The 72,089-nt window shown below is 41.7% G+C and overlaps 1 protein-coding gene and 1 long non-coding RNA gene across 2 annotated transcripts in view; both read right to left on the bottom strand.

Annotated features, from left to right (window-relative positions):
* Nucleotides 1-6,807, bottom strand: part of LOC147995657 (uncharacterized) — a 9,957-nt gene extending 3,150 nt beyond the window's left edge. Inside the window, exons 1-2 of the long non-coding RNA XR_015683754.1 lie at nt 6,383-6,807; nt 5,645-5,847 (exon numbers count right to left, since the gene is read on the bottom strand). This is a non-coding gene — a long non-coding RNA (uncharacterized LOC147995657). The remainder of the gene's footprint in view (nt 1-5,644; nt 5,848-6,382) is intronic.
* A 3,541-nt stretch (nt 6,808-10,348) lies between these two features.
* On the bottom strand, nt 10,349-32,475 carry Slc30a4 (solute carrier family 30 member 4). Its single transcript, NM_172066.2, is given in 7 exon segments — nt 10,349-14,355; nt 14,984-15,118; nt 15,929-16,034; nt 16,740-16,944; nt 18,396-18,549; nt 24,236-24,382; nt 31,819-32,475. Coding segments are annotated over 7 exon segments (1,293 nt in total). The 5' UTR covers nt 32,210-32,475; the 3' UTR covers nt 10,349-14,200.
* Between the last annotated feature and the right edge of the window lie 39,614 nt (nt 32,476-72,089).

Below are 72,089 nucleotides of genomic sequence, written 5' to 3' on the forward strand. Positions count from 1 at the left end.
ATATGAGTAGAATCTCCAAGCTTAAGCTGATCAAAACCAGTCAAATGTAAAACAATGCAGACTGTATCAACCTAGAAAGGTCAGAACTGGGTCAAACATCTTGCAGTACTGGATGTCGGGATAATATTGATCTTAGATGCAGGGGAAGGTTCATACTCTCCCGACGGTTTTGGGGCCACGCCTGAGCAGGTTAGCATATGCTTCTCTAACCATTAGAGAGACTTGAATGCTTTCCTCTGAAATGCTTGACTTCCCTTCACGCATACTGTCTGCTCAATGGGTAGCCCTTGCTTATTTACTAGTAGAAGACTATTTTCGTTATGGATCTGCATTCATATGGAAATCAGCCTTATATTAGTATCTAGTGTATTTCCAGAGGAGTGACATGATATAGAGGTTTTCTTCAGTGTGTCTCAGCAAAAGTTTTTATGCATGATCTAGCTAATCTTGTTTGTTTGGTTGGTTGGTTTTTCGAGACAGGGTATGTCTGAGTGTCCCTGGCTGTTCTGGAACTCACTCTGTAGACCAGGCTGACCTCAAACTCAGGGATCCGCCTACCTCTGCCTCCTGAGTGCTGAGTTTAAAGGCATGCACTACCAACACCTATTTGGTTTTGTTTGTTTGTTTGTTTGTTTGAGATAGATTATATAATCCTGGGTGGCCTGGGACTTGCTCTGTAGATCAGGCTGATCTCAAACTCACAGCCATCAGCCTGTCTCTGAACAGCTCCTGACTCCAGCGCTGGGATGAAAGGTAAGTGCTACTATACCCAGCTTCTTAATCTCCCACTTTGCCAAAAAATGTCCCACTGCAGAATCCGCTATAAATCTGTGTTTCTCATATATCAGGAACTCATTGACATTCCTTAGCAGAATTCATTAAGCAAGACATCTTGGTGTTGTTTCACTGTTTCCCATTTATTGAACAGAATTTTCTCCATGGGGACTTCCGATGTAGTCATTTTGTTTTACTGGCTTATGTCATGTACTATGTCTCTAGAAGAAAGACTCTTTACTCTGTTCTGCTCAAAGCATTAAGAACCTCTTGCTTTCCCTAGCATTGGTTGATGCCAAGATGGATTGGTAGCCCGGGGCCTGTTTCCCGGTACACAGTTGTGAGAGTAGATGGTGCCAGGGAAACACAGAACCTCCACAGACCCCTGGCACTGCATGGCTAATGGAGCAGGAGAAGGGGTCCTGGGGGACAGGAGTGTGAGTGGTAGAAGGGATGGGTACTAGTGGTTATTAAGTACATGGTTGGTGCCAGACACACTCCATATTCCCCCGAGTACTGTTCAGCAGCTTATGTGCAAGCGCTGGAAACTGAGGTAGCCCAAGTTACCACAGAGCCTTATCCAGGTCTAGCCAGCCATAGCTGCTGTGCTTGTTCTACCTTTTTTTTTTAAATTTATGTATTTATTTCTGGGTCAGGGGCATGCATGCACAAGCTGCAGTGTATTTGTGGAGTATGGAGGACATCAGAGAACATCTTGAGAAAGAGTCTGTTGTCTCCCTCCACCATGTAGGGTCTGAGGATTGAACTGAGGTCCTCAGGTTTGGTGGCAAATGACTTTATCTGCTAAGCTACTTCACCAGGTTCCTTCCCTCTCACGGTCATGGATTGTGTCTCTTTTCTTTCTGGCTATGGCTTTTTCATTATTATTAAGTGCTTTCACTTAGTAATATTTAGGCTAGCTGAAACACAAGGGCCTTGTTTTCCCCGAAGATGGGATATATGAGTGCCTGAGGATGCCCATAAAGAGCAGAAGGTGATCTAGGAGCTGCAGGTCTCCCTTCTCGTTTTGTTTTTTTTGGTGGCTATGAGCGCGGGCGGCGCAACCGTGGATGCGGATGGCTCCACACTCGCTCGCAGCTGTAAAGTCTCAGCCATCTGCTTCTGCTTCCTAGGAAATCTCCCCAGGAAGAACTGAGCTTCCAGGCTGCGCTAGTCCTTTCCCATTGCTGTGATAAAACACCAGTGAACACTGCAACTGAAAGAAGGAGGGTGGGGCTTATCTGGGGCTTAGCTTTTTTGCTGGAGTCCAAGATGGCAGGGTAAAAGCAGCAGGCAGCAGGAGCTGGAAGCTGAGAGCTGGGGACCCACATCTTGCACCACAAACAGGAAACACGGGGAACAAACTTAGAAACCTTAAAGCCCAACCCCAGTGAGGTATTTCTTCCAGAAAGGCCACACCTCCTAAGTCTTCCCAAACAGCACAACCAGCTGAGAACCAAGTATTCAAACACCACACAGGCTGAGCATGAAGGACAAGGCTTTGGAGGACCCCGACTTGAAGGAACAGGGCGAGGCAAGGGCTCCAGAGAAGTGAGGTGAGAGGTGAAGTAGGAGAGGGTATAGGTGCAGACCCAGTGTGGTGTCAGGAGCCAGGTCACCAGAGTGGGCAGATCGATCCTATCAGGACTTGGGAAGCAAGCTTGAGAAGGCTCTGGGGGCGCTGATATGGACGGCCACAGAGACCGAAGCAGCTGAGCATCGGTGTGTGTTTGTGCCTGCTTTCCTGTGTGGTAGGGAGAGAATGGGGCAGGTACACTTTGGGAGAAGTGACTCAAGAGGTTAGCACAAGTATCTACTTCTGGAAGAGACAGTAGGGATTCTCTCTCTCTCTCTCTCTCTCTCTCTCTCTCTCTCTCTCTCTCTCTGTATGACTGTTTCTCTGTGTGTGTCTCTGTGTGTTTCCTATTGTCTTCATGTTTGAACCATAGGAGGCTTCAATAAAGAAAACTAAAATCTACTCAAAGAACTCTCAGGGCTCTGTCAGTTGGAAGGGTATTGGTGACCTCATGGGGATATTTTGAGCAAACTGAGGCAGATAAATTAGGATTAAAAGGGAGTACAGGGGAAGAAAGGTGGCATCTAGAAGTGAACTCAGGGCACATGGTTTGCTTTGTTCCTCTTTGAGCTTACACATGGGAGGGAAGAGGTAGCTAAATCCTATGGTAAAATTTAATTTTAATTAAGTTTAGTTTAACAGCAAAAGTAGCCATCACACCAGGCCACAGAGCCCGGAGCCTGCTCGTTACTGCAGTGAGTCATGTCAGGGAGACTCCCATGTTTGTTTAAGATCTGCATTCATTGACTTAGCACTTGTTGAGCAAAGATCAAGTCACAGGCTGGACTGTTGATCTTATTCTTAAGGTGCTTGTAGCCAAATGGACTCCAATGTGTCAATTCATAGACTATGGATATATTTGTTGCTGAAGTCTGCCAAAAAATAGGAGGACGGACCCAGTGTGACTGTGACATGGAGCTGTTTAAGTAGATAAGTGGGTTTGGGTCTGTGTTTAAGTCAGCATTTCTTTTCCTGCCCAAACATCAAAGCAAGTTGGGGAGGAAAGGGTTTATTCAGCTTACATTTCCATGGTGATGTTCATCACCAAAGGAAGTCAGGACTGAAACTCAAGCAGGTCAGGAAGCAGGAGCTGATGCAGAGGCCATGGAGGGATGTTACTTACTGGTTTGCTTCCCCTGGCTTGCTCAGCTTGCTTTCAGGACCACCAGCTCAGGGATGACACCACCACTGCCCCCTTGATCACTAATTGAGAAAATGCCTTACAGCTGGGTCTCATGGAGGCATTTCCTCAAGGGAGGCTCCTTTCTCTGCGGTAACTCCAGCTCGTGTCAAATTGACACCCAAAAACAGCCAGTATAGTCAGGGACTGAGGTAACCTTGCAAACATGAGGTAGATAGATGGGGGGGGGGAGGTTAGGGAATAAGGTGCAGTTGTTGGTGAAAGGAGAAAGAGGACACAACTGTGTCAGTATGGGTCATTCTGGATGGGGCATGGCAACCACTCAGTGCAGGAGACTAGATTAACAGAGCTCCCGGAACTCACATTCTGCCACACATGATGTGACAGAGACATTTCTAGCCAGTGCTCTCCCTAGAGAGCAGCTATTTTCAGGCTATGACTATGGGTGTGGGTGTATTGAACTGAGAGACTGCTTAAGAATTTTAGGTCCTTGTACCTATGACTGATTAGATCTTGCCCCAAGACATGTCCCTTAATCACAGGCTTTTGATGGGAGAGCAAGTGGAGGGGAGGGGGGGGTCTGCTATAGGGTATAATTTCTGAGCTGATGGAATGTTCTGGGGTAGGACAATTATGAGTGACTCATTTGTGAAACCCACCCTGCATCCTACAGGTATGTTTAAGTTAGAGTTCAAGTTTGTTTGTAGGGAATCTGTAAAGATAGGGAAGCCAGGAATCCTAGGAAACCAAACTGGAGGGACAGCCATGGAATATTCAGCTTATGCCAGAGGCCAGGAATGCATTACTTCAGTTCTTAGGAGAGTCCTACAAGTTGGGCAACAATTCCTGCTTCACCTGTGAAAGCACAGGTGCAGACCACACCCACTGAGCAGGCTTCAAACTCTGGGTTAGTTCTTCCCTGCCCAGAAGGTGATATGGTTGAAAGAAACTGATGCAAACTACTGTCCTGGCTCTTTCTACGCCAGTGTGACACAGGCTAGAGTCATCTGAGAGAAGGGAACCTCAACTGAGAAAATGCCTCCACAAGATCAGGTTAATTTTCTTAATTAGGGATTGACGTGGGAGGGCCCAGCCCATTGTGGGCAGTGCTGCTTCTAGCCTGGTGGTCCTGGGTTCTTCAAGAAAGCAGGCTGAGGAAGCTGTGATGAACAAGCCCCAAGCATCATTCTTCCAAGGCCTCTGCATAAGATCCTGGCTCCGGGCTGTTACATAGTTTGAGTTTCTGCCTGGGCTGCCCTCAGTGGATTGTGACCTGGACTTGTAGCCAAATAAACCCTTTCCTTCCCAAATCACTTCCAGTCATGATGTTTCATCACAGTAATAGAAGCCTTAACTGACACCTATACACTAAAAGTTTCCTTCCTTAGATTAATCACTGAGGAGAGAATCTCCTTGGAATAAACCGATTACCTGTAGTATATGGCTATGCCCATTTTCAGTTTTACAGGATAAGATCGAACTTAGTGTGGAGCCTTAGAGATGATCACACAAAGTAGTTAGTATCAAATGTCCTATATCAAATCGGTATAGGAAAATTACCTATGCCAATTTGCCTGTATGAAACAAGCAGGCTGGAATTTGAACCCACTATAGGCTGGTCCAAACCCACTTCACTAGGCTGTCTCCCGAGTATCTCACCGATAGTGCTTGAGAAAAGAATATCTCCTTCAGGGGCTTTTATTTACACACACACACACACACACACACACACACACACACACACACACACACAGAAAGAGAGAGAGAGAGAGAGAGAGAGGAGAGAGAGAGAGAGAGAGAGAGAGAGAGAGAGAGGAAGGAAGGAAGGAAGGAAGGAAGGAAGGAAGGAAGGAAGGAAGGAACCAGATAGCCTAGCAGTTCTACGTTCAGTCAGGCAACTATTGATAAAGCAAGCCTGATCCTGCTGTGCATCTCCACCGTCTCATCTGCCCCCTCCCACACAGCTGCCCAAGCAGGCAGGTTTTAGTTTTGCCTGGGGCAGCCCCCTGGTACACCAGTGATCTTGAGAGCAGGAGTTGAGACTGCACTAGATCAGCGATAAGGTCAGTCCCAGCTTTAATCTGGTTATAAAGGCTGAGGATGTGGATGCTGGAGTCAGACTGTCTGGAATGGAATCTCAGCGTTGCACTTACCGGCTATCCTGAGTGGTTTATGCAACCTTTCCCTGTCTCAGTTGCTTCAAGTGTACGACTGCGGAGATAATCGTCAGGACTTTGGGTAGAATTCCATTGTTAATATCAATATCCCCAAAGCATTTAGGAGCACTTCCAACCATACACAGTGCTACATGTTTACATTTTACTGTATTTCTAAACAGCCAGGCCAGACTGAGGTCCTGCAAAGAAAGAGTGACATTTTCAGTGAGATACGCCTACCAAAGCTGGGACTAAGCTGAGTTCTTCATCCCATAAATCTACCGAGCTCAAATATACACAGCTAATATTGTAACACTGAGGATAGAGATTAATGAGTTTTAAGACACCTTCCAAGGTTTTCACTTCCAGTTTCTTTCAGCCTGTGTCTTATTTAGTGATTCTGTTTCTACTTCACATTTTGACTTCATTATTTCATCTGGTTGTGTTTTCAAGGTCTTCATTAAGGCATTTATTCATATCTTTACATCCCTTGTTTATTTTTTCAATACAGGGTTTCTCTGTGTAGCCCTGGCTGTCCTGGAACTCACTCTGTAGACTGGGCTGGTCTCAGACTCAGGGACCTGCCCCTTTGTATCTCCCCTGTGCTGGGATTAAAGGCATGAGCCACCATACTTGGCTAAGGCCCTTAAACATTCAGAATTACTATTTTGAAGTCCTTGTCTTGTGCTTAAACTAAATCAATTTTCTCAGGGTTGATTGCAATCGGATTACTACCTTCTGGAGGAGGCATGGTGTCTTGGCTCTTCATGCTTGTGTTTCTGCACTGGGATCTAGGCATCTGGAATTATGGTATTTGAGGTGTTTTGTGTAGATATCTGGTCTTGTTTTTGTCAGGTGGGTGCTTTTGCACTCTGGATCCTAGGCCAGTGTGGTGGCTGTGTGGTCCGTGGTGGAGAGGGCTTTTGTGGCTTGGCAGATGACTGACACAAGGAATGAAAACAGGTTAGTAGCTTAGAGAGGCATCGGAAGCAAACTAGGGGTCTGGGGTCTTCACTAAGAGTCAGAATCCCCAGAGAGAGGGGATAGGATGGGAGAGGGGGCTTCCACAGGCTGGCTGCTACAGGGCTAAGAGTAATTCAGGAGAGCCTGGAATTGAGCACAGGAATGACAGTAAAAATCTCTTACCTGCATTCCAGCCCCATGTGGCTACTGGGGGTCGTTGGTAGAAAATGTTTCTGTGGACCAGCAGCTGATACAAAGGAGTAGATATAGACTAAAAGGAAGGCTGAGACAGTGGTGGGAAACAGCTGGGGGAACCCTTGGGTCTGCACCAGGAGGTGGGCAGGAAGAAAGCCTCCTGCAGGCAGCTGCAGGAGCGCCTTGTAGGAAAAGTGTTACCCCCGTTTTACGGATGAAGAAACAGGAGCATGGAGAAGTCAGGGATTTTGCTCAAGTCTCAGTGCTGAGGAGAGAGTCAAGATGGAGCCCAGCCAGATTGTCACTGTGATGAGATTGTTAAGGGTGAGATTGTCACTGTGCGAACTCCCAGCAAAAATATGGGTGTGGTTTGGGACAACCTTGTAACTAACTCTACTACCGGCTAATTCAGTCACCAACGGAGAGGAAATCAACTCTAACTTTGAGTTCTGACCCTCTGCGTAGTCTGTGACTCTGTGGAGATGCATGCCCTTGTTTCCAGCAGGCTCCAGCTCCACGCTGCTTTTCTGAGCAGTTTCATGAACATCCCATCTTGGTGATGGTCCAATTGTACATCCAGTCCCTTCTGTTCAGTGTAGCCTTCTCTTAGGATGTGGGCTACTGCTATGATCACTGAGTGGCACAGAAGGTTCACTGTAATATGCAATTATTCCCTCCTATCAAAGACAGGACCAAGAAAGAATACAATACCACAGTGACAAAGCAGAGGTTGGTTAGAGAACAAAGGTCAGGAGAAGCCTTGGAGTCATGGTTTTGAGGACCAAAGAGAGGAAGGCATAGGGGCAGGAACACAGTGGGGCCTTTATTTGATACCAATCTGGTGCTCCCCCTCTCCCAAGGACTTAACACAGCAAACTTTTGGCTATAACAGCAGCAGCTAGCAAACATGAATCCAGTTTTGGCAAGTGCTACTGAACTATCGTTTTTCATTACTTTCATACATTACCTAAAACTTGGTCACGATTTTGACCTACATCAGTCAACACCAGATCCCTTCTGAGTTACATCTTACCAGTTACAACTGTTTGCTGTGTATGATCTAGGGCTGCTTTACAACTCTACCCATAGGAGCTTAGGGATGTCACCTAACCCCTTTTACTGAGCAATATTAATTCACAGGAGCATCCTGGGAGGACAACTGAGAGAGATTAAGGCACAGAGCACAGCATTACAAATGCATAAAGATGAACAAATGCAAGCAATGATTTATCTCCCTGACTAGCCCACACTGGCTGTGGTTTGGCATAACTGACAGGTAAAAGCAGGATGGTGGTGGTGGAGAAGACATGGCAGAGGGTTGGTCAGCTAAGTGGTGACCGTATCAGGATTTTGCATCTTTACCAAGAGAATGGACGGTATCCTGTGAGCCAGGTTCTAAAGCCATTTTCTATCTGTAGGGGTGAGGGTATGGTTCAAGATGTCCCCAAATATAACAGCATTTTCCTGTTTAACAGCCAAGAACACTTCTGTGTCCCGTTTCACGCCATGTTCAGTGGTAACAAGGTGGTCTTTAAGGGTCATTTTTAGTTAGAGGATCTTGAGATGTGAGGCTTTTGTGAATAGTTCCCAGATACTGATTGAATGACCTTTTGATCTCAACCTTAGTTCCAGTATCATGGTGTCTTAGAGATGAGAAGTAATTCTAGAGCCAAATATTCATCCATGGCCACTACACTGAACAACATACTACTTTGTGTTGGGTTTTCAAAGTGTCTCAGTCTTCCCTAAACACATGCACACAAAGAGGGGAAGAGAGACTGGAGTGGACTTGTGTTCCGACAATACTGAGATACAAGCTAGCTATAGCTGACTAAGAGCCTGAAGGAACACGGATTTGCTAACGACAGAGAGGGGAGTGGGCGGCCAGAAAATACATTTTCTCTTCCCCAGGTCTTTTTCATGCCCCAAATGATGTCATAGTTACTATCACTGCTTGAAGGCAAACATCCCTGCAATTCTTTACGTTAACAGGTTTCCTCTGGGTGGGAAATAGTGGCAGGTGGTAGGAAAGGGTGGGGGTCCCCGAAGGAGCCTGAGGGGCAAGGCAGTTTTTCTTTAAGGTTAGGCTTACTCTCGTGAGGCTTTTGGCATTTTTCTATTTTAAAAAGAAACATACTCTCTTACCAAGAAACAGCTCAATATATTTTGGGGAAAAACCAACCCACATAACATTTTTATCTTTTTCATTTCTTGTGGTGCTGAGGAAGGTAGGCAAGTATTTTGCCACTTTCCCAGCATGCACTTTTTCAGTATTGTCAGTGGTTTGTTAAAATGAAAAATTACAAAACCCAAATCAACCCCGCACAAACCAATGTGCAGGAACTGGCATGTAAACCATAGACCAAAGGAATCTGGAAATGAAAGCAGAACAAACACTTGAAAACCATGTCTGCCAAGACAGGAGACATGGAGCTATTTGGTTACCCTGAAGTATCATCTTGGCGTCTATTGGGCAAGACCCATGGACCAAGCTTTGCTGTTTGTAATTTTCTATAAAAATCATATGAAGTCTGTTAAACCAGGATGCCGCTCAAAAGACCGAATCTTTTGTAGATGGCTAAATCTCGTGATCTTAAACTCAAAATATGTGGATTATAGCCACAAGATTGTAGACTTCCCACTACTCATAGTCTTGTTACAGTCTACTTAGTGTCCAAGTGAGAATTTAGATGTGTAATCTTTTGGTTGGAAGTATGCTACCACAGCTGTGGTAAGCATGTGCTGTGCAGACAGCTCTATGGAATACTGTAGATGGTAAGATGGGAAATCTTGCTACTTGCATATTTCTCCTCCAGCCCCAAAAGAGAATAAAGAAAAAAGCCAAGGAAAGAAGTGGTGGTGAGAGATGCCTAAGTTTCCCCAGGTACATCAACTTCCAAGTGGGTCTCTTGCATCCACACATGCTGTTTCAGCCTTTCCAAGGTTTAACCATCTACACCAGGACAGGGCAAACTTTTCCTACAAAGTTCCCACAGTAAAAGCTTAGTATCTGTCACAGCTACTCAATTCTGCCACTGCAGCATGAGAGCAGCCACAGCTACCATATCTGGATGAGCAAACATTTTCCCAGGGACATGATGGCCATCGGAACTTAGAGCTCACATAATCTTCACGTCATGAAATACTGCACTGATTAAAGACATTTAGAGATGCAAAATCCAATTTTACATTACAAGTGATTGACACCAAGAGAGAAAGTTTCTTTCAATATTAAATCCTACCTAGGAGATTTTTAAAAAGGGATTCTTTTTTTAAGATTTATTTATTATATATGAGTGCACTCTGTAGCTGTTTTTCAGACACACCAGAAGAGGGCATCAGATCTTACTACAGATGGTTGTGAGCCACCATGTGGTTGTTGAGATTTGAACTCAGGACCTATGGAAGAGCAGTCAGTGCTCTTAACCACTGAGCTATCCAGACCAAAGGCTTATTTCTTAAACACTTAGAAGGGCACTGAAGTTTTAGATCAGTATGTTTTAAGGCCTTCTACCATTAACTAATCAATGAAAATAGAAAAAATTTAGGTGGCTGTACATTGTAAGTTTTTAATAAACCACAAGGCAAAACAACACTTTATTTAATAATCATATAGGAAATTTCATTTGAAAATTACAAATACAGTACATATACAAAGAATCTGGTCTTCATTACACAGATAAACCCCAGCTTCAAAATCTTTCTAAAATCAATCATTTGCAAAATACTTGGTTTTTGGAGGGGCATACAGGAAAGTATATACAATTCCTTAAACTGTGATATGGCTTATTAATCACATATTTATTTAGAGAGGCAGACAGTTTCCAAATATAAGGTTTCTCCTGGGTAGAAAAGGGGCATCCTGGCATGTTTCAACTTTGGGTTCCATTTATTTCGGGGTATTCTTAATTGCACTATTTAAATGGACACTGCCATGGATTTAGCTGGCAAGGTCTCCATAAACACTTACCAATCTTAACAAAAATCAGAAAATGACTGTTGATCTCCAACAAACATTCTGTAACCAAGAACTCACTGATGTGTTGCCTAAATGGAGACACACAATACTGAGGAATTCCCACAAATTTTTCTCTCTAGTTTGCATGCTCCCACTAACATCACAAACAATATATCTACCTGTAGAATCAAATCTGCAGCCCTGGTCCATAGGATTCATTTGACAGACCTGGAGTTGGAATTATGAGTTTGCAAATGGTGTTCTGGCTACAGAGATGTTAAGTCAATTATCTAGAGATCAGACTTGCTCCCTCCCTCAGGACAGTAGCTAGTGAGATGTCACTGATCATTTGTAACTAAGAGGGTCCAAAGATGAACTGAACTGAATGGTATTATAGGTATATAGAGTGGCACATTCTAGACCTTTCAGTTTACTACCTACAAGGTAGTCAACAGCAAACGAGCTCAGAGTCTGTGAGAGCATCATATGATGATGAACCAATGGTTATAACTACAGAAAACCAGATGGAGCTGAAGTAGGCTTCAGGATCAAAATCTCTAAGTGTGCTTGCGGACTGGCACTGTGAGAACCTCAAAGGTTCACAGTAGCTGCTCAGTCTATTTCTGTCTCATATTCTCTACCATGTTCCCATGCAGAAATCCTGGTCAGGGGATGATCTGAGGTTTTAAAACCTTTCTCACCTGGAAACGTATTTCTAAGTATTGGCTGAAAGTCTCTGAAAAATGGAGAGAAGCTTGTGTATCTCTCTGATCTTCACTGTGTCCACTGTGGGAAGGATCTCCTGAAGACAAATACTGGCAAGTGGGTGACCTGGGCTTAAGACAGAACACTGAGAGTCATATAATCAGGAAATATATCATAGAGGAAAATGAAAACCTCTACCCCAAACTGACAAGAAAAATGGTAAACCAAGACATCTAGTGATCTGCTAAACAATGCGGATGGAAGCTGTGAATGTGAAAATCTATGCTCACATTAAGACCTTTAGCTGTGGAAGTTAACATAGCTGCCAGTAAGAAGCACAGTAGCTCCAGTTCTGCCTATTGAGTATGCTTACTCAACTGCATTCTTGGTCTTCTTCAGACAGCAAGACTGTTAGTCAGACAGTCTTCCTAAAACAAAAGACTTCATGGGCCCAAGGTGTGAAATACAGGTTAATGTCTACAGTAACTAATTATCTGAAATACTCCTTAGAACATACTGCCGTGGAGAAATGCCATGGTGTTTCCCAGTACAAGATTAGCACTATATCTCCCAAATCAATTCAGATCCTGCTTTTTGCAGAGCAAAGAGTTTTCATAGTTAACTGAGAGGCTGTGCCACGGTGCACTGTGTCTCAATGGGGGAAAGACAGGTCAAACCTCACAGCTGTGTAGTCCCTGATGTAACTGCTGACTTAATGTCTTTCCTCTATGGGTTGACAATTTAACTCATAAGGTCTACCAGCTTTCCATCTTGTGGACCCAGTGAGGCACAGAGTCTAGGTCCTGCTGCAAGGTGAAGTGCAGAGACCTCAGGCATCCCACTTTACGTGAATATGACAGTTAAGACTTCCAGAACTGGTCTTAAGGACTAAGTCAACATGAATATCCGGATATACCCACACTATGGTAAAGGGTTGTTTACAAGAAATGAGCTCACCCAATGTGGGAAAATGTTAAGTATAAAATGCACACTTTCCTTTTCCCCTAGATATCAAAAGGCCACAAATGCCCAGGCAGCCACTTAAATGCCTGCCATCTACTCAGGTTAATCATTGTTTTATTTATATTCTAAGAAAATTTGAAGTTCAAATATTTATAATTTTAAATGGACTTACAATAAAAGTTAAAGTAAACTTTTTGTTTTTTTCAAAGTAAACTTTGAATTCAACACATACCCATTGAGTTTTATGGAGTAACACCAGCTGTTTTTTGACCCTATTTCTTATTTTAGTTTTACACACAGAGAATGTCTCAACTTCTCACTCTTCATTTACACGTCTCTTGGATTTCTAGAACTTCACAACCTGTTTGGGACAGTGTTACTCCACTCTGATTCTGAGGAGACAAGAGCCATCCACAGTGTCTAAGCTGAAAGGAGCTCCTATCAAAGCAACTGCTGGGAATGAAGCATGAATATTCATGACTGTCTCTTTAACACAACTGCAGTCAGCTGCCTTCCCTTGAGCTTGGAAATATTTACGCTGCTTCCCAGACAGTTTTAGTGTCCATCCTTATTTCAGTTCTTCTGTGCACATACATGGTCAAACAAAACTAAACAAGACAAAACAGAACCTTTTACCTTGTGTTTTCTCAAAGAGCTTTCTCCACCCAACGCCTTTGTATCTTTCTGCTATGGCATTATTGTAAAACTTCAAGATTGTACCTTGGGAGTTTCTGCAATCTGTGGAGAACCCCTAGCCTATATCATAACATAAATTCTCTCTGGAGTAACGAAGGTACTCCAGTGGTAGGTGTTACTAACCTCCGTCTTGGCCATTTGTAGGTACTGGGGAAGATGTCCACAAATGATACTGAGTACACCTGAGAACAAGGTGCTAAGCAAACTTACTAACAAACGTCGGAGTTCTAAGGAGCACACTGGACAACTGCTGAAACTCTGTTGTCTCTTACTGTCCTAAAACAATTCTACATAAAGCACAGAAGTGATGTTCAGGAAGACAGAATCCAAAACTCCACAGCCTACCACTTGGCTTCTCTGTTTAAGATCATCATATGGTAAGGGAATTTGAGGTTAAATCTAATTTCTGCCATTCGTAATTATATTAAAGTTTTCCTACATAACTGAAGGACAGTGACGGCATAATGTGAATATTTCAGACAAGATTACAAATAATCAAAAGTGTTGAGATTCAAAATCCAGTACTATCTGGAAAATCTGCTTATAAGTTATTTGTGAAATAAAACAGTTCTGAAACACTTAGGAATACATGCTTATTCCATTTTCTGGATATAAATATTTTCTGAAATCTGTTGAGGGCTAATTTTTATAAAAAGAGAACACAATTCCAGAAACTGGATGCCAAGATTACACATAGACAAAAATCTCAAATAGTTCAACACTGAGTTTGCTAGCACTGACTTCATATAAAAGGCTCGAAAAAAGTAGTTTTTAGATGCAAATACTGAATTCTGAGTCTTCCTGTACATGTTGCGTACTCTGTCAAATTAATGAAGTATGGTCTTGGATTGTCTTCTATGAGGTATCTTCAGAGTTACAGCTCATTCTGTAAACAGTACTTTGGAACTTCTTTGCCTGAAAATCATGCAAATATCAGTCAGAACAGAGTCTGTTTTGGGGAGACTGGGGCTTGACATGGACACAGCTGTCAGGGACTCCATTAGGTTTGCGTTTATTGCTCTCAAGTCTGTGACTGCGGGATAAATAAGGCTGTAGACCCCAAGGACATAGAATCAGGTACTGGAACTTTGACAATTTGCACAAGTTCTGGTGGCTTCCTGTCTGTAGCTCTGGAGCTGAACAGTGCACTTGTACATGCCGAATGTGTTCAGCAAGAGGTGCTTAGCTTTCGACTGCACTTCCTCCCATTTTGATGAACTTCCGGGAACTGCAATAACAATAAAATATCAAATTATTTATTGTGCATTGCCTGACATTAGTAAACGAGATACAGAGAAGAAACCACAGCACACTACAAGCATATGCTCATCTGACGCCTCCCTCTCTAAGTCCTTCCAAGCCCAGAACAGCTTCTCAGGATCTCAGTCTTTCAGTCCATGCTCAGTGGAGAATGTTACAAACAACTGCAAGTCTCCTGCTTAAAGACTTGCATGGCTTAAGAACCAAGTGCACATGCTATTTTGATTTTAAAAAGCCTCCAATCTCTGAGATGATGTAAATAAGAGTTTGGCTTTTATTATATAAAAGATGACATAGCAAATCTATGTAATGTCTTTAAAATGGAGACAGGTATCAATTTGTAACATCTCTTAAATAAGTAAACAATTTAAATGTCGTTATTTATTTATTTGGAGTTTCAGGAATTAAACACACGGCCTCATGCATGGTAGGGCCAGTGCACAACACTGAACTGCCTTCCCAGCCCTTGTTACCCTTTGATCTGCAATTCATCTTTTGAAGAGCCTCCTCCCTCCCTAAATCTTCATACATATGATAAGCTCAGATGCTGACTCATAGGACAGAAGCCTGTCCCCATGAACCCATGAGCAACATACTTAGCTGCATGTGCACTATGGCAGTGGCTTTTCCAGAAGTGAGAGACCAGATATTCAAATCTTCCACAGAATATACATCTTCTATCTTCATCAACGACTCTTTGATATAGTCTACATTCAAATGGCTCGGTACACCTATTAGTTTGGAATATATAATTTGTAAGTTTACTTTGGTAGGAAAAGTTTTAAGTCACATTTAAAGAAAACAAATGGCTTTGTCAAATTCAGTTCCAATGAATTCATTAAGGTATGTTTATACTTTAAGATAAATTATGGACATTCTTACAAAAATATAGGAAATATACAAGAGATCAATACATACTTTTAAAATGTCAATTCTCACTAAAATTGAGTAGCAATCAAGTTAGAATACTTAGTTTAATCTTAATAAGTTAGGATAGAAAAAATTATTCTCCTTCTCAACATGGTTTTACTATGTAGCCCTGGCTAGCCTGGACCTCCCTATGTAAACCAGGTTGACCTTGAACTCATGGAGAGATACTTTCCTCTGAGTCCTAAGTACTGGGATTACAGGCCTGTGCAGTTATGCACATCTTAGAAACAGTTGACATAAGCTATTGCTGAAAACTTTTGTCTTCATGCTCTCAGGAAGACAAGGATGCCAAAAAAAATTACAAAGACACAAATTAAATGAAGTGAAGGAATCAAATAAACCACAAGTTATAACTGTGCCAAGAATTAAAAGCTGCACTCTTTTCCTAGCCGGAATGACACTGGCTGTCAAACATTTTCTTGTGTGTAAAGATCCTAACTCAGCAGACTGTCTGCTTTACTTGCTGGAAGGGTTAAGTGCGTGACTGCACTGCTTCTTGTTATGTACAAGTGAACATCAAAATGCAAGACATGACTCCTGTCCAGGGCGCCTCTGACTCAAGCTCTCCCGGGAAGGGTAACCCACAGTGGAGGGTATTGGTAAGTGCTTACCTTCCAGTATTATCACTACTGTGTCCCATATAATGCGGAGCGTTGTGAATGCCACAAGTAATGAAAATATATACGTACAGATGGGGTCAGCAATCTTGTATTCTGGCTAGAAGGCAACAGAGCAAAGTCGTGTGACTACAGAGACAGACATTAACATACTATAAAGTGGAGCAAGACACTGCTCTTTCTCTTTCTTTTTTTTTTTTCTTTTTTTTTTTTCCCGGAGCTGGGGACCGAACCCAGGGCCTTGCGCTTCCTAGGCAAGCGCTCTACCACTGAGCTAAATCCCCAACCCCTGCTCTTTCTCTTTCTTTACCAGGATTGGATTCTGTACTTAAGAAACATCTTTACTCTTTAAGATTGTTCAAATGACTTGTCTCCTGTGTCTTTTCTAGAAGTTTAATCATTGTATCTATTCTCTTCTGTGGCTTCTCTGAATCCTTCACTCAGAAGCATAAGATATTAAAGCTGGAAAGAACTGAATCAGTCATTTGGATTGAAATATTCATACTGAACAGGACTGAATTAAAATTTAGAGTTGCTGCAAAGATGAGACCCTCAGTGCATAGCCTGTGGTCTAATGGCTCAGTGATAAGGGTTAATTAACTGTTTTACAGTGAAAGTGCTATTAAAGCTAACTTCAGGTGTCAAGGCAATGCCATTGCGCTTCCTGATAGTAAGTAACTGCACCAACTAACCTTACACCAGTGAAGAATGACTAGAAAGTCTGTGTCCAGTACATTGATAAGAGACAACTAACTTTTTAAATACCCAAATTAAGTAATTTGAAATAGGAAGTGCACAATTTTACCTTGAATCGTATGATGTATGCAGCTATAAGCACACCAACACTTTGTACCAAATCCCCCAGGGCGTGTACAAATGCAGCTCTCACGGCCAAGCTGTCCTGCCCATGGCTGTGTCCACTAGATACCATGCTCGGAGAATTTGAAGGTAGGGAGTGGGAATGAGCGTGAGAATGGTGGTGACCGGACTGGTTCAACAGAAACCCCATTCTGTTAAAAATGAAAGAAAACATATTATTTCTCTAAAATTACTGATAAAACATTTATTACTATTCAGACAGTAATGGAGCAATCCAGAGCAGTCATTTAATATGGATTTAAGCACCTGTTAAACAGCAAACACTGTTTAAGGTTTATGGAGCTTACGTTCTGGATGTCAGAGGTGCAAGCAAATATACATTGAGACAGAGCCAGTTAATGTGAAATGCCTTGGAAACAGCTTTGTATACAGCGCTGTGGAAGTTGGAAGATGAGGGCCAGGTAAGTGGGGAGGGGGTGGGGTAGGCACAGAAGAGCTCTCTCAGACTTCATCTGAGCAGGGACTTGAAGAAGTCAAGAGCAGATGGTGGCTCTATATTCTAGGCAGAGCAGCCGGCAAATGCCTGAAATGAAAATTTGCTCCATGCACTTAAAAAGTATGATACTGTGGCTAAGGAGAGCAATGCTAAGAGGGAAATAGGAGGGCTGCATGGATTTTATTTAAGAATGCAAGTGTTGAAATTTCTGATTTTTATTCCAGATTTGAATAGAAGCCATTAGACAGTGATTTGTAAACTAAGGCCACCAGACCATATTTGGCTAGTTTTAAAGATAGTTTTATTAGATACAGGCACACATATTTGTTCACACAGTGAATATGGCTGCTTTTGTTTTTAACATCAGTGTTCTGTCACTTCAAATGAAACTGTGGCTCTCAGGGTCTATGATACTAATCAGCCTTTTTGTTGTATTGGAAGTGCAGGGATCAACTAGGGCCTCGTGCACACTAGGCAGTGTTGGATTGCTAAGCTCTACCACAACCCATCTGTCCTCTATAGAAAGTCAGCTAACTTCTGCTTGAAACGATTAAGGATGAAACATAGTTCAGTAGTTTTGAGAAGGAAAAAGTGATTTTAAGAACTAGCTAACAGAAGGGGTTGGGGATTTAGCTCAGAGGTAGAGTGCTTGCCTAGCAAGCGCAAGGCCCTGGGTTTGGTCCTCAGCTCCGAAGGGGGGGAAAAAAAAGAACTAGCTAACAGACTAGTGAGATGGTTCAGCAGGTAAAGATGCTTATTGCTAAGTCTGACAATGTGAGTTTGATTCTTGGAACCCACGTGGTCAAAGAAGAGAAATGACTCCTGTAAGTTGTTCTAAGACTTCCATGTATGCACAATATGATGTATGTGCTCCCCATACACAAATAAAATAAATGAACAACCCCCTTAAAATGTAGGTATCATAAAAGTATTAAATATTAAACAACATATTTGGTTCTACTCAAATTCCTTAGTGTTAAACTCTGAGTCACGTGGGCAAACTAACAAGTTTTAATGCTCTATTTTATTATACTTCTAAGTAAAACTGACTTACTATATTTTTAAATATGAAAATATTCCATAGTCTGAATACATGCAGTGTGCAATAATCTTTTAGCTCATAGTATGTGAAAACGTTGTGCTTACATCACATTAACTGCAACTCCAACAGCTGCAGTGATGAGCATGACATCGCCATTGATTTCATAGTTCATATGGATGGTTCTCTGCACAGCCTCGTATAAGAGGAATCCCATAAGTACATACACCAGCATGACACTGATCATGGCCGACAGAACCTCTACAAGGGAAGATGGGAAATGCAGGCAGCTTCAGCACAGCAGTTACACTTCATATCAACTAAACATTGTTCAGTCTTTGACTTACATTTTCTTTCCTCTATGGAGGAAAAGCACTGTTATTTTTGTCATACAACATTTTTCTTACTTAAAGTATTTAGCAACTTGAATAATTTAGATCCTTAACTATTTCATCCCCATCCTTTATTCACATCTCTATTCAGAAGGCAAAACTGATACAGAGAAAAAGAAAACGTGACCACAGACCACTTTTCTAAACTAAATCAATTAAAAGAATGCTAGCAGCTTGTGTTGTAGCGCAGCATAAAGCCCTGGCTTGGTCTCTAGCTCAGTTTGGGTCTGGAGGTGCATTTGTAACCTTGTCACTCAGGAAGTAAGGTCAAATGGATCAGAATTCAAGGTCATCACCCTCAACTGCACATTGAGTTTGAGACCAGCCTGGGATATAGGAGACTTGGTCTTAACAACACAATAACAAAATGAATAACCCACAGGAAAAATGGGTAAGAAGGGGAATAAGTAAGGAGATAAAGAGTAATTCATCATAGGAAGAAATGGACAAATTCTAAATGATAATTACAATAAAAGAAAATCTTGTTTTATTACTTTGTATGGGTGTTCTGCCTGCATGGATGTCTGTGCACCATGTGCTTATGTGGTGCTGGCAGAGGCCAGAAGAGGTCATCAAATCCTGTGACTAGAGTTATAGATAGCTGTAAGCTACCATGTGGGTGCTGGGGATTGAACTCCAGTTCTTTGGAAGAGTAGTCAGTGCTCTTAACTGCTAACTATCTCTCCAGTCCCTAAAAATTCTTGAAAAAAATTTCTTTTTGAGATAGTGTTTTTCTGTATAGCCCTGGCTGTCCTAGAACTTGCTCTATAGATTAGGCTGGCCTCGAACTTGGAGATTTGCCTGCCTCTGCCTCAGGAGTGATGGGATGAAAGGGTTGTGCTACCACTAGTTTGAAAGGAGATTTTTATGAAAGTTCCATATTGTGTAGTGTCATAGTACTAACATATTTGCTACTTTATATACATAAAATTAAATCAGTCTATTTGGCTAAATTAAGCAGCTAGAAGAGAGTAAGCATGAATGTAAGCTTTCTGTTAGATCACTTGGGGATTTTGAATTTGTTTTGCTTTGCTTTTAGACAAGGTCTAAAACATTCCCAGGTGGCCTGTACTTTGCTCTGTAGACCAGGCCAACAGCAAGTCCCAGTGATCCTGCTGCCTTTGCCTCCCCAGTGCTGCCATTATAGGCACGTGCCACCAAGGACACTACTTCACATTTTTGAAATAAGGTCTATCCTGAACTTGTTTGGTAAGTAGCCTGGGCAGGCCTCTTCCTTCATCCTCCTAAGTGCTGCGATCACAGGTGTGTGACACCATGCTGAGCCTCCTAGGGTCTTTACTGGGCTGTCAATTATCAAGGCATAGCACATGGTACATTTCCCATATGAACTAAACAGTTTGCATCTGAATGGCTAGTAAATGCTAAAAGAAAATTTAAATGGCATAAAACATAAAATATACAAGATTATTAAGTTTATTGTACTATAAAATATCAAAGTTATCGTACATTTAAAAATGTGCGAACATGCCAAAGTAGGAGCATCAAAGATTGTGTAAAAGTACTGGACCCTTTGCTATTCTCTGACACAGTGTCTTTTCTTTATCTTTGTAGCATTTACTATACTTTGTGATTATTTTGTGTCTAGGTGCACACAACAGTCACTGTGTCTCCTCACCCTTATTCACTCATTCATTAGTAACCAGTGGGTACTCATTCAGTCAATGAATAACTGTGTCAACAAAGTAGACCATGCACAATAGAAGCATACATGTGTTGTGGGTGTTGCATAAATTACTGGTCTAGTATAAGAATTTGCTGTGCTGGGCTAGAGAGATGGCTCAGTGCTTAAGAGCACCGACTGCTCCTTCCAGGGGTCCTGAGTTCAAATCCCAGCAACCACATGGTGGTTCACAACCATTTGTAATGAGATCTGATGCCCTCCTCTGGTGTGTCTGAAGACGGCTACCGTGAACTTACATATAATAAATAAATAAAATCTTTAAAAAAAAGAGTTTGCTGTGCTAGTACTATGATGTCAATAATGAGTATATTTCACTAGAATTACATGGCATTTGTCTTTCCATTGTCACAAAGAACTAAGCAAATATCCAAGGTATGTTCCAGAGATCTATAAAAAGGAGATGAACACGAGATTTCCTCTCTTCCACTTTCTTTTCCACTCTTTCCTGCCTTCTTCCAGATAGGAAGAAAACTACAGAGGGGTGTGTTGGATTTACGTAGGCCTTCCAAACTAGTGTTTGTATTTATCTCAGCCAGAGATCCTAACTGCACTCAAACTGATGTTATTGGGATTTTCAGCAGCTCATGGTCCAGAGTCTGTCTTTGGGCTTCCCCTCTTTTATTCTAAATCGCTTTTTCTACTTCTGCTTTCTTATCACTCCCTACACCACACTACAGTGCCAACTATGGTCATGCTGACTTACAGTTATCCAGTGTTAACCACTTCAGTCATGCCTTCCTTATGCCTCAACTTAAATTTCCATTTCCAGCAAGCTCTAGAACTCAATTCTTTTCCAGTAAAAGTTCATGTGATGTGATTAAATTTGCAATAAGATGTGAATAGTAAAAGGCACAGCTTTTGAGATAGGTAGGAGGAAGCTGTTAAAATGAAATGAATCACAACTAGGCAGAAGGGTTATTATTATTTTTTGATGCTTGTATGATGGAAATGCTTTCTGTTTCTCTAGGATTAGTGGATAAAGCAACAGACTACACAGAATCATCTCTAGTCAAATGTTGCCCAAGGCACATCTAGCTGGCTCTGACCATGATCTCTGCTCAGCAAATACTATGAGCAATACCTGTGCCACCATCTTGCCATTAACAGGCTGAGGATTTAAATGATCATATCATAAACACTGCTTTCTATCCTAAACACAAACAGTGCTGCTTAGTATAGTCTTTACATCAGTACGGTCCCCGAAGATCTGGAAGAACCTTCACATAAACAGCCAATTACTAAGATAATCTACACAGATAAAAGTAGAAAGGACAAGCCAGATGGGAGTTGCTGTCTTCAGAATGACACACTCCCTTAGAAGAGAATCATTTTCCTCCTAAAGATTTGTGGGATCTCTCTCATCGTGGTTTCATTAAATCCTGTTTTATTAGTTCTCAGAGTAAAGGGACATGCCCATAATCAAATAAATCCAGACACTTAAATACATACAACACATAAGGCTTCAGTCCTCTCTTTCTCTCTCCCCACATATACCTGCTGCTGTTGTAGTATAAATAAAGAAACATCAGAATGATTTCATACCATCCACAGCTATACAAGAAGGAAAAAATCCTGCAGTGCTTAAAGAGACTGTGGTGATAGCCCTAAGAGAAGAGTGCGGTGACCCTCCCACTCATTTCCACTGGCCCTCAGCATTTCTTTTCTTCTAAGGAGTACACATACTGTTTTACCACAAAATGTAGACCATTAACAAATAATGATAAAAATTAGCTAAAAATTTTCAAGACTGGATGTTCCAAAGAATTTATACCAGCCTTTCTGTATACATACGTACATACGATTAAATTCTTGAGTTTGTTTTAACTTTTTTCAAAGAATGAGTGAAGTGGATTAAATAATGAATGAAGATTCCTTTTGAAGTGCTAGGCACTGTCCTGAATTCTTTCCAAATAGTAATTCACTTACTGCCCTTAATAACTTTATGAGGGAGACACTATTATTAGCATCCTTTACAAACAGAAAATGGAAACATGAAGATGTTACAGAGCTTGCATAAAGTCAAATTGGTAGTAAGTGAGATAGCCAGGATTTGAATCAAGCTATTGGTTTCTTTGTTTTCTCTCACAGGTGTTTAAAACATCAATTAAAAGGCTACCATCAATAAACTCTAAGAGTGTGTGTGTGTGTGTGTGTGTGTGTGTGTGTGTGTGTGTGTGTGTGTGTGTGTGTGTGTGTGTGTGTGTGTGTGTGTGTGTGTGTGTATAGATGACTGTTAAGACCAGAGGCAGCTCTTCACCTTGACACTGAAATTGCAGGCAGCTGTTAGCTGCTCTTGTGGGTGCTGGGAACTAAATTCCCCTGGAAGAGCCACACATATAGGACTGGAGAGATGGCACAGGAATTAAGAGAACAGGCTGCTCTTCCAGGGGAGCCAGGTTCAATTTCCACTACCCACACGGTGGCACATAACTGTCTGTAACTCCAGGTCCAGAGGATCCGATGCTCTCTCTGGCCTCCCTGGGTACCAGGCATGTAAGTGGTGCACAAACATACATGCAGACAAAATGCCTATAAACATAACATAAAAATAAGTAAGTCTTAAAAATCAAAGAATACTGTTATTTAAAAATAAAAATTAAAAAGAATAGTATGCACTCTTGAGACATCTCTTCAGCCCCAGAAAAATGTTATTTCTAAGAGCAAAGCGATCTACACAACAGAACATGACAACTGCAATTAAACCAGGCTGATATTTACTACTACAGATAGTGTTTGATTTGGTTCATTGATAAAGTGCCAATTTTTAATAACTCTAGCCCTATTTTCTGCTTTCTTAGTAGATTCTCAAGGCAATATCCAGTTGCAGATATTTGCACCCAACCAATCAACAGAAAATGCTGACCCCTGTAGTTGAATTAGGGAAAGCTGGAGGAAGCTGAGGAGGAGGGTGTAAAAGAACAGCAGTCTCAATTAACTTGGACCCCCGAGATCTCTCAGACACTGGATCATCCACCAGGCAGCATACACTAGCTGATATGAGGCCCCCAACACATATACAGCAGAGGACTCTGGGGTTTGGGTTCAGTCAGAGAAAATGCATCTAACCCTCAAGAGATTGGAGGCCCCAGGGAGTTTAGAGGTCTGTTGGGGTGGGTGGGGTGGAGACATCATAGTGGAGGGGGGGTTTGGGATGTGGAACAGTAGGAGGTGGGCCGGGAGGGGACTAGAATCTTGAGTGTGTAAAAAAAAAAAAGCCAAAGAATATCATTTTTATCTCAATTCTTTAATGTGCATTATCAAGTGCTGAACTTTTCAAATCTATGATCTACAGATATGGCCTGTCAGATAATAGTTCAAATAGTTATTTTATGTATTTTTAGAGTAAGTTTAAAGTCACAGCAACAGTAAGAATCAGAGCTATGTAGGCAATAATATAGATTTTTAAAAGTCTTTAAATGAAATATTATGGATGCATTTGCTGAATTACATTGATACAGTGCAGTCACATAGCATATGTTGAACATATGATGAAATGTTTAAAATGGGCTTCAGTTGAAAATTTTAAAGTAAAAGAAGCAGTGAATGCTTATTAATGAGTCACTCAATTAGTTTTGCTCAGGTCAGTAAACTGGAAGTAAGCCTCCTTGTTATGGCATACTCAGGCACACGAGACATTTGAAGAGTAACTATAACCACATAATTCTGTACAAACTATTTAGTGAGGCCTAGCGGGGTTTTCCATGGAAGATAGCTTTTTGGGTAAGTCTCATTATTTATTTTCATTTCTTTGTTCAAAACCATTATTACCTTAAATATTTCAGTTAATCGGTGTCATAGTTCATTATGGCTTTCCATTAAGATATTGTAAATCAAATAAACTTAAATTACCTACCTAGGCGATGAAATCCAAAGGTGAATCTTCTGGTTGGTGACTTTGAAGACAGCCACAAAGCAAGAAGAGTGAGTATGATGGCACTAAGGTCAGTTAGCATATGAAGTGCATCTGTCATTATTGCTAAGCTATTTGCCATGTATCCACCTGGGAGAAAGGGAAGGAAGAGTAACTACAAAAAGTAAGCCATCAAACTCAAAATGTGTAACATCCTACAAAAAAAAACAAAAAACAAAAAAAACCCTGTTAACTAAATTTCTATCCTGATACAACTAAATCAAGGTATTCTAAAGTTTCATGAAAAATAGTATAGATGTCATATCCTTTAATTTATATGAGAAGTGTTCCAGAAAATTGTATCAAAATCTGTGCATGTTCAAATATCTTATATAAAATACCATATTTGCACACACAGCCTGTACATATAAACCTATACATAATTTACATTATTTCCAGATTACTGATACCATCTAATACAATGTAATTATTGCACTGCACTATTTAGGAAAATACTATAAGAAAACAATTATGTATACATTCTATATAAACATATATTTCAAATATTTTCCAACTGAAACACAGGTGTAGCACCTGTGGACATGGAATCTGTAGGTATGGAAGGACCACTGCACAAATTTCTGGTGAAAAAAACCCATTTCTATTAACAGGGTCTTCAAAGTGTTCATTACTTCATGAGGTTAACCATTAAGTTGGTGGTAAAAACAAAAGCAGGATGCGACTTTTGCTCAACTTATTAATTCTATGAATACAGTGAGTTAATAGCAACAGTATCTAAATATTACAGCCAAGCAGAAAGAAGGTATGCTTTCTTTTATTCAGGAAGGGTTGAACATGAAATGACACTGAAGAATTCTAGAAAGTGCATACTAGCAACAACCCAAAGAGTAAAAATTAGCTTAGCTTATAGTTATACAGATAATAATCTCTGAAAAGAGGAACAAAAGATATTTAGAAGCTATGGTGTAATTAATGGCATAGGAATAAGTATGGTGTGTGTGTATGTTAGACTTTAATGTCCCCGCCACAACCCATGCTGATCTCCATTATGGGGTATTAAGAGGGTGGAACTTTAAACCGATGGCTGGGTGGTAGTGTTAAGTGATACGCTAAGGGCAGAGCCTTGTTTCAATAAAACTATGACTTTAAAGGAAAAAGAGATCTGAATGAGGATCATCTTCCTTATCATGTGACCCTCAGTACTACTTTGAGACTATGAAAAAGACCTCAACAACTGCAGCCTCTCGATCTTGAATTTTCCAGTCTTCAGAAACACAAGGTAAATATACATTTTTGCTTTATAAATTACTTACTCTGTGATATTTAGTTGTGGCAACATAAGACAATATGTATTAGGGTCTGGAACAGTCTGTGATTTCAGGCATCTACTAGGGATCTTGGAATATATTCCCGTGTATAAGTGGGAAACAAACACAGAGTGTTGTATGTATGTATGTACATGAACACACACATACATTTTCTTTTTTCTCCTATCATTAATTTTATTCTATTCTGGGAGAGTATTTTGATTCATTTTCTATTGTTAATTGATGATTGATTGATTGATTAGCTGAGACAGTCTCACTATGTAGCCCTGGATGGCCTAGAACTCTCTATAGAGAACAAGGTGACCTTGAACTCAGAGATCTGCCTGGCTCTGCCTCCCAGACACTGACATAAGGCATGCATTACCATGATTGCTTCTCATTTTCTAAATTTTCTATGAGTTTTTGTTTTCTAGTTTCTTTTATGTTTTTATTGTTCAACAGGTTATTTTTTTTCCTTTACCCTGGATTTCTTTTTGTAGAACAAATTGTTCTTTTCTAGATATATGATCTTATCTCTGAGGATACCAATTATATGATTATAAAAAATGGTTTTTTTACTAGCTTTCCTTATTTTAGCCTTCTTGGTATATACATAATTCCAGAGGCACTGGGGACAACTGAGTCTGGCCTGCTTAGGATGCTCTATAGCTCAGTTGTCTTATGTGTGGGTCCAGAGGGATGAATTAGCATCCCCTGTGTTCTAATAAAATGCAAATGCTGGCCAGTTATGGTGGAGCATGCCTTTAATTGTAGCACTTTGGAGGTAGAGGCAGATGCATTTCATTGAGTGTGAGGCCAGCCTGGTTTACATACTGAGTTCCAGGCCAGCCAGGGTTACAGAGGAGCAAGACTATCTGAAATACACCCATGAATACATGCTCTGTACTATCCCAAGCCTCCATTATGAGGCCTTCTGAGGTTGGGACTTATGTTCTCTAATGGCTGCAATGCACAGCAAAAGCTGAGGACCAGGGTTGGGGATTTAGCTCAGTGGTAGACCGCTTGCCTAGCAATCGCAAGGCCCTGGGTTTGGTCCCCAGCTCCAGAAAAAAAAAAAAGAAAAGAAAAGAAGAAGAAGAAGAAGAAAAAAGCTGAGGACCACTACTGTGGTGTGGCCTGAGCTGGTTCTCAGCTGGGGTGCTGGTGTTTTTGAGTGTAGTAAGTCAGTTAACTCTGTTTCTTTTCCAGTTTCCAAGATTTTTGCTATTTTTCTTCTCTTTCGTTTTCCCCATCTGTGTGGACTTATTCCCTCCCCCAGCAAGGAAAATCCCTTTAATGCAGTTTAAGAGATACACTGAGATAGGGCAAAATTAAATACACCAGTTCTTTACCCAAAAGTCAATCTGTATATCTTTTATGTTTTAGTTCCAATGAAGGAAACATGTAAAATATGTTTTTGTTAACAAATCCAAAGTATATCTTAGTTTTCATCTAAAAAGCTCTCTTAACTTCTTTCCACTTTGAAATATAGTAGTCGGGGGTTAGGGATTTAGCTCAGTGGTAGAGCACTTGCCTAGGAAGTGCAAGGCCCTAGGTTTGGTCCCCAGCTCTGAAAAAAAAAAAAAAGAACCAAAAAAAAAAAAAAAAAAAGAAATATAGTAGTCTTCCTTGCCCTATTCTGAAGCATGTACTCCAAGACACCTGGAATCAAATAATGTATATATATTATATATAAATGATATATGCACATATAGATATTACACACTTATGTGTATATGCATTAACATATGTAATGTGTATATATTTACAGTTATATATGTATAATATGTATATACATAATATATATTATATAATACATGTTCAAATCCAAGATAGAGTTTAGATTACTAGCTAGGCACAGGAAGAAAGCAACATAGTAACTAATAATAAAATAGAATGTCTGTAACAATACACCATAATAAAAGTTACGTGTGGACACATTACACAAAGAGATGATTCATATCCTGGACAGGATGGGGCAGGACTCTGAGATTCCATTATAATACCCACAGCAGTGAACAATTTAAACATGGGTTGTTTAGTTCTTGAATTTTCCATTTAATAACTTTGGATAAGGCTGTTGTAATCAATTAAAACTGTAGAAAGTAACATCAATGGTAAGGAAGGGGGCAGATGTAGTTTGTTTCTTTGGATTTTGGAACACCTGTTTGCCTCCGTTTGATTTCTTAAAGTTGTTCTTCAAGATGTGGGTTCTCAGGTAGCTTTGCCTAATTTGGGGGCATCATCTACTATGCCGGTCCATTTTCTAAAGCATGGGCTCATATTTACTAGCCTACCAGACATTTCCCCTTGACTAGTCTTCATAAGCATACAAGTAAACGTGTTTAAAACAGCCTTTGAATCCATACCCCAATCTTGCTCTGCACTCTCTTTCGTCTTCAAAATGATGTCTCCCTATGTCTCTATCTGATTAAAGAGAAACTACGTCCCATCCCTCACCAGCTCTCAACTCCCATGTCCAAATGTGACAGTTCTGTTCATATTCCCTGGACACTGTTTCTCTCTAACAGGACACTTTTCTGTATCTACTCTTGTTTGTTTCTAGTCAGGAGCTCTCTGAGACTGCTCTCATTCTTGTACTCCCATTCCTTTCTTCACAGAACATCCATGATGATCTTTTAAAAAGTCACTCTCCTACAAGGCCTTCACCAGCTTCACTGAATTAGAACAACTGCACTCATTCAATGTGGTCTCTCAGGACTTGTTTATCTGGTCCACCTGCCTCCCTCCTTTATGCCAACCACACTCCAGTCACACTGGTCTTCTTTCAGCTTCTTAAAAGAACTGAAAGTTTTGGGACCTTTGTTGTGCTGTTTTCTTTGCTTGGATGACTCCTAATATCCTTTTTGGTGCTTCTAAATGCTCTATTCCATGCAAAAATGGTATCCCACTGGTTAGTATGATTATTTTTTTCTTCAAAGAGCTTAAGAGTATCCGAATTTAAAATGTAATCCCTTGGTTATTCAAGTAATGCTTGTCTCCTATATTAGCTAAAGAGCCTCAGATAATAATAAGTCTTGTTCTCCATTAGATATTTAGAACATGCAGGACAGTGCACACAAATTAACACCTAGGTACTTAGAAAGGAGACCTGCTGATGGGAAGGGAGGAAAGACAGACACTGTTCAATGTCAGGAGCAAGTCAGAGGAAACCAAGATCCAAAATCAAGCTTGTCTCTGAAATCTTCAAATGATTTTTTATTGTCCCATACTTCCTACAATAAGATGATTTATTTCTATGTCCTTAGTTACATTTTAATAACTATACTAGAGCCAGTATAACTCTAGGTAACATTCTGAGCACTACAGTTCCTACCATATCTTATTATTTAACAAAGAGTCTATATTTGGATATTAAATCAGTATTGGAAAGGAAATACCTATTGTGGTTTTTGAAAAATTTTTACTGAGTAAGAGCCTCTGGAAATGAGACGTCAAGATAATTAAATATTAAGTTTTACTGAAGTGAAATTATATCTAAATTAATTTCAAGGGAGAGAATTATGATTAATGTGACTAACTTCAAATACTCAATATCAACTTCAAAAGGTCTGAATGGTGAGTATTTTCATAATGTTGAGTTTGAGAGGTTCCTGGATCTTAGTCTGCTGAAGTCATGAGATCATGTTCTTACCATCTTCGCATTTTATAGTACACATTTATAATTCTCCACAGAAGAATTCCCTAAATAGAACCTCTGTACCACCTTCTCCAAGGCTCAAGGAACATGTGGAAGAGGGAGCTGAAAAAAGTTCAGAGCTGGACGTTGAAAAGATCTGCCACAAAAAGATGTCTACATACGACAGAGCTCTTGCACCCATGGACTTGGTGCCACTATGGTTACCTGAACAAGACCTGCAACAGGTTTGTCCTTGTCAACATTTCAACCAGAAAGAGAGAGGATTTATAGGGCTGCACCTCTTCCTAAGGGACTATTGATTGACAGTCAATGGTTTCTGGGGAGAAGGGTGTCACTCTCTTCAGTGGTATAATACTGTTTCCCATGCTTCATAACTAATTTTCCCCAATGCTCACACTAACTGCCCCAATTAAAGTCAGTGAGTGGGTCACATAAGCAAGAAAAGAGCAAAGTAGGAGCCTTGTTGGGAAGAGGGTTTCAGTGTGAAAGGGAGCAGGGATGTGAGAGGGGGTGTATGTAAAATGGTTAAAATTCATTATAAGCAAGTGTAAAATATTGAAAAAAATTTAAAAATATAATTAAAAATTCAACAAAAGTTCATTTGACTATGTCTAACTTGTATCATTTACTGCTTTAGGTATTAGGGTTTCAGCTTATATTTCAGTCAAAAGAGTAAACAAATAAAAGACATGGAAATAAGATGCAGAGGTGGATCCCAACAGTCAAGAACGAGTCTTTCAGGGGTGTCTTTTGAAATGAACTGTGAGTAACAAGCATCCAAGGGACGATCTGGGAAAAGGCAGGAACATAAAAGCTCAGGCCAGAGGGAGGTTAGAGAGGCTCAGAGGTTAGGAGACTGGCTACTCTTGGCTACTCTTGTTCTCAGCACCTACAGCAGGAAGTTAACAACCACCCACCTGCAGCTTCAGCTCTAGGGGATCTGAAGCCTAGGCACCTGCACTCACCAGCACATACTTACCCTCCAATCACCCACACCCTCCCCACACAGATACAAAATTAAAATTAAGTAAACATTTGTGAAAAAGCTAAAAGATGGCTGAAGTACCACAGCTAGTCTACTAGTGGGCTGAGAGGTAACTGAAGACATTAGAACATGGCAGATACAGTTTGTGTTTGCTATGCATATGTTTATACTGGTGTGTGTGGATATGTACACTCCTACGTCCACATGTGTAGAGTGTTCACCAGTCTATTTCTTATTATATAGTCAATGAAAGTTTGAAAACCTTTGAGGAATCTACTCTCATGAAAGAAAGCCTTAAGGGCAGGAGAGAGGGAGACCGGAGAAAAGAATGATAATCAGTACAGCTGGATTCACACTGAGGAAGAAAACAATATGGGACATCAGGCAGAGAATGTACATGATTCTTCTACACACAACATTTTAAATCTGGGCTGCCAGGTCTCTTCTTGTTTTGGGTTCATCATAAGAGACAACATGAGACAACATCTCCTCTGTCACTTTATAAGCTGCCACTAAGAAGTTGGCAGTTTGTTCTCTACGTGCATACTGCATCCATGGATCCCAGAGATCATGAATGGAAATCACCTGAAAAAGGAACACTGCCTCACCACTCGCCATTCATGGACTTGTTCTGCTCGTCAATCTCTCAACGATTCAGAAAATCGAGTATTTATATATAGCATCGACTTTGTATTTTGTAGTCAAAGTGATTTCCAAATGATTTAAAGTACAGAAGATGTATATGTAGGTTATATGCAAATAATTGCTTCGTTTTATGTAAGGGACTTTTACATAAGGCATCACTGGATGAGGCAACCTGAGATTCAGGTTTCTAGAGGGGACTTTTGGAAACAATCCACCTTGGATATGAAGGAACGACTATAAACTAATGTGATAGTAAAAATAAGGTCAAAACTAAGAACCTTAGTGTGAGAAATTATTATCTGAAATCATTTAAAAACTGAGAAAGAAAACCTAGTTCCTGCAGCTGTTGGGGAGAGCTCTCGCTCACTGTAGATACTCCTTTTCATAATGAACTTTTAGTTGGCTGTATGGAGTTTTGTAAAGCCCTTGGCTAGAAGCTCATGAGGAAATGGCATAAATAGCATCAAATAACCAAAATGTAGACAGAAAGAAAAGTCTGGTACTGTAGATGGCTCTCTCATTTCCCAAGAAGATTCCTCATAATCTTATCCCATCAGAACCCCTGTGTGTGAAAATAGAATGGTGTTCAGTAACGTTCCTTAGATCTATAAAATTCTGATTCTAATCAATGTCAGAATTATTTTAGACGTTGAAAGATTAACTTGGCGTCTTATCAGAATCTGTAAAAGGAGAAGTTATACGATAAGCAGTCAAGATAACAGCCTAAACCCTACGGTAAATGGCACACTGTTTAAGGGGGTTACAGGATATACCTGCAAGCTATCGGTGGGCGCTATCGTGGGCGCTCACGGGAACCGCACTTTGGAATCCCGTGTCCCTTTCATATTGACCTGCGAATGCTTCTAGATACTCCACAAACTTCCTGAAAACAAAGTTTCAACTTCAATTTAGGCGTAGCTAACAGCTGGACAAAGTCAAAGGAAAGCGAGTCGGCGACACAACTCACCTACAAGCTCTCCGATCATGAAAAGCAAGTAGAGGACGGCAGCGATGGTCAGCCTGGTCTTCACCTTCCTCTGCTTCAGCAACTCGCGCCGTTTGCTGCAGTTGTCACAGGGGTCCATCTTCAAACTCAGCTGACTGTTGGTCAAAGGTAAGTCCTGGTCCAATAAGGAGTCATCGTCGGCCTGGAGGGCCGGGTGCGCCCCGTTCACAGGCCTTTCCGGGGCTTCCGAGTCATCGTCGGCCACCACGACTCGAAGTTTATTAAAGCGCGAAAGCCCCTCGTCGCTCACCTCGTCCGAGAAGTCGAAGGCGCTGGTGTCATTTAAGAACAGCGGCGTGTCGTCTTTCCTCAGCAGGGATTTGAGGCGCTTCCACGCGCCGGGGCCGGCCATGGCAGCGGAGGGCGGCCGGCGACTCCGCCTTCACGGGCGCTCGGGCTCCTCAGGGCAGCGCGGCGCGTCCCTGCCCATCGTGAGGAGAACGAGACCCGCTACTGTCGCCGCGCCCGGCCGCGCGCCAGCTCTGGACCCGGCGGCGCTCGGCTACCTGCTGGCCGCCGCCGCCGCCGCCGCGCATCCCCGCTCGGGAGGCTCGCGCTGCTGCGACCCGGGCCAGGGACGGAGGCCGAGCCCAAGCCGCTGCACCCGCCCGCCCCGCGCCGCTCGGAGGCCGGCCGCGGGGTCTGACAGGCCCGGCCTCCTCCGGCCCCTGCGCGAGGCGGCGCGTGCGCCCGCGAGGCGCGAGGGGAGGGGTCGGCGCGGACGCGCAGGCCGCCGCTGGGGGGCGCGCGGAGGGGGCGTGGTCGCGCGTCGCCCTCCGGCCCCGCCCTCAAGGCCCCGCCTCTCGGGCTCTGCGGTCTCGTGCGCTCTGAGCCCCCGGGTGTCCGTCGGAAAGGTCCCTCCGGAGCTATGTGTCACTGCTCGGAATTCCCTCTACTGGAGATGGGTCTCGGGAATTTAAGGTCCGATGTTGGTTATGGATGATCCTTGGAAAATGTCCTTTAGTGCTGTTTTCTTATCAAGTGGGAATCCCGGTGGCTTTTCTTCTTGCCAGATTGGCAAAATTTGACTTAGCTTGGTCAAGAGTCTAGGACAAGACTGTGGTGGTCAGTAGTTCTATGGCTTGCTTTATATTTCCCGTTTCTCAGCAAATGTGTGTCTTCCTTCTGTGTTCACTGCTATGCACCTTGGACAAAATTGTGTGAACTTATTTTCCTTATGTTTCATCACCTTCTCAAATGTCCTCAAGACTCAAGATTAAAGGCAACACTGTTGGAGAACTCATTTTAAAGTGTAAACCCCTGGCTCCTACTATTCTTTCCTTTTGAGATCCTTAGGATCTAATCCAGGGCCTCATGCAAGTTAGACAAGCGTTCTACCCCTGGAGCTAACACCTGTGGTCTCCTGCAAGCTCCTATGGCCCAATGTTTACAGAGACTATATTTTTAAAGGTCTTTTTATCTTACCAAATTTCAGGTCACCAAAAATACAATAAAAAAAAAAACCACACGAGGCAGTTTGTTCTGAAGATTGTGTTGACTCCCTAGGATCCTGTGTGAAAGCACTGACTACTTCTGTATTCCAGAGTGATCCTTCCTAAGTTTACCCCCCAGAGCCACATTCATGAAAGCAAGTTAGGGAACCAGAATTAGACACTCCATGGTCCCAAGATCAGGGAGGAAGGGCTACTGCCTAGAATGTCATCGATCAGGACATGATGGTAATAGCTAGAGGGAGAGAGCTTATGAGCCATTACACTGCTTGGCTCCAAATATCTTAGGAGTAGGTTGTTCTGTTGTTTTTAATGTCCCATTTAACTGCCTACAATGTCTTAGGAGTGTCATCAGAGTGTCTTGAATGCAGCCTCAAGGTAGGAGGGATGTGGATGTTTCAGGAATAGTTAAAATAAAAGGATGGGCTGTTGGGGGACATTTCCATGGAGCTGTGCTGAGCAGGGCTGCCGTTATGCATTCTGTTCTTTTACTCTGTCTCACTGGATTCTGGAGACAGTGATTCGACAGCAAAGCTGGATGTAATTTTAGGCTCCGTCCATAAATGCTGAGATGACACCACGCCTCAGGAGGTAAAGTCCCTTACTTTTGCTTTCAGACAGCGCTTAGTAATGACATATGGCCTGTCATGAATAGACTATGGCAGAAGTGACTGTGACTTACAGACTAGGTCATAAAAGGGGCCGCAGCTGTTTCTTCATCCTCACTCTTGGATCTCTTGCACTATGAGGAGACAACTCATGCTGAACTTACCCAGCCCTGTGGGAAGGTCTGTGAGAAGGAGCTTAGCTTACCAACTGACACGTGAGTGAGCCATTAGTAGAGGACCCTCCAGCCCAAGTCAATCCTTTGGATGACTTCACCTTGGACAACTGAAGCCTCGTGATGCATCCTGGGCCAGAACCACCCAGCTAGACCACATGCAGATGATACACAGAAACTACACAAGATAATGAAAGCCTGCCATTTTAGGATACATTTGGGGATAGCTCTTTTTTTTAATAGCAGTGAATAGTGAATAAACAATATTTCAAATCTCTTCAGAACCTGGAAATACTTTTTCTTCTTCCATCCATCATGTGCGGTCTAGTTCCTAAGCCTGCCTTTGAACCAATAGCATACTTATACCATCATGCTTTCACATGGGTTCAGTAGACTTACTTGCCAAAAGGCATATGTAGCCCTATTCTCTATTTGGTGTTTATAACAGTAGACAGTCTTCTGAAATATGACCCACTTATCAACACTGCCTACAATTCTGCCTGTTACTCAATATGCATTCTTTAATATTGGGTGTTACGCCCCATATAAACATTTCCAGGTTGGAGATCTTTCTTTTCTGGACTACGTGAGAATCTTACTAACCACTTTGCCTAGGTGACCCATAATATATAGATTATTCCAGAGGCCTTGATGGTACAGCTGAAAGAGACATAACTCAGATAGACATACATCTAGGTCAAAACCTGTTTTCCTGTCCAGGTTTCTCTTGTAGCAAAGCTAAACATTATACAACAGCTAACATTTACTTAGGACTTGCTTATATGCCAAGGGCTATGCAGGGCCTGGACTTACATGAGTTCAGGTACTAAATATCATCAAGGGGAAGGTAGTGGTTACAAACATGGCTTTGGGGGTCACACTGCTTATCTTTGAATCCTGGCTCCACCAATAGCCTCTGTTTGCTTGCCTATCAAATATAGAAGATAATAGCACCTACTTCATAGGGCTGTGATAAAGACTGAAAAAGCATGTCAAACAGGATGCTTATTTTCTAGTTCATGGTAAGCTCAGTCATTGACGACTATTATTTCCATACAGGTAAAGACACAGTTTCAGATTACTAAGTGTCTAGATCAAGATCATACAACTTGGGAAACAGAGAAGGAACTCAATTCTAGTTGTTTTTAGTGCTCAAACTCAATTTCTGCACAAAAAAAGTTTGTTTTAATGTGAACAAAGGGGATAATGTGAAGAAGAACATCTAGAATCCAGGGCATATAGAGAGACCCATTTCACAGAATACCAAGAGATTGAGGCCTCTGTACTTCCTCAGGAAATCCCTCCTTGGAAATAAGTATGTTGGGGGGGGGGTATGGTTTAAAAATTGAAATACTTAGTCAACGGGCCCAGTAATGCATATTCTGGAATGCTTTTCTCTCTTCAGAGTGTGTGGCCAGAGGTTCCCATAGAATGTGCTGGTCCATGCTCTCCTTTTCAGCACACGGATGCTGGTGGATGCGTACGAGCATAGACAACGACGCAGTATGGAGTCAGTAATAGAATACATGCTTTCTGTTGGAGTTATTCTCTTAACAGAACGGCCAGCTTCAATATGAAACCTCCCCCAAGGGAGGAAACACGAAGGTCCCAGAATAGACAAGAGAATTATTCAAGCACAAAAAAGTCTCCACAGAGAGGAGATATAGGATGATCCCTAACTGCACATCTACCCAGCCAGGCAGAAACCAACCTGTGAGCCAGATCTTTAGGGGAGTGAGTTCACTGCTTAATGACTTTGATTCTGTTTTCCTGTAGTTTTCAAAGACAAATACTGCTAAGTATCTCTCTGTTCATGCTGCGGCGACACAGGGGAAATGTGTGATAACACTTGGGTTTAGGGGGTCAGCATTCCCTGTGAAGCCTGGAAGCAGCGGCTGGGCTGGAAGTTTGGAGATGGAGGTAGAAGAGGAAGTGCTTCACCACAGATGAGAGCTACCTGGGGATGTGGAACACTGGGAACAGCTTCTGATTTTGTCCCTCTTCCTCTATGGTTCCCTAGCTGCACACGGTTGCTGAGCTCGTGTCTTACGGGAAAGGGAGGGACTAATCGTCTTCCTACCCACTGTATAGAGACACAGTAAGATCAAAGCAATCCCTTGCTGACTTTACTACAGGGAGGCTTCAGAGACCATGGCTCCTGAGTTAAGCCACGAAGCCAGGGTATGCACAATGCTGGTTGTTAAGAATCTAGCCTAAATTGTTTGTGTATCCACAGTACCTAACATCACACTTCTAGTAGGAGCCGTGGAAATACTTATGGTTTGATTCATGAAAAATATTTTAATCATAAGTCAGCCATCCACAGGTTTACATTCTCCTGTAACATAAATGACTAGCTAGTTGTTTAAAAAGCAAGCATGGTGGAGAAGTTCCCAAGAAAACATTTAAAGCCTGGTGTGGCTGTGTCTCGTTCTTGTAATCCTGGAACAGGGAAGACTGAGGTAGTAGGATTGTCATAAGTTTGTGGCCATCCTACCCTAACAATGAATTGAGACCCTATCTCTAAATAAATAAATAAATAAATAAATAAATAAATAAATAAATAGAAATAGGAAAACCAAAAAAGGGCAGGCATGTTTTAGTGGTGAGCTGTGTTCCTCATTATGTTTGGTGATTATTAACTCACTAGTAGTTTATAGTTATTCTACCTCTTTATAAGAATATATCAACATTCATGAAATAAACCTAGATAAGAAGCAACTGCATCCTAAGTAGTCCTTTTGGCCTCTCACCATTGGTAACTATTATACAATGGGCCTTTGTATAAACACACTCTAGAGCTTATTACAAGGATTATTTAGATTAAAATCTGCCAGGTGCTTCAAGTTTTTCTCAGAATTCTTTTATAAATAAAAATGGCATTACGTGGTTTTTTTTTTTTTTAATCAATCTCAAAGAAGTGTGCTTCATCCGGTCCTGCCAGAATGAAACGTAACAAGCTCACCCATCGTGGAATTGCTTGTGTTCCCCAAAGAAAAACAAAACAAAACCCAAGAGTAAAACCAAGCTGAAATTACCTTTAATGGCTTTAAGATGATTACAGGAGCACATGTGACTGAGCAGGAATTACTACCTTAACCACAAAGAATTTGGTGTATGATTTATGCCACACTATAAGATCTCATTGCAGTCATGCCAGATGATAATTACATATAAACTCTATAATTACTATAGCTATTTTATGGAGGAACAAAGATTTACTATCCTCTTTGTTATTTACATTTTAGTAATTTATATTATGTTCACTTACAAATAAGATTAAAGGCAGCCTTCCCCTTTTGTAGGCTTCGTCATAACAGTGTAAATGCTAAATTATTTCCCCAATATCAAGTACTGTTTAATCTTCTTTGTGTGCACAGAGACACAAAGACACACTAGTTATAGATAGAAGGCAACACCGACTGTCTGGCTTCCTTGGGAACCCCCGCTCTTTAGCTACCAGCTGTCCTCTGATCGGAATCCTGTCTCTAGTGACCTACTCAACTCAGGCAGGCAATCTCCACCCTCAGCCAGAAGGAATAGCTCTGAATGTTCTAAATTATATGTAGGCTTCTGGCCTGAACTCTGGAGCAGGCCTGATCTTGGAAGAGGGTAGATAAGAGCCTCATTGTTTTTACAATGGAGCCTGTCTGGCAGGTGGCCAACCAGGCTTGCTTGGGGCTGTAGAGGTTTCCTGGGACTTGGGACTTTGATTTATTGTTACCTGTTTACCTGGCAGTGAGCATAGATTTTAGAACCTGGATATGACTGATTTGCTGGGTGGGGAGAGAAACTAACCTGGGAAAGATACTTTGTGCCTTTTGGAACCTGCAGCACCTTGAGCTGGGTGTTCTCAGGAAACTCAAGGAGGAACTGGTGTGGCCTTGGAAGGAATGTCAGAGGTGCCCAAGAGTGAGGGCAGTCACAATCAGGCAGGACTACAGTGGCCTCAGAGCTCTGGAGTCATTTAGGCCAGTCCTTAGGTCAACTAGCTCTTGCAGTTTTGCAGGTGTGGAACCAGGCCTATGCTAAACAACCGTGGCCAGAAACTGAATTATCTCACATATCCTGAGGGTATGGTGTCCTGTTCTCTGGAGGTTGTTTTCCAGGAATTAGCGACCAGAGACACCAAACTACCTTAGAGCTAAAACAAGGATGCCCAGGAGTTTTAAAGAACAGTTTTCTTCTCCATTGTGCAAGTTTCCCTCCCCACCAACCCCACAGCTAGCTAACTCTTGCCTAGGTCCACTCCAAGCCCCTGTGGACCTGCTCGATCACTCTTATCCCCACTCTATTTTCATTCCTTTTCTTTCCCTTCTCTCTTTTGTCTCTTCTCTTCCTACCTTCCTTCCTTCTTCAACAAATATTGTGTGAGTGTCTAACAGATGCCAGTCATTAACTGTGGCACTTAGACTCTAGAAAGAAGAGAAAGCCCAGATGAGAGGCCATTCCTCAGCCCTGCTGTTCATCGCTACGACTTCTAGATCTTTATTCTGGTCCCTCCTAGATCAAATGCAGATGGCTGCTGTTTATATGTAATGCGTTTTTAAAAGGTTTTATTTATTGTTATTGCATGTGTCTTTGTGTTTTATCTGCACATATGCATGTGCACCATGTACATTCTGGAAGCCAGAAAGGCAATGAATCACCCTGGCCCTGGAGTTACAGATGGTTGTGAGCGGCCATATACATGCCAGGAACTGAACCCCAGTCCTCTAGAAGAGCTCAGTGCTCATAGCCACTAAGCCATCCCTCTGGCCCTGACTTTTTTCTTTTTTCTTTTTTTTAAAGATTTATTCATTTATTATATATAAGTACACTGTAGCTGTCTTCAGACACACCTGAAGAGGGCATCGGATCTCTTTACAGATGGTTGTGAGCCACCATGTGGTTGCTGGGAATTGAACTCAGGACCTCCGGAAGAGCAGTCGGTGCTCTTAACACTGAGCCATCTCTCCAGCCCGACTTTTTCTTTTTAATGTTGCCTGGTTGGCCTTCAACCCTCAGTCTTGTGAGTAGTTGAGGTTGCTCATCATGGATTATTTACATGTAGTTTTAGAAGCGAACACACAAAATAATGTATTCTTTATTCACAGCCAATTTTTAGTTTTGCATTCTGGGACACTCATTGTAAGCTCTCACCAGATGAGCTCTGTAGATAAGGAGCCCCATCCACTGCGTTCCTGCAGGAACGTTGCTTGTGCTGCTGCTGCAGCTGCCTCTCCTCCCGAGCTGTGGCCTCAGAACCCAGCATCCTGTCTTTGCTCTGTCAATGATTTGGATATTTTTTTTTAATCTCAAAGTACATTACTTTGTATTTTCTTCCACAAAAGCTCATTTATGGGTTGTCTGATTATATGGTCAGATTTCTGGGCTCTTCCTGTAAAAGGCCAGATAACGAATAATTTTAGCCTTGTGGAAGAACTGAAGTGTCTGTGACATCCGCCCTGCTGTTGTAGCATGAAGGCTCACACAGAAGATAGTAAGCCAATGACAGTGGCTTTTCTGGAAAAAAAAATCTTATTATAGAAATGTTTCATGTCGTTTTTTTATGTATTCTATGTAATTTTTACTTGTCATAAAAATACGGTTTTTCTATTTCTTCCAGCCGTCCATTATTAATTGTAAAAACTGTTCCTTGTTTGGAGGTTGTAAAAAGCAAATAGGCAGAGGCTGGATTGGTGTCCAGGGCTTGATCTAGGGCATCACTATTTAGTATTGTAGCCAGCAACTCTACACACAGTCTGCCTTCCAGATCACCACACCGGTGCCAGTGACCCGCCCCCCAGCACTGATGTGAGGGGTCAGGCTTTTTACTTGGTTCTGTTCATCTTCCCCCACCAAAGACTATTAAGGCACCAATGTTTAGATTTTTCAGTGGTCCTTGTTTAGGTGAGATGTAGCTGAGGATCCTCACTTCTGGCTGTCCCAAGACATCCCTGTTAAAATACCCCAAACCTTTTAAAACAAAGATGACTGAGTCTGACCATTTCCCCCTAAACTCAGGGACTCTTCCTGTGCCCCTGGGCTGTAGCCACACTGAGTCTCCAAGTTAGGATATGTACTGTGGACCTTGGCATGTGCAGCATCCTTGTTTGGAATGTTCTTTGTCACTACTTCTTTAACACAGGTAAGCTTTAAACGACTCTGACCCAAGGGAGCCATCCACTGTACCAGTCCAGATGAGGCCCTAGTTGTAGGTCCGCTACACTCCTGACTCCCTTCATTGTGAGTGGTGTTGTCTCACCGACGGCTGCCTCTAACTCCTTGTTAGTAGTCTCTAAACTTCAAGAAAGTAGGCTCTTTGCTCCCTACTATGTAGCAGTGGATCTGGCAAAGCCAGAGCTCAACAGGCACCCACTGGGGCCTCAGCCTGCTGCCTGGGACATTGACACCTCTTGGCATAGTCTCCCCCATACCAGCAGACCCAGTGGTCTTGAATGAAATATAAGATCAGTTTTTGTCTCCCTCATTTGAATGGTCTTGGTGACTTGTATTCTTAGACCATGCTGATTTAAATGAGATGATGTCCATGCCGTACACGTGATGGTCGTGCTGACCCAGACACTGCTTGGTTACTGTTATCTCTCTTCCCATCTTACCCTTCATTGATGTCAAAATCATGGTTGCTTGATCCCCAAGTACCGTTTTTCCAGATTGTTAAGCATGCAGTGCTCCGCCCTTCTGGTGAGATGCCTACCCTGTTTCCACAGAGAAAAGCACTCTGATTACAATGCCACCCTCTACTCTCTGTCAGGATCAGTCACTGGAATCAATAGGCCCCGCCCTTTGTTTTAATTTTGAGCTATTTCCTTATTGTTTCACATACCATTTTAATCCCATGCAATTTTTATGCCAGCCTGTCCCTTGACATGTTTCAAAGGTTTTATGAGGTCTCTATGCTAAACAGTTTTTTACCTACATACTATTACTTCCTCAAGAATTAAGCTGTTTGAGTTTTCTTTAGACATCTTTACATCCTTTTTTTCATAGGCCTAGTCTGCCTATGTTACAAGTTCACCATGACTTCCCCTGTTCCCTTTGAACTTTTTAAATTATAATGTCATGCAGTAAAGATTTCACTGTTTTAAGTTCACTATGCTAGAAAACCTTATATAATTTAGTTAACTTAATCCTTATAGTAATTAGACATATGAGAGTAGGAATTGAAAAATGTGACATTAAAGTTAACGTGAAAGAAACCAGTTTGCAGAGGAAGCTTGAAATCCCTTCCTCATCCTGCTGTCATCTAAGGAACAAGAGCATAATAAACAAAAAAAGCACAAGAAATAAAAACAGGAAGTGTGGGACTATAAAAGGCCATATGCTGAATGATTGGATACCCTGGGGACTTGGTCTAGTTTGCTTTCCATTGCTGCAATAACCAACAGCAATGAGTTCCCCCAAGGCAGGAGCTGAAGCAGGGCAGGGACCAGGAGGCAGGAACTGAAGCAGAGACCACAGAGGAGCACTGCTTACTGGCCTGACCTCCCTGGCTTCCCCAGCTACCTTCCTTTAAACCCAGTAGGACGTGCCCAGGGTGGCACTGCCCATAGGAGGCTGGGATCGCCTATATTGATCCTTAACCAAGAAACTGTCCTACCGACTTGCCTATATGTCAGTTTTATGGCATAAACAGCACAATTAAGTTTCATACTTCCCAGATGACTTTAAGGTCACATACATACACACACACACACACACACACACACACACACACACACACACCCCTACACACACACACACCTACACACATACAACCACACCTATACACACATACATACACACACATACACACACATACACACACATACACACTCATACACACACACCTACACACAAACACACACCTACACACACATATATACACACACATACACACACATACACACACATACACACTCATACACACACACCTACACACAAACACACACACACACACACACACACACACACACACACACACACACACACCCTACACCTATCTCAAGGCTCTTTCTTTAGCTCACCATTCTGCTTCTCTTCCTGGGAATGGTTTTCCTTTCTTTATTAAAGTGTCTCTTCTCTTCCACACCTAACTAAAAAGGCAAGGCCTTTTCTCTGCCCCTCTCCTTGGCAGCCACTGAAATTTTCTGCTAATCTGTACTATGTTTTTCTTTTATACTCAGATAAAATTATTCTCAAGCTCCCTTCTGAGTCCATTTTTATTTTTTCTACTTAATTATTTTTTTATTAAGTAGTAAATTTATTAAGACTAAAGACCCCTGATAGGAACACCAACTTTCCTGGTAACACTGTTGTTGCCATTCTATACAATGGGTAGAATTTATCCATGATTTGTCATGGCAATGGAAATCTATGGAATGAAGGCTTGTCTGAGGTTTGTCTGAGCCCAGTGCAGTCATGGTGTCTGCTTCTACATTTTCTCTTATGTCGGCTTTGGTGGTTAGGTTGGCTTTGGTTAGCGATGTCAGTGGATGTTGGCTTTGGTGGTTAGTGATGTTCTCAGGAATGGTATGCATATCATTTGTTTCTCTTTTCAAATTTAAATGAGCAGCTACAGATTTTGGCTAATGATCCTTCAGTGTTGTGTTGGGCTCCAGAAAGAACTCAAGTGTTGTATTTAAGCTTATCACTTGTCTGTCCACGCCCCCCCCATCCAATATTTCGTAGAGGTCCTATACCAGATATGAGCTATGTACTGAACATAGGCCAAAGCTTAAATCTCTAGTTTCTGGAAAGTTCCTGCGAGTTAGAGACAGTTGACAGAGGGTGGAAAGAGTGGATAGGATAGATCACAGAGCTACAGAAGGACTTCCTGTGAAGACACTGCCCTGAGGCAACTGCTCAGATAGGGAATTCAGGAACTCTCAGATTCATGCATGCCGAGATGTGAGTGGTGGGTGGAAGTGGTTTTCGGCCCTGGTCTGCTGTGGTCTGTGGTTTACTGTGTCTCAGTTCCCTTCCCTGTAAGCTGGTGTGTTCCTGCTTCTCTGACACTCTCAATTTCAAAGTCAATTTTAGAGAATTTCTGGTGTAGATATTACCTTTTGGGTTCTCTGTAGACGTACGTAGCACCCTATTTATCTCAGTTGCTAATAGAATTGCTACAGTGGCTCATTGTATGTGTGTTGTGTGTGTTGTGTGTGTGTATGTGGTGTGTGTGTGTGTGTGTGTGTGTGTGTGTGTATTTCTTGAGGATCCATAGTAAACTAAGCATGTTGGTCAGTGTGGGCTGTGATTTCAGAATATCGTAGACTTTAGTTTTACAGTTCTAGAGAAATTGAAGACCGAGGTCAAAAACATTCACTGTTTGGTAAGGATCCTCTTTCTGGTTATGGTAACCATCTTTCTGTGTCCCACAGTGGGCAGAGACCAGGGAACCCTTAAGGATCTCTCCTGTTACTGATTTCATGAGGTCTCTATCTGCACGAAATGCATTATTTCCCGAAGGGTCCACATGCCTTAGAGTTTATGCTTTCTGCCCCAACGTGCTACAAAAGGGAAATTGAACTGGTCAGTTCCTCTCTTTAATTCCATCTCACTTTAACATCCCCCCAATTTCACCAGAAGTCTGAGTCTCATTTCCTTTTGCCTTTTTAGAGTATATGTCACCAAGATAAAGCGAGTTTGAAACTCCCAAATTCGGTCTCTGAGGATGCTGTAGGACCTCCACCCTTCGCCTGGAGTTTTGACAGTGATGCTCACTAGAATCCTTTAATGATCTTACCAGTGAGGTCACTGGCTCTGTGTGTCCATCTACCTGTCAGGAGGCTTACACTGACCCTTAGCGTCTTCTGTAGATCCACTGTGAGGAACTAATAATTACATGAGGACAAGAAGTGCTGGACAGGCAGGAGGGTTTACAAGAGTGTTATTTCACTATGTTGTATGGGTGTCTGAACCTTACATTGTCACTTTTTTCTTTTGCTTAATCTATCCATTGCATGGTAGCAAAATGAGAATTTGCACTTAATTAGCACATATTGATTGTATAAAGCAATGGACTTCATAGCATTTTTTCTGCATGGTTTTATATATATATGTGTGTGTGTATTACATATTATATAATTATAATATCAAATATTAAATATAAATTAAACACCTTGATGATATTCACTCATCTGTATCCTTTCTTTCTCTCTTTTCCCCCTCCCCCTTCCATCCCCAAAATCCCCCTTTCACGTATGAGGGAAAACATGTAGTATCCGCCTTTTGTGAGCCTGGCTTATTTTACTTATCTTGATACTCAGTTCTACTCATAGCCCTGCAAGTTGTATTTATTTCTTCTAAATTTTCTTATTTAAGACCAAATAAAACTCCATTGTGCATATATTCCACATTTTTCCCTATCCTTTCATCCTTTGATGGGTACCTAGACTAATTCCATAGCTTAGCCATGTGGCAAATCAAACAATGAATGTAGGTGTGCAAATGTCTCTATAATAATGCAGGTGTCTTTATAATAAAATGGATTTGCAGATTTACCCAGAAGCTGACACTGAAATTCCCCTTGGACCAAGGACATTCTATGGTTTTGTTGCAAAGGGACGTTTCTGAATCAGTTCACACTTGTGCCTTAACATCACCACTGGTATGCCCTTCACCAGTGTCTCACAAACGGAATTCTTAAGCCAACAGCCTGCAAAGCTGTTTGGGGGTAGTTAGTTGGAAAACAGAACAGGGGATATCTGTCCCCACCCCATCACCATTTTAACTTAATTTTTGTAACATTAAATAGAATCATGGAGTCAGTTTATCTGCCTTTTCTATTCACACTGAATTTTTCACTTTGTTTATCTACTTGTGCTTATGTCTATGGGCACATTTGTGTGGGGATCAGAGGACAACTTATGGGAATTTGTCCTCACCTTCCGCCATCAAGGTTCCAAGAGTCAAATTTATATTATCAAGCTTGGTGGCAAGCACCTTACCCCTAATCCATCTCATTGGCCTTTGACCTGAAATTTGGATATAAACATAATTCTGGTTCTTCGAATTATATACACATATATTATAGAGTGATTCATTCATACTTGGTGGTTTCTTCTTTCTAATTTAATTTTTATTTGGATTTGCATTTTTGGTCCTATGGGGTGTTAAATGGATGTAGGGACCTTCAGTCGGGCCATTCTTTTCTTATTGTTCCTAAGCGAAATGTGAGGCTTCTCTTTAACGACACTGATCTCTTTAACAGTTGCAGGTGCTTTGCCTGTACCCATCCTGTCCCAACTTTAAGCAGATTCACATTTATTTCTTCAACTCATTATATTTCAGAATCTTTTTGTTCCCCATCTTGCTTTGAGACATCACCACACCCTTAACTAAAAGATGCGAGCAACGGCTATGCCGTAGCCTGTTACCATATTTCAAACTTTTCTGCCATGTTATTTAACCTCTTACTTTTGAATTCTGCCTCACTCAAATGTTTAGAATAGTGGCAGAGTACAACCAGATTCTCGGTCAGAATAACATGAATGCTTTCTAGCCCAATTTCCTATGGAGTCCTTGCTTGTATTTCTCTGAAATGTCCTAAGTATAGTCGCTGTCATCAGCATGTTTCTTGGCATTCTGTCCCCTATGAAACAGGGTTGAAAAGCAGGGTGAAATTTTAGGGCATGAGAAGAAAGGCTCTTAGAATCCAACTGAAGCTTCTTGTCGGAGGAGAAGCAAGAATTCTAGTACAATTATCACTTGTTTATCTTCCCAGCCATAAACCTGTAATTTTCTAGGACTCTGTACTGGTTGGTTTTGTGTGTCAACTTGTCACAAGCTTGAGTCATCAGAGAGGAAGGAACCTCAGTTGAGGAAATGGCTCTAAGAGACCCAGCTGTAAGGCATTTTCTTGATTTGTGATCAATGGAGGAGGGCCTAGCCCATTGTGAGTGGGATCTATAAGAAAGCAGGCTGAGCAAGCCAGGGGAAGCAAGCCTCCAGGTTCCTGCCCTGTTTGAGTTCCTGTCCTGATCCTTTGGTGATGTGCAGCAATGTGGAAGTGTAAGCCACACTAAACCCTTTCTTCCCGGACTTGCTTTTTGGTCACGGTGTTTCATCATGCCAATAGAAACCCTGACTAAGACAGCCTCTCTCCAGAAACTCCATTTATAGGAAAGGAGACGCCCGGATCCCCTTGGGCAGCCCTAGCAGCTTCTGGTTTTACCTGGTCAGATCACAGTTCATCCAAGGCATCCCTGGAGCCAATGAATGCATCTCTTTGATCAAAAGATGAGAAAGGAGGAGGAGGGGGCTGCGTTGTAGCAATGTCTTTAGATGTGACCGGAGAGCCACAAAAACGGTATATGTGTTTCTAAGAAAGTTGTCCACGTTCCCTTAAGGATCCTGTACCCTCACTCAAGTGCATCTTATTTCCTTCTACTGTCCATTGGGATGCACATAAGGATCTGGGCATGTCTTAACTTTCTTCAGAGCTCCCTTCTTTATTCAAGTCTATGTTTGATAAAACCTCCAACTCTGTTTTGTAATCTGACTGGTCCTGGAGTTTTTGTTTTTGTTTTTGTTGAATCCATGAACTCTGTGTTGGCTTCACACAAGGTCCCTAAAACTCTAGGGGAACTCCTTAGGTTACTGACAGCCTGACTCCCAACTGAGGCTGTGACTCGCTCCCTCACCAGTGACATGCCACATTCCCAGAATGGCTGGCACATACATTATAGTACTGCTTTTAGCCTGCAGCTCCAAATTTCTCTGTATTCCTCTTTTAATTCAACCCTGAAGTCCTACTAGCCATGTGGTCAGGTTTGCCACAGCGATGGCCTCATTCTTGGTGCCAGTTTTCCGGACCAGCCACTTTTCCTGTTGCTGTGGCAAAAGCCTAAGAGGACAATTTAAGGAGAAGGTACTCATTATTGGACGGTTTCACAGAAGGCATGGTGGTTGAATGGGATCCGTCCCTGGGAACCTGTGGCGTGGCTTGTTCACATCTTTGTAGACGGCTTCCCAGAGATCTTGGCCTCGAGCTGGAATGGATGTCACTTTCAAAGCATGACTCTAGAGACCACTTTTTCTGGCTAGGTCACACTTGCTAAAAGTTCCAAAACAGTGCCACCATCTAGAGACACATGAACCTGTGGGGGACAGTCACATATAAGCCTTAACACTGCTGCTTCCAGTCTTTCCACAACACATAGTGGTTTTTTGTTTTGTTTGTTTTGTTTTCTAGTCCACCAGTTGAATGAAGAACTGAAGACACGAAAGCTGGCCCCAGGTCCCTAAATGGCTGGGCAGAACCGAGTGTCCAGACCTTTCTGACCTATGTGGGGATATGTTGAGAAATGTGTTTTTGGCGAGCCTTGGAAATAGACTGCATCTGTTACATCAACATCTGCCATTTGCCCTAACTGCTGAGGGAATCTTTGAATGCCTCTGCTCCTGTCATGCACAGTTCCTCGGCTAGGAGATGGGACAAGAGTTATTGTTGACCCATTCTAGTAATCATTATAATTCTTAATGTTTCCTTTTAGTAAATTGCCCTGAAGGTTCTGCTATCATTTTAAGATTTTGGAAAACAAATTCACCGGGTTCTTAATGCTAAAAGCTTTTAAAAGATTAAAAACAAAATAAAACCTTGAATTATAAATTTGTATCGTGAACATAGGACTTTAGTAGATAAGATTAGCATAGGGCATTAATACTGATGTGTCCTTGGAGGCCACATGGTCATGTGTCCACGATTCATTAGTTTCTTTACATATGCACACACACATGTGCGCATACATAAGCATACATATACATGCACACACACACACACACACACACACACACACACACACTACCACAAAACAGGCATTGCAAACCAAATGATAAATGAGACAGATTTAACTTTTAATTGTCACATATAGAATCACATATTCCCAGGGTGACCATGAAAAGGGTGCTGACATCTGTGAAGTCACTTTACTTAAAAACAAGGGCAAAACTAGTATGCTCCTGGCTAGGGTACTCCCAGGGCCTAAGGGAGATTAGCTGTGTGGTAAAGTGACTTCCACATACTGCTCAACAAGTGTGTGTCTTTTAAAATGAGTCACTAATCATTCTGGTAGGCCAGTTAAAAATGGCAATTTCCAAAGAGAAAGCCTAATTCTGTCTCTAAACGGGAGTATCTGAGCTTCACTGCCCTTGTTTCTGTTATGCTAGGGATACTGAATTAACCACACTCTTCAAAGATAATTTCTTAAGAATATTCTTAGCTACTTATCACTTCTCTTAGGTTAATAACCAGGGCTGGAATCCCTGTGCTATGGGATAGGTGTGTGTTTACCTCATTTAGAAGCTGCTGTTTTAGGCCCTCGTTAGGAAAGTTTGAGAATGACTTCTTGTCTCACCAACTGATTTTGTATTAGTTGAATCAAAATTCTTGAGGCTGCTTACCTTACAAACAAAAGAGGATCAACAGTTCCCAGTCTGGAGGCTGATGGTCCCAGATTGCATAGCCCATTCAGTCCAGCTTCTGTGGCTCATGGTACCAAAACAGGTCACATCAAGACAGAAGCCAGAGGGACTCAGGTACCAGGCCTGCTGTTTCACTTGCTTTAACGTGGTAAACAAAACTCGCTCTCAAGGATGGGATGGTAACTACATTAATCTGCTTATCTTCCGGCATATTATCTGTCTACCTGTCAATGACTCTGCCTCTTGGACACTGTCCCAGTAGATACCATGCTTTTAGCCTGGTAAGTGACACTAATGCCACATCCAACTTTTCTCTCGGATTATCAGGGTTTTGGTGTTGTGGTGATGCAGGAGAAACTTAAAACAACAGAGTTGATGACAGAAAGGAGTCACTCATACTATACATTTTCTTAGGAAAAGCCAAGTTACGCACAGCAGAGTCTAGCTACAGGAGCCCTGCCAATGGGGCTGGAAGATGACTCGTGTACTAACCTGCTTTATCAGAAACTGTAGGAAAGGCAGGTTTGTAGCACAGTTGAAGTTTACGTTGCTGAGAAAGTTTCTGCTCCTGTGTATTCACCAAGGATGCTCTCCAGTTACACTACATTCTCATAACAAAAGGAGATAACCCTGACTTACAACCAGCCATTCGGTCAATTCCATATCAAAGTATAGATTCCTAAAGGGAATCAACCCAGGGTCACAATCACCAGTGAGTCTTGGTCTGTCCTTAACTATCAGGAAAAGCATAATTCTGCCAAGTAGGCAGGATGAGCCTGGGTAACCCCTAGTTGAAAAGAACAGTACTGATGTACTTATAAGTCTGGCAATATCTTTGCTGTGAGACTCTCGTCGTAGCTGCCCATGTGGCTAGACTTGCAGTCTCCTGTCTTTGTTTAAATTTTAAACTGGGCCTAGGACCTGAGAATTTGAGATTTGAGAATGACAGTGTATATGATATGCATCAGCCTGAGGTGTGTATACATTAATAAAAAAATCTGTTTGTGGCTGGCTTTTCTTTGGACATGAGTCAGGGACGGACATGTCATACGTTAAAGAGATTTTTATTTTCTTAATCTCTGAGTGTGTGGAATGATTTCTCATTGAGGAGACACATTCATTTCAGAAGAGCCGTTTCATGTTGATGAAGTTCTCTTTATCTTTCAGTTTTCTTTCCTTGCTGTTGTTTTAGGTACTGTATCTTAGAAATCATTGCTTAATCATACTCACAAATATCTACGCCTATTATTTTAAGATCTTTATAACTTCATTTTCTGTGTTCTAGGCTATGAACTCCTTTGAATTAATTTTGAGTGTGGAGTGAGGTAATGGGTCTTACTGATTCTTTTGCAGGTGAATGTCCAAATGACTGAACACTGTTGAAAGATGCCTCGTCACTGAGTCATCTCTGCAAGTATTTTGTGGAAGATCAGCTGAGCACAGATGTATGAATTTATTTTTAGATTTTTCCATTATTCCATGTTACTCTGTAGCCCAACCTTGAGCACAGCTTTTATGTATGATTCATTGGGGCTCTAATTGGTGTTTTCCTGATGACTACGCAGCTTTAGAAAGTTTCTTCCTGCCTATTCCAGTCGACCTCTCACCCCACCCCACATCCACGCATGCTTTGATGACTCTATTATGTCTTGATTGTTGGAGAACTCCGTGCAAAAGCAGTGACGCAGCATCCGCACACTTGTTGGGCATCGCTGTTGGGCGTCAGCATATTTTCTACATTCATCCGGGCATTTTGTGTACTGCAGATTATTTCTTCACAATCTCTTACAAAACAATTAATACTTCTATTTCCTTTCTATGTAATTATGGTGTGAAAAATTATAACCTGTTTACATTTCTCACCCAGATGATTAATCTGTGTGGTTATGGATGTCCGATGTTTTTGCCTATTCATAGTTTTTGTCATTTCTATATAATTACTTTTTAAATTATTATTCCTTGATGGCTATACAAGAGTCAAGTCTTTTTTTTTTCTTTCTTTAGTTTAAAAAAGTCACTTTATTTTAAAGAATTTAAAATATCATGCTGCTAGATTAAGGTAGCCACTCAAACACTAGCCTTGTCCCAAACACTATACATCTAAACTTCTGTCTTTTTTCAAAAGATTTTAAATATCTTTATTTTGTATGTAGGGGAGTGTGTTTTTCCTGCATGTATGTAATGTACCATGAGGTCAAAAGAGGATGTTGGATCCCCTAAAACCGGAGGTAAGTCAGTTGTAGGTGCTGGGAATTGAACTGGGTTCTCTGCAGGATCAGCAAAGTGCTCTTAACCACTGAGCCATCTCTAACTCCCATTGTTTTTCTTTCTGTGCTCATACATACTGTCATCATTTTATGTATGACTTAACTCTATATTCATGTAGACATCCTAGTTATTCAAACTCTAAATTTTATTGTTAAAATATATAGACTACTTACGAGTTTCTGGAAAAGCTGCCAGAATTATTCATGATGTTAGGGAAACATTCTCAGTGGAGAAGAGTGTTTGGTATAGCTTCTTGGCCTTTTGGCTACGATCAAGCGTGAGAAGAGTGTTTGTCCCTTCCATGCACTACTGTTTACTTGCTATGTTTGTTGTGAAAATGCACATTTATTTCTCTGCCTACAAGACAGAGTAGATATGTAGAAAGAAACCAAAGGAAGTTGGGCTTTCTGAAGAATAATTTTCTTTCATGCAGTCTGCAGATCCTGAAGTCTGCTGTCCCCTCCCCCCTCCCCCCACCTCCACCCTGCCAGTAACTACAGCTGCTGAGGGACAGTTGAGTTTGTGGTACAACCAGTTTCCTCACCTTTACACACTGAACTCTCAGTCTTTTCTCTAACATCCCTCCCTGGCTCCCTTTATTGCTCCAGGCTCTTCCTTCACTGCTCTGTGTAGGTGTCACAAAGCCCAACCCCAACCAAGTTAGACCAGCCAGGGAATCAGAGACAAAACCAAATGTCTGCTAGGAGAAGCTCTGCATGGGATAGGCTCTGTGGCTGGAATTCCTCCCCAGAGGGAGAATTCTGTGTCTGCTCCCTCCGCCTATGGTGGGAAAGTGATGAGTTTGTTATGCTGAGTAAGGGATTGTGACCAGGAACATGGGTCACCTTAGAGCATCCACACTGGAGGGTGTGGTGTGTTCTCAGCACTGATGATGACTGCCCGATGGCTGTGTATTATGGAACGCTCTCCCTTGACCCTCCCCACCTATATGCTGTATCCCAGCCCCACAGATTCATGTGTCTGAGCACCTGGTCCCTAGCTGGTGGCAATGTTTTGGAAAGTTATGTAACCTGTGAGAGGTGAGCCACCTGGGAGAGGTGGATTGTTAGGGGTGGGTCTTTGAGGGGTAGGGTCTGGTCCCACTTTCTCTTCTGTTTTCTGCTCTGTTTTATATCGCACAGACGTCTAATACTTCAGAGACATTCTGCCATGTCTGTCCCACAATGATGGACTAAAATTTCTGAAACCAGGAGTCAAAATAAACTTTTTGTTTCCTCTTCTGTTGGGCATTTTGTCTCGGCGATGAGAAAAAAACTAACTGTTACGATGAAGGGGGGAAAAGTAAGAATGAATCAATAACAAGCTGAAACAGCAAAGGTCTGTGAGAGCTGGGGTAGGGTAGGCAAGGACTGAAACCCACTAACTATTCCATAGTTCAAGACTGCCTAGTGCTATCCTCTTATCTTCTGCTGTCCCCATGATCTCCAGGTTATCAACCACTCTTATTCTTTTGTCTCTACTGATGCCTTCATCTCAGAACCACATATGTGGTTCTCACCAGCACCTCTGGGATTCTTTTCACACACATGCCTCGACAACTGCACCTAACATGTCTTCTTTGGGGCTTTCTCCAATCCTTGCAGCCCTGTGAACATGACATCTTTCGCCCAGGCTTACCTGGTCTTCTATAAAGGTTCTTGCAATGATTAAATTATTCATCTGTCAAGTATTTAGATAGAGGACTGGCAAGTAGTGCACATAAATAAACAAATTAAGTTCTTTATCTAAAGACTTTGACTTCAAGGGCAGGGAACACAATGTAACAAGGGAGTGGAATGAACTGTAGATGTGATTGGTGTGTTCAGATTGTCAGATTTAAGAAAGCTGCATGCAGCTCTTCAGCTGGAAGTTGAAGATTCAGAAGAATCCTAGTGGATGAAAGAAAGATTTACATTAAATAAACCAAGTAAACACTGCAAGGATTCTTGAAGATGAGGAATTAAATCAGAGATGGCTTGTGGATTTGGTTGTAGGATGTAGAGTGTGGGTGGCTAGATAGAAAACAGATAAGTAACTTACCTGGACCAAAATGGTTACACTTTAAAATGGCTAAACTGTTATAGTGGTGGTTTGAACAGGTATGGCCCCCTAGACCCATGTGTGTGAATGCTTGGTCCATAGGGACTGGCATTAGGAGGTGTGGCTTTGTTAGAGAAGGTGTGGCCTTGCTGGAGGAGGTATGTCACTGTGGAGGCAGGCTTTGAGGTCTCCTATGCTCAAGCTATGTCCATGTAGTATACAGTCTCCTGCTGCCTTTGGATCAAGATGTAGAACTCTTGGCTCCTCAGTGGTGCCATGTCACCTGCACACTGCCATGTTTCTCACCCAGCCCCAATGAAATATTTTCCATTATAAGAGTTGCCATGGTCATGGTGTCTCTTCGCAGCAATAAACCACAAATTAAGACACATAAGATGGTAAATCTTACGTGTATTTTACCATGTTTATCTTTTTCTGATTATCAGAATTTGACTCATTATCCAAAACCCTTGTCATCTTACCTAGACATTGTTTCCTAGAACCACAGTCAAATCAATCTCTGCCTCCTCGAATCCGTGCCTCTAGGCTTTGTTTTATCTGAAATGAATCCACTACCAAGATCTAAAACATAAAATCATAAAGATAAAATGTTTCCTTGTACAGCCTACCTTCTCTCTAGCCCAGGCAAGTATAACCTGCTTCCTATCACTCTAGATAGATTTTGCCAGGTCCAGGGCATCTTATAAATGAAAGTATAACAAAGCGAATTATCATAAATTTGAAACTATTCCATGTTCTGTGTACCAGCAACTGATCCCCTCAGTACAACTGTTCGCTCCATGGTGTGAACAGACTCAGTACCAGCAAGTGATCCTCTCAATACTATTGTTCACTCCATGGTGTGAACAGACTCAGTTCATCTACTTGTTGTCTTAGTGATCAATAATTCAGTTGTTTTGAAGTATGTCTCTGTTCTTAAAATATATTTAACTTTTATAACAATTAAGCTATCAGCTTATTTGCTGCCAAGCTGAAGTGAAGAGAGAGACAGAAGTTAATCATGGTAGGTGACACTGGAGCATCTTCTAATCCCACAAAATAAATCTAGCCTGAAAATTTAGTCAACTCTCAAAATATAGTATTAGTAGGGAGGTTCTTCCCTAAGTTCTTCCTGTGGGTCTGCCTTCCTTCCCTCTCTTGATTCTCACCCTCCAAACACAAGGGGAAACTGCTCTTCTGGGTTTAGAATGAGAAGATAAAAGATAAGTATTTATTGAATTATTATTGATTGTGACGCTTTTGAGTTATTTGTTACTTCCAATAAAATTCAGAAATGTGAATCCCTTTGTGAAGTCTATGTGAGATTGAAGACGATGATGACGGTGCTGGTGGTGGTGATAGGTGAAACAGATTAAAGTCCTGGGGGAAGTCACACTATACTGGGAGAGACTGATACAAAGTCAGGAAGTATAGTAGATCTTGGTAGTGGATTCATTTCAGAAAAAACAAAGCCTAGAGGCAGAGATCTGAGGAGACAGAGATTGATTTGATTGTGGTTCTAGGAAAGAAAGTCTAGGTAGGGTTTTGGACAATGAATTGGATTCTGGTCATCAGGAGAGGATAAATAAGCATGTTCTAGACAGGGACAGAGTACATGAAGGCACAAAGACATGGAAGAACTTGGTAGATCTAGAAAATAACCAGCAAAAAAGGCATGGTGTAAGGAATGCAGCGAAAGAAAAGTCATGTTAAATAGTGGTGAGAATCTGATGGCCCTTGAACCTTGCCCAAGGAGCCTGGTTTGGGGTAAGTTGAATTTAAGGTACTTATTGAAGAGATGGTCTGGGGATGGCAGGGAGTGACTCTGAGTAAGGAACCCAGTGAGAGTTGAAGATGGAGGTCCAAGCATCATACAGAGTGCAAGAGAGCCAAGGAGGAGATATGGACTACCTCTTCAAGGATGTGGGGAGGAGAGAGCCACAGGAAAGAGATCTGGAAGTGATGCATGAGGTGGAGGGGGGTGAGGGAGGACTGCTTCTGGGAGCCAGGGGGTCATAAACTACCTTGATTTATTTCCAGCTAATGCCACGATTATTTTTTTCTCTACTTGCTGTTTTCCTGAGGTTGGTTTTAGAACCATATTTCTCCAAGCACATGTCACTTTGGTAGTATCTTTTTGGATGGCTTTGGCAAGTTTCTTTCCCTTGGCTTGTGACTTCATTTACTGACTGATCTAGAATCTCAGGGTGAGTAGCAGCCAGTCACACTGTGCTCAGGTGTGCTGCTACATGCTCCCCATTGGCACAGAGATACTAAATTCTGTAGGTAGACCACATGGCTGCTGCTGACTTCCAGAGCTGAGATCCTGATTAAAGGGATGCAGTGCAAAGGCTGCACAAATGTGTGCAAAGACTGGATCCTTGCATTTATTTGAGACATTGTGAAGAGTCTTTACAGATCTAGAACTTTCCTCAGGACCAGCTAGTGTGTCTCTCATGCATCTGCCTAGAAAGTTTTCTCTCTACCACCAAGTCCTAACTTTCTTCAATTCCTTACAGGTATGCCCTGAAAATATCTGTCAACAAACCTGCATGAAACTCTGGCCTTATACTCTGTTTCCAAGGGAATTCCATCTTGGATGGTTGGTATCATGCTATGCTAGCAGCCCTCAGGCAAGCTAGCAAGGAGGATCTCATCAATGGTAGCAAGCAGCATACTAATAACACAATGTTAGCATATATGATGCTGGTAAGCTGGGACAGAACATCCACAGAAGAAAAAGGTCTTTGAGATGCCTGGAGGATGCAGTAGCATGAGGAGAATATTCTTGTTGTGTGCTTTTTGAAGCACTGTTTCAGAAAAAAAGACAGAGGGCAATTAACCTCGAGATGAGATACCATGGAGAGGCCAAGGACCTCCTTGGCAGCATGAATGTAAAATCTGGGACCCAGGGCCTGGGGGTATCTGGTGTGCCAAGTGCAAGGTATTGTCTCTTCTCTTCAAGTCCATGTGTTATTACTAGCAGACATGATCTAGAACTTCCAGGAGAGTCTCATGTGTGGTATCTCCACCCTGTGCAACACTCGTAGTGCCACACTTGGTGTGTGGTGTGTGTGTGTGTGTGTGTGTGTGTGTGTGTGTGTGTGTGTGTGGTGTGTGTGTGTGTGTGGTAGATTAGGTTATGACACTGATGAACATGCCTGAAATCAGGTCTGAGTTCATCTAGGATGGTTTTCCTGTGTAGATCTAGCTTAAACAAACACTTCTCTGAATAGACTAGTCTATTCTGAGGAGAGGTGATGCACAGTCTAAAGGATCTGGGTGGGAGTGGGGGTGGGGGTGGGGAAGGGATTTATGTTACAAGACAGCAGCCTGTTAAGAAAGTCATGATTCCAGTCTTAGGCCTGGAAGGAAAAGATTTCTCCTGATCACCTCTTGGAAACATTGTGTTCTAGTTGAGCTTCTGACAGCCATGGCTCCTTCTGCCACCTTTGAGCCTTATGAGATACTTAGCAGGAAATAATCACAGTGCTTGAGATTCCTGAGCCATAGACACTGTGAGAAAATAAATTTGTGTTAAGCCACAGAGTTTGTGGTAATGTGTCACAGGGTAAAAATGAACTAGTATCCAACGTGAGTTAGCATGGTAAACCTTGTCAGCAGAGGGCGCTGCAGAAACAATGCAGGAGGAAAATTTTGCTCATCTCTCTTCTTGATTTGCTTGGGTAGGATCTGTTTACTCTTGAGATCTCTGACTTCCTCAGCATCCAGCTCCCGAATGGCACTGGATATTTCCTGGACCTACTACCGCCTCGTGGGCTGTTTCTGTATGCATCCTTCAGTGCAGCCTTTTAATGAGACACAGTGACACTTCCTTGTAGGTGACCTCTCTCAGTATTCTAGAAGTTCTTAGGGCATGGCACCTCAGAAAACTTTTCTACTTTTCAGTGAGCCATGGTTATTTAGTTTTCAACAAAGTCAACAAAGTCTTGATCTTAGACTTGGTGGGGTTGGAAATTATTAGAGGCAGTAGCTCAGCCAGTGGTTATGGCTGTCCCCTCCATCAGCAATACCTGTAGTGCCAGGTCTTTTACTCCTTACCAGATAGTCTCGCATCACCTAAATGTCTGGAGTAGGAATCTTTCATATTATACTTTCCACTTTCAAACAACCATAGGCATTTTCTCTCCTAACTGGGACCTGCCGCATGCACTTGTAGCTGGAATCACAGGAGGACTCTTGATGGGGACCTGGGGCAGGATGCAGATCCACTCACTTCTCTAGCTGCCTCATGAGGCAAAGGGATGTCTTGATTTCCCATGTATACCTCCCTTCCCATCTCTCAATCTTCTGTCTCTACCAGTTCTTCCCTTGACAAAATCCCAGTGGAAGGCAGTTAACTCAGGGAATGCAGAACAGTGGCTCCCAGAGATAACGGAGCGAGGGGAGGAGAAAATGGCATTGAGGGTAAACCAGGTCTGACAACACAGTTCAGTAGACATTGGTCGTTATGAGATAGGACAGACTTCAGTGAACCGACAGTTCACTCCCTTATCTCTGACACACAAAGTAAGAGACTTTTCTGAAACCTTACAAGGAAATACAACATTCTGAAATCTTTAGCTGTCAATAAAGCAAATGACTGTTACTATGCCCTTTCATTTAGTAAATTAAATGAACAGTCTAGAAAAAGTCCTCTGAGATGAAGGTAAGTGAACAGCTCACTTTAAAGATAGTGCTTTCAGGGTTGGGGATTTAGCTCAGTGGTAGAGCGCTTGCCTAGGAAGCGCAAGGCCCTGGGTTCGGTCCCCACCTCCGAAAAAAAGAACCAAAAAAAAAAAAAAAGATAGTGCTTTCATAAAACAGATCAAAAGATGCTGGCAAGAAACTCAGAGGAAGGTCAAAGATTAGGGCAATAGTTTTGAAGTTATTTGACCCACTGGCATTCTTATAAAGAAAAATGAACTGGAGACCTGGACTCTCTGTATTATTGACCACATCATATTAGAAAGAAATCAAGGGGCTGAAGAGATGGTTCAGTAGTTGAGAACACTTTCTGCTCTTGAAAAGGACAAAGGTTTGGTTCCCAGTACCCCACACAAGGTAGCTCAGAACTACCTACAACTCTAGATCCAGAGCATCTGATGTGCTCTCTGACCTCTGTGGGCACTTGAATGTATGGGGTGAACACACAGACACGCTCCAGGAAAACACACTTACATGTAAAATAAAAAATAGATAAGTATCTAAAAAAGAAGTTGAGTTTTTGAAGACAGTAAGTTCACCTTGTTCCTGGCACTAGCAAGTCTGCTTTTTCCTTTTGTTTTGCCTAATTCTTCAAATAATTAACCAATACAACCAGCCTTGCCTGAAAACACGAGAAAACATCAAAGAACAAACCCCCAGGTACCAGCCATGGGGCCTCCTGATCAGTAATCTTTCTTCAGGGAGCAGAGAGATCTGAAAGTTGGTGACCTAAAGACACTAAAACACACCGAGATAATTACTAGTAGACATAATGACTTTCCCCGAACCCACCTAACCATTGCTATAATGAGACTCACCTGAGCACCAGGCTTTTGCCCCAGAAATCACTGACCAGTTGAAATTTGGATGCAAACCTTCTATTTTATATCCACTAGCTTATTTGTCAAGAAAGCGGATTCTTTTTCCGCTTTGTTGACAAAGTGATAACCTTGTTTCTTGAGCTTTTAATTGGTTGGTAGAAGAGTGGATTTCTCATGATTATAAGTTTGGTTGGCCAGCCAGGGGCATCCTTAGACTAGGGAATATGCCCATTAGTTCCCACAGCTGCCAAGGTTCTTTAGTCTTGCCCCCATTCCTTGAAGTTGGATGCCTTTCACACTGTGACAGATCGAAGCAATGACCCAGGAAAATCAATTGGCCGACTCAAGTTGGGTTAGTTATTTGGATGTCTAACTCAAAGATTCTCTTCATCTTCTTGGCTCTTCTTGTGGGAAAGGATGAGAATGAGGGCTTTACCTGTTCTAATTTCTGTTTGTTGCTGGTGTCTGCTCTGTCATTGTTTCTGTGCTGCTGCATGATGGGAAACATATTATCAGTTCCCAGCAAGAGCCTTCTGGGTTTAATTTTGGACAAATTGACTGAGAACAGCTACAGTACCATGACACGAATGATGGCTTTAAACTGCATCAGTGCCTAGTCTCAGCATGCATGTCTGAAGAGGAAGGCTTGGTAAAGGACTCTATAACCATTACAGCACTCTAGAATTAGACTTATTCTGCAAAAAAGTGGTGGGGTGGGAAGAAGAGTTTCCTCATGTGAAAGGATTCATGTTAATCAAAACAAAGTGTTAAATGGAATTTTGTTATGGTTCAAATGATGGGAAAATGGATAGTATCAGCTAGTAAAATGGAGAATGAAGATGAAATTCGGCTTAATCCCTTACCCTAACCTCTCTGTCATATTTCCACACATTACAGAGGTGCAGGACAAAGCATAGATGGCCCTACTATGTGAAACAGGGTCTAAAGTGTGCTCTGATGTCCTCAGAACACTGGATAGAGCTTCTCCTCCCTGGACCAACAAGGGACAAGATTCAAAGAAGAAGCTGCACCGGGAACAGGCAATTTCCAGTATGCCAGTCCCAAGGAACAAATGCCCACAGATAACTAGCTGAATATATATCTGAATATATAACCCACCTTTTACTACTGATATATTTTACTGGAATAACAACAGTTTATCTTGACAGGATCCTGCACAAATGACCAAGCTTTTTATGTATGTATGTATGTATGTATGTATGTATGTATGTATGTATGTATGTATGTATGTATTTATTTTATTAACTTGAGTATTTCTTATTTACATTTCAAGTGTTATTTCCTTTCCCGGTTCCCGGGCAAACATCCCCCTAATCCCTCCCCCTCCCCTTCTTTATGGGTGTTCCCCTCCCCATCCTCCCCCCATTGCCGCCCTCCCCCCAACAATCTAGTTCACTGGGGGTTCAGTCTTAGCAGGACCCAGGGCTTCCCCTTCCACTGGTGCTCTTACTAGGATATTCATTGCTTCCTATGAGGTCTGAGTCCAGGGTCAGTCCATGTATAGTCTTTAGGTAGTGGCTTAGTCCCTGGAAGCTCTGGTTGCTTGGCATTGTTGTTCATAAGGGGTCTCAAGCCCCTGCAAGCTCTTCCGGTTCTTTCTCTGATTCCTTCAACGGGGGTCCTATTCTCAGTGGTTTGCTGCTGGCATTCGCCTCTGTATTTGCTGTATTCTGGCTGTGTCTCTCAGGAGAGATCTACATCTGGTCCCTGTCAGCCTGCCCTTCTTTGCTTCATCCATCTTGTCTAATTGGATGGCTGTATATGTATGGGCCACATGTGGGGCAGGCTCTGAATGGGTGTTCCTTCTGTGTCTGTTTTAATCTTTGCCTCTCTATTCCCTGCCAAGGCTATTCTTGTTCCCCTTTTAAAGAAGGAGTGAAGCATTCACATTTTGATCATCCGTCTTGAGTTTCATTTGTCCTAGGCATCTAGGGTAATTCAAGCATTTGGGCTAATAGCCACTTATCAATGAGTGCATACCATGTGTGTTTTTCTGTGATTGGGTTACCTCACTCAGGATGATATTTTCCAGTTCCAACCATTTGCCTACGAATTTCATAAAGTCATTGTTTTTGATAGCTGAGTAATATTCCATTGTGTAGATGTACCACATTTTCTGTATCCATTCCTCTGTTGAAGGGCATCTGGGTTCTTTCCAGCTTCTGGCTATTTTAAATAAGGCTGCTATGAACATAGTGGAGCACGTATGACCAAGCTTTTTAAAATTTGTGTTTCTTTCCTTTGTTACATATTACTCTTCCAAGACCAACGCTTATAGCCCCAGGAATGTCACCCTGTGAGAGGACAGAAGAACATAGTGACAGATTAAAACTAGAGTGGAAGCTCAAAAACTTCACCTGAAGGCCCCTGTCAGTACTTTGGCAGCAAAAAGGCAGCCCCTACCACCAAGGCCACATGGGAACCCTACCACAATGGAGGTAGAGCTGACAAGAATCACTCCCAGTACATTTTAGCAGGGCTAAGCAAAAGGGTTGTCCCAAGGCCAGAGAACCTCCATTACACCTGGGGAGGTTCACAGAGATCTGATGATGACCACCAGAACTTTCAGAGAGACTATAGCATTAAAGACACTAAAGACCTTGAACGTTGTTAAGTCCTTAGTCTAACTTTCACAGGCCAATGTATACTAGACATAAAAAAAGTTACAAATTCGCCCTTCCAGACTTTGAATCTTTGAGAGTGAATCCCTTTCTGATTGTTTTGCCTTTAAGATTTTATGCTTCTTTTTTGGTTTTAACTTTTGAAAGACTCATTAAAGTCTATGTTCAAACTTCAGGTATTGTGTAAACCTGTATGCTAAGACTTATTTCTCATGGGTCTACCATACCTGTAAGGTATTCCATGTCATGGCAATTGTCCCAGAGATTTGGAATACTTTGAAGAATTAGAAGGAAAAAGAGAAAAGTAACTTCTTAAATGGATAGGGTCTTTGACATTGTACTAACCATTCATTCTTCTGTTGGTCTGACACCTGATGGGGTCTTTAGGCCACCAGCCCCTTCTGACCACTGCTCAAAGTCAAGCAAGCACTGGAATTTAATACCAGAGAGGAAGGCAATTATAAACAATAGCCACCATCCCTTTGAACTAACCCAGTAACCCCAAGAGCTATGTTAAAAAATAACCAAAGAATAACATTTTATTTCAATCAATGAAGCCACTTACATTAGTGTTGTTTATGATGATGATGTGAAGCCTATTGTCAAAAGAATTAAATTTACTTTTCAGTTGGACCCAACAGTGTGCCAATGCACTGTAAAAGGCATTTGTTAGGTATGTGGATTATTGCCATGATAATGACATGGATGATATTTTAGTGACTAATACAACGTCAGAAATAGGATAAGAACTTGCTTTAAGATACTGTTTGTGGGGGTTGGGGATTTAGCTCAGTGGTAGAGCACTTGCCTAACAAGGGCAAGGCCCTGGGTTCGGTCCTCAGCTCCGAAAAAAACAAACAAACAAACAAAAACCAACCAACCAACCAAACAAACAAACAAACAAAAAATGATACTGCTTGTGGACTGGAGAGATGGCTCAACATTTAAGAGCACTGATTCTTCCAAAGGTCCTGAGTTCAGTTCCTAGTCACCACATGGTGGCTCACAACTATCTGTAATGGGATCCGATGCCTTCTTCTGGTGTGCCTGAAGACAGCTACAGTGTACTCATATAAATAAATCTTAAAAAACAAAACAGAACAGAACAAAAAGATACTGCTCATGCTAGTATAATTTGATGGCACACAAATGAGACTCTAAAATAACCTGGTCAGAGAACTTTACTCCTTTAGAAGATACCAATTTCAAGTCATAGCTTATTACTAAATTTCCATTAGGTAAATCTACATAATATCTTCCCAAAGACCTAGAGAGTGACCATAGACACAAAGAAGGATATTTTTAATTTTGGAATCAGTTTATCTGGCTTACACCCACTTTGGAATATGTAAATCTGAAGGCTCCAATCCATGCAAGATAACCTAACCACGCCTATGACTTATGGCCCAGTGGTACTTGGTGGTTTTGAAGGATTCATGATTTCACAGGTCCATGATTGGATTGAGAAAAACTGGGTACCCTAAGGTACTCACTCTGTGGCTACATGAGCAACTTTGTAGTCCTGGCTTTCCCCACATTAGTTGGGAAGATGTACAATAAGATATCCTTGAAAGCAAGAAAGACCCAAAGATATAATTTTCTACATAGATGGATTTGATCTGTTTAAAATTGATGTTGCCATTTAACATCAAGATTTGTCCTTCAGATCAGTCTGGAGACATTGTGGCACGGGGAAGCTCTAATTCCACCCATAAATCCAGAAATGTCAGTATTCAAGGGATTTCCTTAATCAATACAGAAGAAGCCTAATGAGAAGAGCTGTTCTCCCAAACTGAATGGCATTAGTCATTTTAACTGCATCACAAGGATCAACATGTGCTATTGTGATGACTATTCTTGGTTGTTGGCTTGACCACATCAGGAGTTAACTAAAAACCCAACATGGAGAGATAGTTTGAGCTAGGAGAGACACACCTTTAATCTCAATCTTGAGGTGGGAAGACATACCTTTAATCGAGATCATTTGAGCTGGGAAACTCCACTGGAAGCCTATATAAGGACACGGAGAAAGGAAGCTTGTGCTCTTTGCCTGCTTGCTCTCACCTTGCTGGCAGATCCATTCCTTCACTGGCATTGCAGCCTACTTCTTTGAGATTCCAGTATATATTAAAGGCAACTGAGATACCCAGCCTCATGTGCCAGGCAACTATTAGATTCTTGGACTTCCCATTCACAGCCATCCTTGAGTTAGCTGAACTGCAGCCTGTATGTCATTCTAATAAATCACGTATATATTTATACATTATAAATCTACATTTAGATGTAGACTCATTCTATAAGTTCTGTTACTCTAGAGAGCCTGGACTAATACAGTGCTTATACTGAAGTTGACTGTTCTATGTATATTCCAGACAGCTTAGGAAAAAATGTCTCTTTTGTCCTATGGGAAATGCACACCCAAGTTAAAGACATGGCTGATGACTCCACTTTTAGTCTAAGCGAATGGCTTAAATCATGGTCTGGGGTAAGCTCTCACTGAGTCTGTCCTGAGTCATTTGTATAGGCCTGATGTGTGCTGTGAGATATATTGTTTCAGCAGATGGTGACCACCTAAGGAAAGAATTAGACAAAGGTCAATTTCTAATGTCAGGAGACGTTAGAAAATGTAACTTTGTCCTTTAAACAGTTTTGATTGTCATGTCTTTTTGTTCTACACACCGAGATGCCATCATTATGCCCTCATGCAGCAGGAGGAGCCTCTCTGCCTTCACCCCATATGTGTTAGAACACAACAGCAGTAGGGAGTGGAAGAGAATGAATGGGTTAACTCACCCTAGCATCAGTCTGTCTTTCACTCTTTGTTTTTCTTTGCTGCCCTATGTCTCACTCTCAAGATAATGAATCACTGCTATCATCCTTGACTGAAAAGAATAAAAGCAAACAGGAGGGACATCTATCATGTGACCTCTTAATCAGCAGCCTTTCAGGAATTCATTACAAAACTGAAGGACCATTGCAGTGCTCACCTGACTGTGGCAGACATTAGACTCCACAGAGACCCCTCTGTAAGCTTTTATACCTAAGGCTCGTGGCTGGCTGGAATAGGTGAAAGCCCTCCATTTTCTACCTGCCAATTTGTCATGAGTAAAGCCCCGTTTTTCTCCCATCACCAACTTCACCCAATAACAGAGTTAGATGTTCCACAGTTAGGGTCTCACCTTTTGATTTGAAGAATGTTTGCAAATTTTCCTACCTGGCAACTAAAACACTTTGAAGACTAAGTAGGAAATAAGGTCTGTTTCTTATTTCCTTTAGCAGCTTTAAATGAGGTAAGATTGAAATAGCGTAGCTAATTTAATTAAATAAGTATATTTAAAAGGGAAGTTGAGCATTGGAATAATTCACAATGCCCATAGTCATTAAGATACTATTTCTGCATAATACAGAAGGAGAATTAATCAGTAAGCATAGCTGGATGCTTTGTTATCTACACATAAGATTGACAGATGAGTTTGTAAAAACCCCTCAGCAGAAAAGTCAGCACCTTTTGAACAGAGTTATTTGAGTAAATGAACATTTACTACTGTTCTCATGAACAGTCTTAAAACAGATATTTCAAATGACTGTCACTCAGCATTCCAATGATTGATTTACTGTCAGAATTATAATTTTTTCTTCTTATATTTGACATTTTAAATATTAGGTTTAAAAAGAAAGATGAGCAAATGAGCAAGGAACAAATTGAAATTGCTTACAAAATAATAGTGCAAATTCTTTCAAAATGTGGACCAACATGAGGGGTTATCAAGGCCATAGTATCCTCCTTCACTCCAGATCTGTTAACTCACGGTTTGCTCATTTAATTCTTCCCCTTCCTCATCTGTATATCCTCCTCTTCTTCCCTCTCCCCTCCTCCCTCTCCTCTTCTTGCTCTTCCTTCCCTCCTTTTTTTCTCTCTCCCCCATCCCCCTTCTCCTCCATCTTCAGTAGCTTAACAGAGCTCCTGAGATTTTATATGCTTGCATAAAATGTGAGAGTTTCAACATTTGCCACTTCAATTCAATACTTGTAGCTTCAAGTATCCAATGTTTGGGTGTGGGTCTCTGCTGCATTTGCTTCAGTCAGTTTCTGGGTAGAGCCTCTCAGAGGACAGTTATGCTACGCTCCTGTCTGCAAGTATAACAGAGCATCATTAATAGTGTCAGAGATTGGTGTTTAACCATGGGATGAGTCTCAAGTTGGGCTGGTTATTGGTTGGCCATTCCCTCAGTCTCGGCTCCATCTTTGTCCCTGCATGTATGTTAGACAGGACAAATTTTGGGTCGAAAGTTTTGTGGGTATGTTGGTGTCCTTATCCCTCTACTGGGGATCCTGCCTGACTACAGGAGGTGGCCTCTTCAGGTTCATGTCCCCACTGTTAGGCATCTTCGATAAGGTCGACCACATTGTCTCCTGTGAGCCTCCTCCATCCCAGGTCTCTGGGACTTCCTAGAGATTCCGCCCACCCCAACTCCCAGCAGCTGCAGATTTCCGTTCATTGTCCTGGCCCTCTGGGCCTCTCTCCTGTTTCTCCCCACACTTGCTCCTGCCCACCCTCTGGCCCCCATTCCTCCCTTCTCTTCTTCTACCCAACTCCTCCCCTTCCTCTGTCCCCTCTGCTTCCTATACCTATTTTATTCCCCCTTCTAAGTGAGATTCAAGCATCCTTTCTTGGCCCTTCCTTATGGTTTAACTTCTTTGGGTTTGTGGGAGTATATTATGGATATCTTGTACATTGTGGCTAATATCCACTTATCAGTGAGTACACACTATAAATGTGGGTTACCTTACATGGGATGCTATTTTCTAGTTCTATCCATTTGCCTCCAAAATTCATTATGTACTTGATTTTAATAGCTGTATAGTATTCCATTGTGTAAATGAATAACATTTTCCGTATCTATTCTTTGGTTGAGGGACATCTGGGTTGTTTCCAATTTCTGGTTATTATGAATAAAGCTGCTATGAACATAGTGGAGGATGTGTCCTTGTGGTATGATGGAGCATCTTTTGGCTATATGCCCAGGAGCAGTAGGACTATTTCCAGTTTCCTGAGAAACTGCCAGATTGCTTTCCAGAGTGATTATACAAGTTTGTAATCCCACCAGCAACGGAGGAGTGCTCTCCTTTCTTCAAATCCGTGCATGTGCTGTTGCTTGAGTTTTTGATCTTAGCCATTATGCTTGGTATAAGGTGGACTCTCAGGGTTGTTTTAATTTGCATTTCCCTGATGACTAAGGATATTGAACATTTCTTTAAGTGCTTCTTGACATTTTGACAAAGAAGCTAAGATCATACAGTTGCAAAAAGAAAGCATTATCAACAAATAGTGCTGGATGTCTGCACGTAGAAGGCAAATAGATCCATATTATCACCATTTAAATTATAATTTTAAAAGAGAATAAAATAAATGAAATAAAGAAAGTGTATAAACAGGACCAGTGGGGAGGGGACGGGGGAGACAGATCAGCAGTTAGAATGCTTGTTATTCTTGCAGACAAGGCAGCAAACTCAAAAATAAAACAGCAGCACCAGAGTGAGCGTGGTGTAAGGATGACCTCTGTGGTCTTCTCTATTCCTCAGGGCTGTACCTCTGCAGGGCTAGAGGCTCAGCTGCCATCTTAGCTCTTGGTGCTTTATCCCCCAGACCAGCTTACTGCATGAAACTGACTCATACAAAGTAAATTAATTCACAGAAAAGCAGAATTGCCAATCTTCTGATACTCACTTAAATCATTTAGACTCTCTAATTGAAACAGAGGTATTTACTTAACAAATTAAGTTAACACCGAGAGCTCACTTAAGAGATCACACTAGGCTTGGTGATATACGATCTCAGCACTAATCACATCAGTAACACTTCTGGTGTATAAAACTCTTAGGTAGAGACTGTCATTCGCAATACCGCTTTATAGTTTTATATGTTTCATACATTTCCTTGAATACTTGATTCTCATAAGAACTATAGCAAGGAATAGGTCTGGTAGTAACATTATGAAGTGTCATTTACTGACTCTAAAAAGGGTGCAGCGGCTTGGAAATTTTAAAAACAGCTCAGAGGTTAAGAGAGTTTCCTTTCAGAGGACTTGAGTTCAGTTCCCAGCACCACATCTAGGGCTTACATCTGCCTGGAACTCCAGCTCCAGGTGGATATAACACTTATGGCCTCCCTGGGTACCAGCACTCATGTACACATGTCCCCTCATAATTAAACATTAAACAAAACCTTTAAAAGTGGTGGAAGTCAGAGAGAATAGGCGACTTCATTAAGCTATCACAACGGATAAAAGGCACATTTCTTGCTTTGTTTGAGGCAATTTTTCCTTTTGATATTAGCATTCAGACATTCATTTAAGGACCAAATAAGAACCCACCCCCCACTGTGCACTTAACTTCTTTCATAAACTCCTGGGAGAACGACTTATGAAGGATTGAAACTTCCCCCTGTTGTGTGGTCCTACACTGGTCTATCAGAGGCTTTTGTATCCCTCTGCTTGCCAAGATTTGTATATAGGAAAGAATTAGATTCAATGTGAGTAATTTTTAAATGCTGTTCACCATTAGGAATGAGTTGGTTTTGTCTGGAAGCTGCAAGGACATGAAAAATTGGGAATTTTTTTTCTGCCTTGCTGAGAAAGCTACTTCAGTTGAAGCCCACAGAATGGAGGGCAAACTAGAGAACTGCAGAGAAAGAAGGGAAAAGATTCCTGATTTTACACAAGGAAATGTCTAGACTCGAACCCTGATGCCACATTAAGTATAGTGGGTCAGCACATTCCGAGTTTTGTGCAGGTGACTCTCCATTTTTACCCCCTCCAATTTTAGTATAACCAAGATTAGAATTTTTCATTCACTTTACATCCAGATTGCTGTCCCCTCTCTTGGTCACCCCTCCCATAATCTCTCCCCCCAACACTGTTCCCCTTCTCCTCTGAGAGGGTAGATAGCCCTTGCCACATCAAATTTCTGCAGGACTAGCAGCATCTTCTCTCATTGAGGCCAGACAAGGCAACCCAGCTACAGGAACATATCCCTGTGATGGTTTACATATGTGTGGCCCAGGGAGTGGCACTATTAGAAGGTGTGGCCTTGTTGGAGGAAGTGTGTCACTATGGAGTGGGCTTGGAGGCCCTCCTCCCAGCTGCCTGAGGATGCTCAGTCTGTTCTTGGCTTCCTTTGGGTGAAGATGTAGACCTCAGCTCCTGCACCATGCCTGCCTGGATGCTGCCATGCTCCTGCCTTGATGATAATGGACTGAACTTCTGAACCTGTAAGCCAGCCCCAATTAAATGTTGTCCTTTATAAAATTTACATTGGTCATGGTGTCTGTTCACAGCAATAAAACCCTAACTAAGACAATCCCACAGACAGGCAACAGCCTTTGGAACAGCCTCCGTTCCATTTGTTCGGAACCCACATGAAGACTGAGCTGCACATCTACTACGTGTGTGTGTGTGTGTGTGTGTGTGTGTGTGTGTGTGTGTGTGTATGTGGCGGGGGGGGGGGGTAGGTCCAGCCCATGTATGTTTGGTTGGTGGTTTAGTCTTTAGAGCCCCAAGGGTCCAGGTTAGTTGAGTCTGTTGGTTTTCCTGTGGAGTTCCTGCCCTGTCCTGCCCCTCAATCCTCCCCCAACTCTTCTATAAGAACCTCCAAGCTTATAACCAGGATTATTTAAACCAGGCTTGAAGCAGGTCTTTTGTCATTAAGTCCTTTGTTGTTTCCATGGGTGCATGCATCAAAATGTTTTCCTAAATATAGTGTCTGAACTGATCAGGTGTTTTGTGGGAGATTTGAGAACCTTCTATTTTCAGGGAGGTACAATTATAGGGTCCCTTGAAACTTCCCTTCAAAAATCCTGTAAAGGGAATGGGAAGGGAATCAGTAAAATGTACTTGAAAACAAATGTCTCATGACAGAGTATCATAAAAGTACATATAGCATTCCTAAAACTAAAACATCAAAAAGAGCTGGAGAGATGGCTCACCAGTTAAGAGCACTGACTGCTCTTCCAGAAGTCCTGAGTTCAATTCCCAGCAACCATATGGTGGCTCATATCCATCTATAATGGGATGTGATGCCCTCTTCTGATGTGTCTGAAGACAACGACATTGTATTCAAATATACATAAATAAATAAATCTTTAAAAAACATAAAAATAAGAACAAAACCTGATTAAAAAGTAGGAAAGCATTCTAAATTGACACTGCATCACAACGCACAGACTGAGAGAAAATAGATCTATGAGATGATATCCCACATCAGATAACTGCAAAGTGAGATAACGCATCATATTTACCCAGCCACTGCAATGGACACAATTCAGGGATCTTGGGGCTGGAGAGGTGGCTCAATGGTTACCACCTGCTCTTACAAAGGACCCAGATTTTACTCCCAGCACCCACACGGCAACTCATAACCTCCTAACTACAGTTCTAGAGGATCCATTCCCTCTTGTTTCTGTGGTCACTGTACGCACATGGTGCTCAGACATACATGCAAGCAAAACGCCTATACACATGATAAAAGGTAAATGTGTAAAAGCAACAAGGATCCTTACTACTGCCAAGGACGCAAGATGTGGCATCATCTTAGAAGAGAATTTGTCAATTTTTAGTAGAATTGCACATCTTATCCTAAAATCCAGAAGTCCCACTCTTCCAATTTATGCACTGAATTAGGAACATATATCCACAAGAAAACTTGCACCTGTGTGTGTGTTAATAGTGTATTTTTCATCATTGCCAGGACTTGGAAGCAACTAGATTTTTGTTTTTCAGTAGACAAATATATGTATAATATGCGGTGTGCATGTTATACAAATATATTATACATATATGTACATATCATATTTGTATATGTTATACAAAAATCTGCATATTCATTGTGTATTCATTAAATCAGAAGTAAAAGATGGGGTATCATGAAAAGACTTGATGGAAACCTAAATACATATGTATGTGAAAACAATCATTCTAAAAAGATTATTTATTATATCACTCCAACTGTATTGCACTCTGCAAAGGCCAGACTATGGAGACTAAAGATACCAGTGTTTTCCAGACATATTTATTAGCTCTTCATGGATGTGAAATATAACTGAGAAAAGCCACGTAAAGGAGAATGATTTACTTTGGCTCACATTTTCAAAGGTTTTGGTCTGCTGTGGTCACTGATGAATTCCTAGGAACTTATCTTGGCTCCTGGCCCATGGGAGGGCACTGCCTGCATGCAGGGGTCATCTTCTATCACTTTTTTAGTAAGGTTGGTCTGGAAACACTCACACATGCAGCACCCAGAGGTGTGCTTGAGTAATCTAAGAGCTTCTGAATCCAATCAAGTTGACATTTCAAATCAACTATTACTCTTGACGAACATCAGGGGCAGTGGGGGATAATAAGAATCCTGACAATATTCAAGGTGGGGGAATTATTATGATAGTATGAGAGTGCTCATTATATTAGCTGTCATGTGCTGTCTGAGCTCAGCGAGAAATTGTCTCTGGAAGCAAAGATTATGCTTGGACAACCCACCTCCCCATATTTCAGAACTAAGCATGTGTCCCTCAAAGTCCCCTTGTCTGGTTATAGCCTGGCCTCTCTTACTTGGTGACAGGAAGAGCAAACAGTGCAAGGGTAAAATCACCATGTCCTGAGAACATCAAGAAGATAATCCATTTCCAACAGAGGTCACTATTGTTTAACCCATGGTATAAAAGTCCTCACAAGTGTGAAAGAGAAGTCAGACATTCATCCATGTGACCCTGCTCCACAGAGAGTAAGCAGTGGGTCAGGAACTTCAGCTGACTGCCTCAACTTCCCCAGTTGGTTTCTGCTGGACAATTTGATGTTGTTACCTCTATCTGTGGCTTTTTTCTTTTACTTGGGGAGCTCGGCTTTATCTAAGGGACAGCCTACTATGCCTGGGACTCTCAGTGGGAACCATCAGCTGGCCATCATAATGGACCTTCCACAGTCAATTTCTGCTGAAAAATTTGAGCTACTAACCTGAGGATGTTGGCGCTGTTTATGTATCCATCATCCCGTCATCCACCCACCCGTGTGCTATTTATTATCTTACTTTGGCTTCCTATGTACTTAATAAACATTCACTCAAAACCCAGATTTTGGCTTTGTAGATCATTGTCTGGACAGTACAATGTTATACATTTCTCAATGTATACTATGTAGCATCAAGAACAAACTCTAACACAAACCATGGAATTTGGTCCACAGCAATGTTTCTGGTGCATAGGAAACAGAACTCTATTTTTAGCATAACCACCTCAAGTGCCTTGTTCAATCTTAAAAGGCATTACATTAAAGTATTTGGAGTGTATAACATTTATATGTAAAAGGAAATGGGAAAACTAAAGACCCTTCGAAGGACATAACGCAACTCAATAAACTGTTGTGTTCTTTGCAGTCAAATTTTAGCAGTTGTTTTGAGCTCTGTGTCACATACAGAGGGTCCCTAACCAACAAGTGGCACATTGAGCTGCAATCTGTAAGAGAAAAAGAAGGAAAAGATCAGAGAGAAAAGCAAGATGAATCTGGTACAAACTCCTTGTTTATTTAGGTGATTTCGTGACAGTAAGTTAAAATGTTCAAAAACAATATTAAAATTCCTAACAAGAATTCTCTTTATAGCAAAACAAGTAATAAAGACAGGACATAATTTCACCCATTAAATTTAAATAACTAGTATTTAAAATTTCATGAAATTTACTTAGTACTAGTCAAGAAAATGGAAGCGGGCGGCTAATGACAACTCATAGGCTGTGGCACTATTCCAAAGGGTCCCACTACACGGCTGGGACATAAAACCCACAGCCAAGCAAGGGGGTCACGTGTTTTATCAGGGTTACCATGTTGTATAAATCAGACTTTGGAAATTATAGATATTTGGAATTAGGGGCTAGCGTATCAGTAGTTCACCAATTAGCCAACTTATTGAGGATCATTTTGGTTCTCTTGCATAAGAGTTTCTATCTGGTGTTCATAATCCAAGAGAAGAAAACATGAAATGGCTAAAGAAGGAGCTCAGTGCTAAATGGCAGGAGGATGTTTGCCATCATGAAATGTCATCACTGAAACTTCCGAATGAAAGGGCGGAG

Source organism: Rattus norvegicus, chromosome 3 (genome assembly GCF_021556685.1).
Source record: "Rattus norvegicus strain SHRSP/BbbUtx chromosome 3, alternate assembly SHRSP_T2T, whole genome shotgun sequence".
NCBI lineage: Eukaryota > Metazoa > Chordata > Mammalia > Rodentia > Muridae > Rattus > Rattus norvegicus.